This window comes from Pseudophryne corroboree, chromosome 6 (genome assembly GCF_028390025.1).
Source record: "Pseudophryne corroboree isolate aPseCor3 chromosome 6, aPseCor3.hap2, whole genome shotgun sequence".
In the NCBI taxonomy this organism is placed as follows: domain Eukaryota; kingdom Metazoa; phylum Chordata; class Amphibia; order Anura; family Myobatrachidae; genus Pseudophryne; species Pseudophryne corroboree.
This window is the reverse complement of record NC_086449.1, coordinates 744,778,415-744,850,503: the sequence shown is the minus strand read 5'-3', so window position 1 is coordinate 744,850,503 and position 72,089 is coordinate 744,778,415. Positions and strand designations below refer to the sequence as shown.

At 47.6% G+C, this 72,089-nt stretch overlaps 1 long non-coding RNA gene across 1 annotated transcript; it reads left to right on the top strand.

Annotated features, from left to right (window-relative positions):
- The first annotated feature begins 52,390 nt into the window (after positions 1-52,390).
- LOC134935651 (uncharacterized) lies at positions 52,391-62,711 on the top strand. Its single transcript, XR_010180310.1, has 2 exons — positions 52,391-52,490; positions 62,508-62,711. It is a non-coding gene; the product is annotated as an uncharacterized LOC134935651 (long non-coding RNA).
- The last annotated feature ends 9,378 nt before the right edge of the window (positions 62,712-72,089 follow it).

Below are 72,089 nucleotides of genomic sequence, written 5' to 3'. Positions count from 1 at the left end.
GGGATTTTGCATAAATATCAGTGACACCAGGGTCAGAGCACCCGCAACTGAGAGCCCTCTGGGGGCTGCATTTTGAGACATTTTACTAGTCATTTTAGTCACATTTGGTGACGTCCACACCATGCCCTTACAGTACTTTGGCTGGGGTGCACACACCCACTGCCAGCGACTGCACACCCATTACAGCACCGTTCCCCTACTTGTACACAATGGCAAGCACAGTTGAGTCAAACACACATCTCACAGAATGCTTTTCTGGGGACCATTCCAAACATCAGAATGTTGACGTGTTCTCAATTAGGCACAATTCCACCAAGTGAATTCTCACCGTGCCTGCATATTTGTGGTCTGTAAATGGGGAGTGATTCTCTGTGAATTCAGTTTTAACAGTATTATGAATGATGTGATGACACACCAGCCGTTAATGCAATCTTGTATGCATTACGTTTATTTTTCTGTTACCATAATTGTATAGTATAACCTTGAACTCTGAACTGAGGAAAAAGATTTTCTGTTACATATTTATTTTGGGTCACCATTTTCCTCTTGCCATTAAAGGTTACTGGGCACATGATCAAACTGACTTCATTGGAAACTGTCTGGAACGTTTGTATTTGTAGGCAAGAAAACCGATTACTCAGTGTCTCTCAGCTGTTACAGCAGCACTACTAATTCCCACCCAATATTGGATATGTTTATGTGAAGCGTAGTTGATGGGTTTTATTATCTTTTACATGCAAAAACACAGGTTGAAAGGATGATTTATTGTTTGAAAAATATTCTAGATTAAGGGGGTAATTCAGATCAGATCGCAGCAGCAAATGTGTTAGCTAAAAGCAGGCGAGGGCTGTATAGGTCTGAGACTAAATAAGTCCTGATATTTTTTTTGTGATTGGTTAATTTTAGGAACCCGTTACCATGTAGATGTTGGTAGGAGTAGAGTTTTTTCCTATTGGTTTGACAGCCTGGCAATTTGCATGTCAGTGGGAGTGGTTTAGTACACTATATATATATATCTATATATATACTGGCATCCATTTTATTTGATATCTTCTGCTGTTTGGAAGGCTGAGTAGTCTGTGTTATTCTGAGCTCCCCTCAGAATGAATTGTGTTAAAATACTCTTTCTTTAATTATATTCCTCATTCTCTATATCTCCCCTGTTCACTTGTTTCTTAAATTTCAATTTCTTTTCCTTCTATCGTTTAATTGAATTGCTTTCTCAGCTCCCATTATCCCCCTTTTTCTTTGTTTCTTTTGTCCCTTTCCCCCTCCTGGTGCAGCATGCCCCGACCCAAGAGAGCAGCGCGCCCCCCCCCCCCCCCTCCCTTCCAGTGACGGGCGTTGGGGTGAGGCAGGTGAGCAGAGCCTTACCGGTCATATTAACGTTTGTGCCAGAGTATATGAAAAATACAAAGAATTTGTTAGAAATATCTTCTTTGCATTATTTTAATAATTTTTATAGCCAAAACTCTGGAGTAAAAAGTCTATGGCAGGTGAGGCAGTGCCTCCCTTGCCTAACTTTTTCACACATCTCTGATCAAATCTCACCAAATTTCCAGGAGTTTATAATGCTGCACCTGTGTATAATGCCCAGACGTACACATTGGCTCATATATTGCGTATAAATCTGTCTCTGGTGCTAGCCAGTGCCTCCTGAGCCATTTACATCACCGCACGTCCCTGCCCCCTTCCCCCCTGTCATTTAGCTGAGTCTGCTTGGCCTCTGTGTCTCTGTAGCCCTGGTGTCACGGCTCGTACAGGCAGCCCTGCAGCTGTGGCGGGCCCTCCCAGCATCCTCACTGTGGCTGAGGTGTTGGACGCTGCCTGCCTCACCTCCGTGTCTCTTCCGTTTTCCCTCAGCGGGTCCCGGCCGGTCAGTCTGATGCTGCACAGCGTGACGCTACAGTGATGCCCCCCAGGGACCCATGTCTTATTGCGGTATCATTCCTGGCTTTCGCCGCTCCTCCGCCAGCTCCCATCCTGGCTGGGCCACCTGCTTCTGTACCCCAGCCGGCGACCCCCCCATGACTCACGTCTTATCGCAGTGTCACCTCCGGCTCTCCCTGCTCCTCCTCCGCCAGCTCCTGTCCCGGCCACCTGCTTCTGCACAGAGTGTAGTGCCCCGGCCAGTGTTTCCCTCCCATGACCCATGTCTTCTTGCGGGTCGCGGGAGTTACATGCAGTAGGTTGGCTCCATAACACCAGGTGCACCCATCGGAGATTGGGCATTCCCTGGGGCGCCTGGTGAAACAATCAGAATTGGGCAGACATCTGGGGGTATAGAAATAAGGGCGGGAAGTGGCGCCTGCATTAGCAGGGCCGGCGCCCATTTTAGATGCATTAAGTGGGAGGGGCTATGCCAATGAGCCCAGAGAGGGAGGTACAGCCTGTGTTGGCTCCTCCTGGGAGTTTTGCTAATAATGTTTGCATGGGTCAGAGGGAACAGAATGGATTACTGGCTAGCTTGCTAGGTAAGCTGCAATGTGCAAGCTCATCAGAGAATTATCAGGTTGAAGCACAGCATGTGCAGTCCCCTTCAGTAAGCACCTACTTCGGCAGCATGGGGTTCTCAGGCTGTCACAAGAACAGTAATTGTTAGGAGTGTGTCCTCCATTCAGTCTCCTATGGCCTTCCAGGTGGGAGTCCTCAGTATGGTGTAGGGCCTTTTCAGTGGCGTGCGGTGAGGCCAGTGGCTGGGGAGGCACAAGCAGCTAACATCCCCCCCCCCCATAGAGGGAAAAAAAAAAGCGTAGCCCCCCCCCCCCCCTTATTTGTAAAACCAGCACCAGGCAGAACCAGCCAGGGGGGGGGGGGGGGGGTAATGCCATAGCAGGGGAGACACTCGGTATGGGGTCCCCCTGCCATAGCATTAATCTCCCCCCCCCAAGCTAGTCAGCCCAGGGCTAGAATTACTCGGAAGTGGGGACCCCAAAAAATAAACATGGGGTCCCCCTCCCGAGCAATAACCAGCACTGGGCTGATAGCCTGGTGCTATGCCCCGCACCCCTGGTGGCGGTGGGTGCGGGGTTCATTGTTAAAATTGTTCTTTACAGGTGGCCTACAGATCCCAGCAAGCCTGCCCCAGCATGCTGGCACTTGGAGAACCACAAGTGCCAGCATGTCCGGACATAATGGGCCCGCTTGCACCTGTAGTCCGCCTGTAAAGAATAGTAATATTGTTCTTTACAGGTGGCCTACAGGTCCCAGCAAGGCTGCCCCAGCATGCTGGCACTTGGAGAACCACAAGTGCCAGCATGCCCGGACATAAATGGCCTGCTGGCACCTGTTGCCCACCTGTAAAGAAAATATTAAAATAAAAACACCACAGTCTTAAAAAATAAGTTTTATTGCACAGGGTCTCCACCTGGGGGCGGCGGCTTTTAAGCTCTTTTGCATGGCCGCCGCTTCCCCAGGGCTTCAGGCGTCTTCACCTGGGGGGGCGCCACCTCCCCAGGGCTTCCAGCGTCTTCCTCTGAAGTCTTCACCTGGGAGGCGGCGGCCTTAAAGCTCTTTTGCATGGCCGCCGCCTTCCCCAGGGCTTCCAGCGTCTTCACCTGGTGGGCGGCGGCTGCTAAGCTCTTTTGCATAGCCGCCGCCCATCCAGGACTTCCGGCGTCTTCAACCTTCAGGAGCTCTTTTCCGCTCCTCGTCCGCCGTCGGACTGACAGCCGCTCCCTCGTGCTGACTTATATAAGTCAGCCAAAGGGGGCGGAGCGATGACGCGGCGAGCCGTGATTGGCTCGCGGCGGCCATCTTCAATTTAAAAAATTACGCTGAGGCGCCATTTTTTAAATGGGTTACCGCTCCGCTGCTCAAACTCTGCACCGCCACCCGCACTCATGCCGCCTGCACCGCCGCACCCCCGCCGCCCGCACCCCCGCCGCCCGCACCGCCGCACCCCCGCCGCCAGCACCCCCTCCACCCGCACCCACGCCACCAGCACCCACGCTGACGCCCGCACCTCCGCCGCGCCCACAACAGTAATTGACAGCGGATCCAGTGACGGATCCTCTGGCCAATCACTGTGGCCTGACTGACAGGGGACGTGCTTTCATAGGTTGAAAGCACGTCCCTGTGTGAAAGCGGCAACACTAATGGTGCCACTTTCCCATGATTTTTCAATGGGCTTTTAATGCCCATTGCTAGGCCCCACCCGCGCCTGCCCCCCGCTCCCATACTTTTCCCTATCTGACAGGGAGGCACCACGATCGGTGCCTCCCAAACACTTTCCACAGGACTGGGATGATTAGGATAATATAAAGCAAATACTTATGACACAGAATATGTGTCATAAGTATCTTCTCTATATTATTTTAATCAGTAATGACAGGGGAGGCACTGCCGCCCCTGCCTCCCCTGACTGCACGTCCCTGGGCCTTTTACTCAGTTTAGCACATCACCGCAATTTGCAACCACACAAACTGCTTGGCCATATGGGGGTTTTACAACAGTCAGTCAGCCCCCAAACACCACAACATATCTGGGTTCATCGTCTCCGGTAGGACAGGTTGGTTTCCCTTATTGGACACCTGTGGGTTCTGCGGCCCACTCGTTCCGTGCCCCTCCTCAGTTGCATTTCAAAAATTTATATCAGCCACCCCCAGCGTGATGGCAGAATTATTCTTCTCCGGTGCCAAATCCAGTTCATCCACCTTTTTCAGGTAACCGGTCACCACAGGCACCTTCACCGGTGCCAATACCCACTTCCATTCCCCCTGAGGTGTCGACCACGACTCCTCCTCCTCCCCGCAGCTCTACTCCACCTGTTGCGGTATTGTCTTATCAAACTGTTAGTAACACAGTTAATTCCTCAGATACAGGTTTATAGTCTAGCGGGTTTGTTTCAGTCACTTTTCAGGAACTAAGTTTGGACAGTTAGCAAGGCGCTTCAGCAGTTCCGATATCAGCGGGGGATTCCCGAAGTTCCGGGCACATCAGGGGTTTGTGAGTATATACCCCTCACAGATTGTTATTTTTCCTCTGTGTCTTCTTCTGATAGCAGTAGCAGCATTTCTTCCTCAAGCACGGTGCAAAAGCCCAAAAAGATAGCAAAGCTTGTTGAGCGTATGATAGCAAAGAGGCAATCTAAGAAAAGCAGTAAGGTTAAGGAGTTTGATTCAGATAAAGCCAATTTACGAGATGATGTTGTTCATTGTGCAAATACTGCAATCACTAGGGGGTTGAGAAAGAAGATTAAAGAAATAGTTTGCAACGGTAAATTTGTGGATTTTTTCGTTATGACGCAGGATATGAAGAAGGAATTTGAGAAGGCAAATAAATCGGGGTTCAGGAGAAGAGGCTTATAGGAGTTATAATAATTGGTTAAAGGGTGCGATAAGTTTTTCGGCTTGCTACTTAAAGTCAAGACCTGAGGAGCATATTAATGTTGGAAAGTATATATACTTGGTGCATGATATGTATGTTCAGAAAAAGGGTACGACATGGAGGGAATACGATGAAAAGTTTTGTCGTAAGCAGAGGCGTCACCAGGTGTGAGTACACCCGGTGCGCACTCTGCATTACTACACCCCCACTCCCCCTCACACTCACCCCGCCGGAGCCGCGGCCAGACAAAAGGGTGTGTGGCCTAATTAAAAGTGGGCGTGGCCTTGCGGGTCTCCTCTTCTTCACTCCGGGGGGTGTATCCAGCTTCCTTGGAAATGCTGGCTGCCCCCGGAGACTAGGCAGCGTGCAGTGCCAGCTCCTTTTCTGTGACAGGAGCCGAGTGCTGCAGAGGATTATCACACTGCAGCACTCGGCTCCTGTCACTGCAGAAGAGGCAGCACTTGGTGTCACCCCTTCCGTGGGTGATACCTGGGTGCGGGCCGCACCCCCTGCACCCGCCTTCTGACGCCACTGGTCGTAAGCATGATGGGAGACTTGTGTTGCCGTTGGGTTTCAAGGATGTTGAGGTTTTGAAGTAACTAACAAGGACAAATCAGTACAGGAGGATTTTTGTCCTAAACGCAGCACATCAGGTAAATCTGCAGTGGGGTCAGCAAGGGGGACATGTTTTTTGTTTTAATGACTCGTGGTGTTTTAGGGGAGTGGGGTGTCGTTTTTGACACGCCTGTTGCATCTGGTGGGGGGGGCACCCAGCCAAGGACTGTAAAAGTAAGGAAGGGGATTCAGGGAGTAAGTATGACCTCAAAAGTGATGCTTCCTAAAGCAGATTCTCCGATTATGGTAAATGAGCTGGAGAAGTGGTTGGGCTGGTATCCTTTGCGGGAAGTCGCCCAATTTTAGTTAGATGGTTTTAAGCATGGTTTTAGATTACCGATTACTGTTCCTTTGAAAGTTGTAGCAACTAGGAATCTTCGTTCAGCCAGGGAATTTCTAGAGGTGGTTATGCAAAAGGTTGAAACGGAGACTAGTTTGGGTCGTATATGTGGCCCTTTTTCTTCAGCTCCGCTAGAGGATTTATGTGTTTCCCCTGTCGGAGTAGTTCCCAAGAAAGTTCCTGGGTAGTACAGATTGATATAGCGCCTCTCTTACCTGCACGGAGCATCAGTGAATTATGCAATTCCTGAGCAATTTTGTAGCGTGTATTATCAGTCTTTTGATGAAGCACTAGCTCTGGTGCGGAGTTTTGGTAAAGGCGCTTTAATGGCAAAGCTGAATATAGAATCAGCCTTTCGGCTCCTGCCGTTACATCCAGAAGCAATTTGATTTATGGGTTTTAAATTGAATGCGCAGTTTCATGTAGATAAATGCTTGCGAATGGGGTGTTTCTTGATCCTATTTCGAGTTCATTTTTACAATGGTGTATCCAGGTGTGGTGTATCCAGGTAGACACAGGCCATGCTGGCCTGAGCCGGCGCTACCTGCTCAGCAAGGGTATGCAATGCAGGGAGGCGCTGAGGTGAAGAGGCGCTCTCCCTGCTCTGCTACCCTGCTGCTGCCGGCAGCCGCTGTGCCTGTCAGACTGGATGACAGGTAGCGGCGCTGGCAGCGGGTAGCGCGGCTCCCTCCCCCTCCTCCTCCCCAGTGAGACTGCAGCAGGCAGCGCGCACTGTGCAGACTCACCCCCTCTCACAGCTCCGCTGCCGCCGCCGACCTCCCGCGCTCCGAATTGTATTGGGGGCGTGGCCTAATCGCGGGAGGCGTGGCCACACCCCCTTATGGAAAAAGTAAAAAAATAATCTTTATAGTACCTGATGATCCCTGTGCCGCCAGCCCTCAGCCCCTCAGCCAGGGTCATTTCGGTGTGGGATGGTGATTAGTGTGATCACCCCCCCCCACCACCTCCCCCACCTGTACAGGAACAGGCAGTGGCTCAGCATTAACAGCATGTGCTGTGCTCCCAGGATAAGAGCCTTATGCTGCTGCCTAGTAAAGAGGGATGGTGGTGGGAGTGCGGCAGACCACGGCCGCCCCATAAGTCCCAGGCCCGGGTAATTAGCACCCGCTCCCTCCACCCCCACCCCCCTCTCGGCATCACTACCGACATCCTACAGCCATTGCTGCTGAAGTAACAGTGCCTGCAAGAAACCGGAGGCAGAGAAGGAAGAGGAGGAGCAGCGCCTGATCCGGGACCTCCTGCAGGTAATGGGGCCGCACTGTGGAGGGAATGAGGGCTGTACCTGGCATAGGGGGTTATTCAGAGATGAATGCAGATGGATGCATATGCAGCCGGATCTGCGTTCATCTCTGCACATGCTGAGGGCCGCCCAGCACAAGGCAAGGCCGCCCAGCATGTGTGGCGCCGCCTCCCGATGCATCTGAAATTTGATTGAGGACGCATCTGATCTAAGGTTGACCCCTGGCAGTGCAGCCTCGTCAGCAGCCATTTTTTGGGGGGAGCGGCTGCGTGTGACGTCCCGGCCTGCCCCAATTTTTCCAGCATCACCCCAGCAACAACTTAACTCCGCTACGCTGTCGCCTATCAATCACTTTGTGGTCGCATCCATTGGGGAAGTGACCACAATGTGTGTGGCCTCACGCCCACTGCGCATGCACAGTTTGCTGCCGCTGGCAAACTGCGCTGAGGGCCGCCATTGCAGTGGGGTCTCAATGACCTTCATAATGTGTATAATGGGCTGTACCTGGCATAATGTGTATAATGAGCTCTACTCTGGCGTAACGTGTAATAGCGGCTCTCCTGTAGGGCATAAGGTGTATAAGGGTACTACTGTGCGGTGTAATGTGACTAACGGAGACTGCTGTCCGGTGTAATGTGACTAACGGACACTACTGTGCGGTGTAATGTGACTAACGGACACTGCTGTCCGGTGTAATGTGACTAACGGACACTACTGTGCAGTGTAATGTGACTAACGGACACTGCTGTCTGGTGTAATGTGACTAACGGACACTGCTGTCCGGTGTAATGTGACTAACGGACACTACTGTGCGGTGTAATGTGACTAACGGACACTACTGTGCAATGTAATGTGACTAACGGACACTACTGTGCAGTGTAATGTGACTAACGGACACTACTGTGCGGTGTAATGTGACTAACAGACACTGCTGTCTGGTGTAATGTGACTAACGGACACTGCTGTCTGGTGTAATGTGACTAACGGACACTACTGTGCGTGTAATGTGACTAACAGACACTGCTGTCTGGTGTAATGTGACTAACGGACACTACTGTGCGGTGTAATGTGAATAACGGACACTACTGTGCGGTGTAATGTGAATAACGGACACTACTGTGCGGTGTAATGTGAATAACGGACACTGCTGTCCGGTGTAATGTGACTAACGGACACTACTGTGCGGTGTAATGTGACTAATGGACACTGCTGTTCGGTGTAACATGACTAACGGGAACTGCTGTGCTGTGTAACATGACTAACGGGAACTGCTGTGCGGTGTAACATGACTAACGGACACTGCTGTGTGGTGTAATGTGACTAATGGACACTGCTGTGCTGTGTTATGTGAACTGGTACTATTCTGTGGCCCTATACTTTTTGCGCGCACTGTCCCTGTTCTGAGCATGGCCAGAGGAAACTATTGCCCTGAGGTCTTCAAGATCTAGAACTGGCCCTGTCATCGATTTTAAATGTGAATAAGTGGCACTATTATGTGGCTTAATATGAATCAGGGGCACTACGTTTGGGTTAATGTGCATAAGATTGTAATACTGTGTGGCGTAATTTGAATTGTGGGTACCTTTGTGGTCACGCCGCTTCCTTGTGTGGCCACACCCCTTTTTGCAGTGCACGCTATCCCTTTTTTACGGATGGGAGGGCACAAATTTATTATTTGCAGGGGGGCGACAAACACTCTAGCATCGGCCCTGATGCTGGCATAGCGCACTATGTGGACGATTTATTGTTTATAGGTTCTAAGGGCAGTGAGGTGTGTGGTGATATCCTTTTTTCAGATTAAGCCTTGTTCCGGGTCTTAGGTGTTCCAATTGCTCAGGATAAAACAGAGGGTCCCTGTTCATGTTTCTCTTATTTAGGCATAGAGATAGATACAGAAGAGGGCTGTTGCAGACTTCCCCAGGATAAAATCCAAAAGCTTTTAGATTTGATCAAGGGTCGTTCCGTTGCCAAGAAAGTTAAGTTACAAACGGTACAATCGTTATTGGGCTCGCTCAGTTTTGCTTTTATGATTTATCCCGATGGGTCGTGTTTTCTGTAGAAAGCTCGAACTTGCAACTACAGGTGTCACTAAGCCCCAATACCATGTTTGATTGTCCAAAAAAATCAAAGATGATCTTCGAACGTGGGCATCATTTTTAGTGGAATTTAATTTAGAGAGGATTTGGCCTAGTGAAGCAGTTGATAATGTGGAGCTTCCGCTTTTCACTGACACAGCAGGTTCATCGGGTTTCGGGGCTTATCTAGGTGGAGAATGGTGTGTTTCAGCATGGCCGATGGAGTGGCGCCAGGCCGGATTCACCGCTAATCTTTTGTTGCTTGAACTGTTTCCAGTAATAGTGGCGGTCAAATTATGGATCAGCAGGTTAGCTAATCAAAATATTGTTTTTTGGTGTGATAACCTAGGAGTAGTACAAGCAATTAATAACCAGAGGCCAGGGCCGTTTCTAGACAATTTGGCTCCCAGTGCGAGATTTCAAAATGCGCCCCCCCATTGCTATAAAAAAAAAATGCGTGCCCCCCCCCCCCCCCCCCGTATAGCTATAAAAAGAAAAAGCATGCACGCGTCGAAGGCGCGCGCGCTCCCGACAAGGGTGTGTGGCCTGTTTAAAATGGGCGTGGTCTCATTAAAGTGGGCGTGGCCTCGTCTGATATCATCACGCCCACCACAGGGAAAAAAAAATAAAAATAAAAAAGTCCCCATATTACACAGCGCGGCAGGCAGGTGTCCCCATTTTACACAGCGCGGCAGGCAGGTGTCCCCATTTTACAAAGTGCGGCAGGCAGGTATCCCCATTTTACACAGTGCGGCAGGCAGGTATCCCCATTTTACACAGTACGGCAGGCAGATATCCCCATTTTACACAGTACGCAGGCAGGTGCCCCCATTTTACAAAGTGCGGCAGGCAGGTATCCCCATTTTACACAGTACGGCAGGCAGATATCCCCATTTTACACAGCGCGGCAGGCACGTGCCCCCATTTTACACAGCACGGCAGGCAGATATCCCCATTTTACACAGTACGCAGGCAGGTGCCCCCATTTTACACAGTGCGGCAGGCAGGTATCCCCATTTTACACAGTACGCAGGCAGGTATCCCCATTTTACACAGTGCGGCAGGCACGTGCCCCTATATATATATATATATATACAGTTTTCCGTTGGACCGGCACTCCCTCTGTGTTGGTATTGCTGCTCCGGTGCCCTCTGTTAAAGGTATAACCACAACACTGAAGAAATACAGCGGCACTCAGAGTCCTTGAATCGTGTATTGTAATTCAAAACATCAACAGTGACACCAACGTTTCGGGGCCACACCGCCCCTTTGTCCAGGTGAGTAAACAAATAAAATTAAAAACATACCTTTATACCTGTAAGAAGCCCGCCCGTGTGCCGCGCCACTGGAGGGCTGTGCTTCCTTTCCCTCAGACCCATCGTCTTCCGAGCTCGTCATGGGGGCCGCGGCCGCCAGTTGCTAGGAAACCGGATCAACAACCCGGCTAATCAATCGCGCGCTGGAATAAAATACCTCGGGGGGCGGGGTTTCACGGAATGACGCGATTGCGTCGTGACGTCATGACGCAAACGCGTCATTCCGCGAGACCTCGCCCCCCGAGCTGGGCACTCGGGAGGAGAGTTTCAAAGTCCTCAAAAAGTGCAGCGGCGGGCGCCCCGTGCGGTTGCACAGCTCGCCCGCCGCAAGAAACGGCACTGCCAGAGGCCATCCTGTCCTCAGCTTTGTGGCTTATGAGGCATTTGGTGTTAAGATGTTTGCAGGCTAATATATGTTTTAGAGCAAGGCATGTGCCAGGTGTGGAAAATCTGATAGCGGATACTTTATCACGCTTCAATTTTTCAAAGTTTTGCCTCCTGGCTCCTAGTTCTAGGGCAGAAGGTTCAATCTGCCCTTCTTATGTCTGGCAGATTATCGAGCAGGCATAGAAGGGCTGGCACGAAACTCATTGGCACCGGCAACTTTGAGGTTGTATTCTGCAGCTTGGCGTGATTAGGATTAATTTTTGTCATAGTTTAAGCAGGAGGGTAAGGGGTCTATTTATTAAAATTATTTTTACTAAAATAATGTGAAAAGGGTGTGAAAACACCCTTTTTCACATTATTTTAGTATCACCTGAATGTATTAAAGGGCATTTGAACCCAAACCCTTTAATTCACTTTTTTTTAGTAACCCACATCGCATTCCCCATACTTATAATGGGAAATGTGATGAGGCCGAATTTACAAAAAAAAAAAAATGTGAAACAATACCGCAGTGTGCCCTGTGATAAACTCGCCAGCTCAGGCTGGCAAGTTCACAGGGCAGCACTGTGAAAAGCACCATTTTGCCCCGCTTTCTCTGCCCCTGGCAGAGAAAGCTGAGCGGGGACCCGGCAGATTGTTTACTGCTCGGTTTTTTAATATTTTATTCATGAATCAAGGGTGTGAAGAGAATTTAAAATGTTTCCTCCGAGGGGGCCTTTAATTACAATTGGCTGATAGGTTAAGGTCCATGGGAGGTTTTTTAAGATTTCTCCTTCACTTCGGTTGTTGATTTCTTTTTCTACCCTTTAGTTTTGCTAGGTCTTTTTCACCATTTATTTACAATGTTATTGGTTTTGGGTGATGATCTGACTTTGCGGTTTGTTTTGTTTCAGCTCAAGATTTTTCATCTGGAACGGTGTGTTTTGTGGGCCACACATTTGTGTATTGGGCTGAGAAGCACCCTTTAGCCAAGAAGGCCTCTTTGTTGCTGGGAGGTCATAGGATTAAGTAGATCGGAGTTAGGGGGCTTAGATGGTCAGCCTTTTTAGATTTGCTTTTTTCTGCCGAGCATGAAGGTGATCAATCAGACGTTGTTGTTATTCACTTAAGAGGTAATGATATACTGTAGGTCAGGTGAAGGGTATTGATTTGATACTAAAAATTAAGGCAGATATTGAAGTTTTGAGAAATAGATGGCCGGCGGTGCAGCTGGTTTGGTCTGAGATTGTACCCTGTTGGGTGTGGAGGGAGCTAGGGATCATATGGCTTTGGAAAAGGCTTTGAAGAAAGTCAATATAGCCGTATCCCGGTTCTTCAAGAGTTTCGGCGGTTCAATAGCGAGGCATCCTATGATTGGTTTAGAGTTATAGGCCAGACGGACCCCATCTTTCTAGTTTAAGCCTTGGTATTTTTCTTAAGGAAATTTTTTGTGTCATAGAATAGTGTTAAGGGTGGTTTTTCTAGGTGGCTATGCTGCTATTTTTGGAGGAAACCTTGCTGTGACGGGAAGGCGCTACAGATCAGCGGTCACATGTGATGCAAGAGGTCGCTGTGAGGCACTTACCCCTTCGAATTTAGGCCCGGTGCCCTACTTCTGCAAGGGGACCTGGGCGCCTTTTCTGAGGTGTTCAGACCGTGATCGAGTAAGGGTTGGTGAGTCCTTCACAGCGCAGTTGCGTCTTTGGGAGGGGCATTTTAGTTGTCCCACATTCTCGATATTTGTTCAGTTTGGCTAGAGCTGATCTTGAGAGATTCTTATTCGGTAATGATTAATAAAATCTGTGACCTTCAATCCAAGCAGTTGTTGTCTGAGTCGTTATTTCTTCTAGAGTTATAAGGTTATGGTTAATTGCAATAATGAATGGACGCCTTATGGGCAAAACCATGTGCACTGCAGGTGGGGCAGATATAACATTTGCAAAGAGAGTTAGATTTGGGTGGGTTATTTTGTTTCTGTGCAGGGTAAATACTGGATGCTTTATTTTTACACTGCAATTTAGATTTCAGTTTGAACACACCCCACCCAAATCTAACTCTCTCTGCACATGTTATATCTGCCCCCCCTGCAGTGCACATGGTTTTGCCCAACTGCTAACAAATTTGCTGCAGCGATCAGATCTGAATTAGGCCCTAAGACTTTTGCCAGCTTGTACTTATGTCCCTGCAACCTTTAGTAAATGCATTGCACCATCTTAATGCCATGCTTATCATACCGCCTAACCATCCACATTTCAGCAGGACAGTCCCGCTGTTTGGGCACTGTCCCACAGCGGGCCACAATGTCCTGCGGGAGATTGGAGGACACTGTCACAGATGCTGTAGCTGCATATAGGGCCATACTATCCATAAGGATGACTAGGCACAAGCCTATGGGCCCCAGGGACTAGGGGCCTGTCATTTTTTTGTTGTTGCTGAGACGCTGTTACCTGTGCCCTAGGGCTTCAGTGGTTAAAGGCACTTTCCACTCTGAGCCATAGCAAGGCACACTCGTAGTCAGCTGAGGTCTGTTTTGTGACAATGGGGGGGGGGGGGAGGGGACAGCAGACCAACAGAGAGCGCCACATCTGTGCACATCTGAGCTGTCAGGCGGCGCATAGCACTATGCCGCTCCATTATATTCAATGGTGGGAACTTTGCGGTCAGCGGTGAGGTTACTCACTGTCAACCGCTGACCGCAAAGTTCCGACCATTGAATATAATGGAGCGGCATAGTGCTATGCGCCGCCTGACAGCTCAGACGCGCACAGCCAATCAGGAGAGTGCCACAACGTGGCGCTCCCTGATTGGCTGAAGGGGCCCTCTGTGACAGGAGTCACGGGGTGTCCCGGCATTCAGTGCGTGGTTCGGGTTTTGCGTTTTATTATTTTGCCAAGTACGTGGATTACAGACAAGAAGAGGACAGATCTACACTGGATTTTTGTGAGTATAATTTTATTTACAGGTACCCCATGGATTCTACTGGTGAAGGGGACGGAGTCGGCGTGTCAACATAGGTAAGTATGTGAGTGTCGGTGTGCATGTATGTAATAAAGTTTTACTATCACGGTGTGTGTGTACTGTTTTTATTTGGGTATTTTTTTTTGCAGTAGAACTACAGGTACCAGCGGGCCCGTTTCCCCCCCCCCCCCGCATGCTGGTACTTGTGGTTCTCCAAGTACCAGCTTGTGGGGGAGGCTTGCTGGTACTTGGAGAACCACTAGTTCAGCTACAAAAAACAATATTCTTTATTTTGTCACTTGGCTGTCAGCCTCCCATCCGCCGCCCTTGGATGGGACAGCCTTGGGCTTCACCCCTGGCCCTTGGGTGGCTGAAGGGGGGGACCCCTTGATTTAAGGGGTCCCCACTCCTCCAGGGTACCCCGGCCATGGGTGACTAGTTGGGGATTTAATGCCACGGCCGCAGGGACTGGTATAAAAGTGTCCCCCGGCTGTGGCATTATCTCTCCAGCTAGTGGAGCCCGGTGCTGGTGTGAAAAATACGGGGGACCCCTACGTCTTTTGTCCCCTGTATTTTTTGCACCAGGACCGGACGCAGAGCCCGGTGCTGGTTGTAAAAATATGGGGGATCCCCTGTCATTTTCCCCCCCGTATTTTTACAACCAGGACCGGCTCAAAGAGCCCGAGGCTGGTTATGCTTAGGAGGGGGGACCCCACACATTTTTTTTCTTGATTTTTAACCCATTCCCACCCCTTCCCACTGAAAAACATGCTCTGATCTCTCCATATTATTTTAGTCAGTAAAAAAAAAATATTCTTTTATAATATATAATAAATAATACTTGTGGCTCCTAATAGACAAACCAAGTAGATATTCCCTTCTAATATAAATAGATATGCTATTAGCAATAAAAAAAATAAAAAAAAAAGTTTTAACATTTTTTTATTAGATCCCGCCAGCAAAATGAGGCGGACTGAAATTGACAAAATGACTGTCGAAAAGCACTGTTGTCGAATCGACATTCTTCAATTGAATATACTTTTGTCGAAAAGCTGCATTTTTACCATTGCAGACATGTCGAATTTGACAACTGTCGAATTGCAAAAAGTCGATTTTGAAACGGCCGTTTTTTTGTCGAAAAGTACTGTATTGCATTGTTGAATCATTTTTTTGTGTCGAAAATGCCCCGTTTTTTGACATTTGTGGCAATTCGACCCTCAATTGCATATACCCCTTTATTTCAACTGAGTAGCGGTGCCCATGTGCATACTGAGGGGTATACTTACTAAAGGTTGTTTTAATCGATTTTAATCAATTTCAGATTAATTAAATAATTAATTGATGTTGGGCTTACAGAGCTAAAACACACATTTACTAACACATTGTTTTTTTCTTTTTCATTTGTAAATGTTAGTAAATGTGTGTTTTAGCTCTGGAAGCCCAACATCACTTAGGATCAATTTTAATCGATCTGAAATCAGTCAAAATTGATTTTTAGTAAATATTCCCCAGAGAATGTAAATTATGGCATAACCTCTGCTTCCCAAATGTCAGCTGTAGTGGGGTGAAAGACTGAAGTGCCGGAGGTGGCGCAAATTACATGAAAGCCTATGGGCTCGGCCCTGGCTGTATAACCTGTGAATGGATGGCGTATACATACTTGCAGTGTCTATCCAGTGCAGGGTGGCTGGGGGCAACCCATCAGCTGCTGGAATACCGGTCTCACCCTTAGCGTGATGAGGAAAGGGGGGCGTGGTATGCATTTACACAGCCAAAATGAAAAACTTCCAGGGTGTGGCCTATCTGACACATGGCCCTGCCTCCGATCTAGGAAATAAGAAGGTTGGGAGGTATGAATTATCAATCCTATTTCATATCATTTGGCACTTATCTGATTCCCTTATTTTGCTCATAAATACCCCGGCACTGGTTCAGTTATTTAACATTCCAGTCAGTGATATTATTGTTCTTCTTCTTTGTCCACACATTGCCAGGGGCTCAGCCCAATCTGCACCCTGGTGTCACCGTGGCTGATAGAGTTGAATTTAAGTCCATTTTGCGGATGGCTGTTGAGATTTTTATCACTGTGCATGCTTCATGGCCAAGTATATGCAAATACAAGCAACTATGGGTTATTCAGCATTGTATGCAACTCCCTCGGATTTCCACTACAGCTGAATGGGCGTAACTGGGTGGCAACAGGGCGTTGAGTGAAAGTGTCGAGGGTGTGTAAGCAGAATTGAGGGTTAGGCTGAACTATGCATACACATAGATCCGTCTGATTGCAGATGGATCTCATGCATCATATAGAGGGCTAGTGCAAGTCTGCGGTGGTGATGATGATGATGATGATGATGATGATGATGGCTATTTAAACAAGCGTTCGGCATACGAGCGATATGTCTACATTTGGTTTTGTGTAAGTATTTTGAGTGCAATGGAGGACAACTTGTATTCAGCTGTGCATCATCCCTACCAGTGATGGACTGGGACCGATTCATAATCCGCATAGTTGGGGGTTTGGTATGGGGGTGTGCAGCGATTCACAACAACCCATCTGTCTGTATGCCAGCCATGCTGCTCTGCCAGGCTTTCATGTCAGACGTATCAGATGGCCAGTCCGGCCCTGATACCTACGAAGTTTGGGCTGGGAAATGTATCTTGCTCAAAGAACTCAGAAAATGTGGGTCCCGTAGGTCAGGTGTTTCCTCCTAGCGGAATATGACTCTAGTACGATTAGGTATAGGCATTGGAGTAACAATCCTGCTGCTGTTGCTGCCAGAGCTTGGCTTAATTGCTTTGCTGCATGGTCCCTTTGCAGGTTCCAGATGCAGCACTGATCTAGTCCTGTGCCAGACCCTGTTAGAGAGGCAGAGAAGGCTGGGCATAGAATGCAACACCCCGTTAAACCATGATACCACTTACTTGGTAAACAGCTGCATCAGCAAAAAAAACGACATCTTACATGAGGCAGTAGGAGGTAGGGATGGCCATCGGTGGGTTATCCATCGATGGTTGTCATTGATGGTACCATTGATGACAGCCATCGATGGTATAAAACTATCTGATAGGGATCCATCGATGGTATCACCCATCAATGGTTATCTCTGGTTTACTATGAAGTGGACTGTGGGCCAATCAGTGACTTTGCTTTGCGGTGTCAGGGGGCGGAGCTATGCTCCGTGTCCAGACACATTTTAAAGGGGAAAAAAAACCTATTTGGCTGGCCTTTACCATCGATGGCAGGAAACTGTTTTGTTCATATGTTTGTAAATCCAGTCATCAGGACACAGAGACATGTGAGTTCACTGCTGTGCTGTTTATTCCATCACCAACTCCAGACACACTGCACCACTCACTTCCCAGCATCCCCCTGGTCCTAGGGACCATCACTGAAGATTCAGGCTTACACAGATTAGTAAGGGAGTGTCTACAAATATTAAGCATTCTAATGCACTAACATCACATCCTCTTTTCTTTAAAGATAAGCCCTATACGCTTCAATGCAACAATTAACAACGTCATATTAAGAACATCATCTAACACATTTCAATGAGTCTCTCAGGTCTGCGTATTTCCCTTTTGGGTCTTTCATACACAGTCTCTGTTTCATCGACTATGTTGGACCTTTCTAGAATCGTGGTTGGTTCACCATTATCAGGATCATCATACATGTCAGATGAAGGGTATTCTTCAGTCATGTTGTCTTCATTATGGTTAGGTTGAGATCTTAAATCCACCCGATTTCTTCTTACTTCCGTTCCACGCTCTGTACGTATAGTATAAGATCTTGGTGCTACTTGTGCTTGCACAATACCTTTCTGCACCCAAATACCTTTCTCATGATCTCTGAGACGGACTTGGTCACCCGATTTTAGATCAGATAAGCTTATTGTTCGTCTGTCATGGAACAGTTTCTGTTTCGCCTGTTGACGTTCCTTACTCAGTCTGACCAACGCTGAGTTATGTGTATTAAGCAGTTCATCATGTATCGGGAGATTTGCTCTAATCCTCCTTCCCATCAGCATTTGTGCAGGAGAAAGTCCATTCTGTAAAGGTGTACTGCGGTAGATTAAAAGACTTTTGTAGAAATCTTCTTTACCTTCTTGAGCTTTTTTCATGAGACCCTTTACAGTTTTTACTGAACTTTCCACCAACCCATTTGAGCGTGGATAGTGGGGACTTGACGTAGTATGGACAAATTCCGACTCATCAGCAAATTGTCTAAATTCAGCACTGGAAAACTGAGGACCATTGTCAGTGAACACTTCCATAGGAACACCATGCCTTGCAAAGATTGACTTCATGCAATTGATTACGGCTATACTAGTAGTTGTATGTAGTGTCTTCACCTCACGGTAGTTAGAGTAATAATCAGTCACGACAATGTACGTTTTCCCATTACAATCAAACAAATCTGCGCCAACTTTCTGGTACGGTCTCTCTGGCACTGCGTCAGGAATCAATGGCTCGACTTGTTGTTTCGGTCTATACGTAAGACATAATTCATATGTAGCTGTAGTCTGTGCTATGTCTTGGTTCATTTTTGGCCAATACATAACTTCACGCGCTCTCCGCTTACATTTTTCTTCTCCTAAGTGGCCTTCATGTATCTTGAACAGCATAGTTTTTCTTAGTCGTGCGGTATGACAAACCTATTGCCTTTGTAAATAATACCATTGACAACTGTAAGGTCACTGCGGTACATCCAATAATCATGGATAGGGAGGCACGCAAGTTTTTCTGCTGGCCAACCTTTCAGAATGATATCTTTCAACACTTTCTTTGTGTCATCTGTCTCAGTTTCTTTCCTAATCTATTCTTGTCTTGCAAGAGACACTGGTAGAGAAGCTACGATCAAATTAACATAGGCTTCTATCTCTTCATCCATCAGACTTTTGGAACCTTCACTTTTCTCCACAGCACGAGAAAGTGTATCAGCAATGTACATGTATTTGCCGGGACAGTACAGCAAGTGTACATCATATTTCTGTAGTCTGATAAGCATTCGTTGAATTCTCATGGGACAGTCATGTAATAATTTAGTCATGATAGCTACCAATGGCTTGTGGTCAGTTTCCACTGTTAATGTTTGACCATATACAAACTGATGAAATCGCTCACATGCATATGTGATCGCTAGAAGTTATTTTTCTATCTGAGCATACCTTGTTTCAGCACTTGTCAGTGCTCTTGATGCATAGATTACTGGTTGCCATGTAGCCTCGTGTTCTTGTAACAGCACTGAGCCTAGGCCAAATTGCGAAGCATCTGCAAAAATTCTTATTCTTTTCGCAGGATCAAAGAATTTTGCACTGGTTGCTCTGTAATGATCTGTTTCAAGTTTTGCCAACTTTCTTCTTGTTCATGTGACCACATCCACTCGTTATCTTTGTCCAACAACGATCTAAGAGAGGCTGTTCGTTCAGAGAGTTGAGAAATAAACTTTCCTAAGTAAGTAATCATTCCTAGGAATCTTCTGACGTCGTCTTTGTTGTTAGGATGTTCCATGTTCACTATGGCTGATATTTTCCTTGGATCTGGTTTTACACCTTGATCCGAGACCACGTCGCCCATAAAGGTAAGTGTATTCACGCCAAATTCACATTTGTCCTTGTTTAGCTTTAGATTCACTTTCTTGACAAGTTCCATTACTTGTCTCAATCTAGAATCATGTTCTTTCTTTGTAGATCCCCAGACAATAATGTCATCCATCATTGTTTCAACACCTGGAATATGTTAAAAAGTCATGTGTATCTATTTGTGATATACTTCTGGAGCAGACAATATTCCATATGGTAGTCGAAGAAATCTGTATCGACCTTCTGGTGTATTAAATGTACAAAGCTTTGAGCTGGCTTCATCTAGCTTCATTTGCCAGAATCCTGAAGATGCGTCCAATTTACTGAACCATTTTGCTCCCGCAAATTCCGACATGATTTCATCTCTGGTTGGTAGTTTGAAATGTTCTCGTTTAATAGCTTTGTTTGAATCTCTGGGGTCTAGACATATTCTGAGTTGTCCATTTTTCTTTTCAACAATTTCTAAGGAGCTTACCCATTCAGTAGGCTCATCAACTTTCTGTATCACACCCAAGGCTTTCATGCGATTTAACTCTTGTTTCAGTTTTTCTCTCAGCGCAAACGGCACTTTTCTACAGGGGTGTATCACTGAAGAAACTTGCGTGTCTATATTTATTTTATGCTCTCCAGGCAAACAACCTAGACCTTCAAACAAGTCTCTGTATTCTGTAAACATCGATTTGCAGTCATCTTCTACTTGTGATGTCACCATAAAAACTTTCTTTAGCAAGCATAGTTTCTCACAGGAACTTAATCCTAGAATCGGTTGCACATTTTTATCCACAATCAGTAGAGATGTTTTAAACTGTTGTCCCTTATATTTCAGTGTCACTAAGCATGTACCTTTCACAGGAATTTCCTCCCCAGTGTACCCTGTAACTTTCACTTTGGCTGGATGAATTTTAGGTTTTACTCTAAAAGTCTTATAGTCTTGAAACGATATTAAATTCACCTGCGCACCAGTATCAAGCTTAAAGGGAATGACAATCTCATTCACAGTTAAAGGGACAATCCATTCTTTCTTATCTGCGCTGCAAAGTTCAATGCAATCCACAAAGAATTCCTCTGTTTGTTTAACAACATGCACATTGGTTGTTTCCCTTTTGATTTTACAGCATTTGGCAAAGTGATTAAGTCTACCACATTTCATGCAGGTTTTACCATAAGCAGGGCACATTTTAGGATTGTGAGCATTTCCACATCTACTACACATTTCCTTATTAGACTGTGGCTTAGACTGCTTCATTCTTAAGAATGGAGGTTTGCTTGGCTCTGTGTTCTGCACTACATTGACATCAGCATCAACTTCCTTGTGTAACCTTTTGGCTTGAAATCTAGTTATTTCTGCAGATCTGCACATAGTCACTGCCTTTTCTAGTGTTAGGTCTTGCTCTCTCAGCAATCTCTCTCTGAGTCCATTATGAGGTATTCCACAGACAATACGATCTCTAATCAGTGAATCCTTTAAATCACCAAACTCACAGGTTTTACTGAGTGATTGCAGCTCTGTAAACATACTGATCAAATCCATCTCCAGACATCTGATCACATGTGAAAAATTTCCTTTATATGTCACATTTTTCCTTGGCACAAAGCAATCTTCAAACTTTTGCATTATAGAAGATAGCACCATATTCTGCCCCTCATCAAACTGAAAACTATTATAAATGTCCAGCACATCCTCTCCTATCACATGGAGGAAAATGGATGCCTTCGTTCTGTCAGCCTCTGTATCAGCTCCACATGCAGCAAGATATATATTAAAGCTTTGCCTAAATCTTTTCCAGTTTTCAGACAAGTTACCAGACATCAGCATGTCGGTTGGAGGAGCAAGTTTATCCATGGTTACTCACTGTTTGAAGAGAGGAGCACACGACAGGCTTTGCAGACACTGACTATCACAGCCTTACAGACTTCTGCAGGATTCTTTCACACTCTGAGAGCACTAGCAGTCCAAGTTATACTTCTTCTGACACCATGTTTTCTTCATATGTTTGTAAATCCAGTCATCAGGACATAGAGACATGTGAGTTCACTGCTGTGCTGTTTATTCCATCACCAACTCCAGACACACTGCACACTGGACCACCCACTTCCCAGCATCCCCCTGGTCCTAGGGACCATCACTGAAGATTCAGGCTTACACAGATTAGTAAGGGAGTGTCTACAAATATTAAGCATTCTAATACACTAACATCACATGTGGTTCTTCGTCATCGATGGCTAAAGTATTTGACATCGGCCATAAACCATCAATTATTTTTAATCATCGATGGTCGATGGCCATCCCTAATAGGAGGATGCTGGAGCGGAGAGAAGAGCAAAGGAAAGGAAGGAGGCGTAAAGTCATACAGTACGAGAAGCCTGATGCAGAGGAGAGTGTTACATCAAGTAGTCAGGGATATCAGCTGTGAGAGTCAGACTGAGGAGAGGTGCCCATGCGCCATTACAGTAGAGATGAGCGCCTGAAATTTTTCGGGTTTTGTGTTTTGGTTTTGGGTTCGGTTCCGCGGCCGTGTTTTGGGTTCGACCGCGTTTTGGCAAAACCTCACCGAATTTTTTTTGTCGGATTCGGGTGTGTTTTGGATTCGGGTGTTTTTTTTAAAAAACACTAAAAAACAGCTTAAATCATAGAATTTGGGGGTCATTTTGATCCCATATTATTATTAACCTCAAAAACCATAATTTCCACTAATTTTCAGTCTATTCTGAATACCTCACACCTCACAATATTATTTTTAGTCCTAAAATTTGCACCAAGGTCGCTGGATGACTAAGCTAAGCGACACTAGTGGCCGACACAAACACCTGGCCCATCTAGGAGTGGCACTGCAGTGTCACGCAGGATGTCCCTTCCAAAAAACCCTCCCCAATCAGCACATGACGCAAAGAAAAAAAGAGGCGCAATGAGGTAGCTGACTGTGTGAGTAAGATAAGCGACCCTAGTGGCCGACACAAACACCGGGCCCATTTAGGAGTGGCACTGCAGTGTCACGCAGGATGTCCCTTCCAAAAAACCCTCCCCAATCAGCACATGACGCAAAGAAAAAAAGAGGCGCAATGAGGTAGCTGACTGTGTGAGTAAGATTAGCGACCCTAGTGGCCGACACAAACACCGGGCCCATTTAGGAGTGGCACTGCAGTGTCACGCAGGATGTCCCTTCCAAAAAACCCTCCCCAATCAGCACATGACGCAAAGAAAAAAAGAGGCGCAATGAGGTAGCTGACTGTGTGAGTAAGATTAGCGACCCTAGTGGCCGACACAAACACCGGGCCCATTTAGGAGTGGCACTGCAGTGTCACGCAGGATGTCCCTTCCAAAAAACCCTCCCCAATCAGCACATGACGCAAAGAAAAAAAGAGGCGCAATGAGGTAGCTGACTGTGTGAGTAAGATTAGCGACCCTAGTGGCCGACACAAACACCGGGCCCATTTAGGAGTGGCACTGCAGTGTCACGCAGGATGTCCCTTCCAAAAAACCCTCCCCAATCAGCACATGACGCAAAGAAAAAAAGAGGCGCAATGAGGTAGCTGACTGTGTGAGTAAGATTAGCGACCCTAGTGGCCGACACAAACACCGGGCCCATTTAGGAGTGGCACTGCAGTGTCACGCAGGATGTCCCTTCCAAAAAACCCTCCCCAATCAGCACATGACGCAAAGAAAAAAAGAGGCGCAATGAGGTAGCTGACTGTGTGAGTAAGATTAGCGACCCTAGTGGCCGACACAAACACCGGGCCCATTTAGGAGTGGCACTGCAGTGTCACGCAGGATGTCCCTTCCAAAAAACCCTCCCCAATCAGCACATGACGCAAAGAAAAAAAGAGGCGCAATGAGGTAGCTGACTGTGTGAGTAAGATTAGCGACCCTAGTGGCCGACACAAACACCGGGCCCATTTAGGAGTGGCACTGCAGTGTCACGCAGGATGTCCCTTCCAAAAAACCCTCCCCAATCAGCACATGACGCAAAGAAAAAAAGAGGCGCAATGAGGTAGCTGACTGTGTGAGTAAGATTAGCGACCCTAGTGGCCGACACAAACACCGGGCCCATTTAGGAGTGGCACTGCAGTGTCACGCAGGATGTCCCTTCCAAAAAACCCTCCCCAAACAGCACATGACGCAAAGAAAAATAAAAGAAAAAAGAGGTGCAAGATGGAATTGTCCTTGGGCCCTCCCACCCACCCTTATGTTGTATAAACAAAACAGGACATGCACACTTTAACCTACCCATCATTTCAGTGACAGGGTCTGCCACACGACTGTGACTGATATGACGGGTTGGTTTGGACCCCCCCCAAAAAAGAAGCAATTAATCTCTCCTTGCACAAACTGGCTCTACAGAGGCAAGATGTCCACCTCATCATCACCCTCCGATATATCACCGTGTACATCCCCCTCCTCACAGATTATCAATTCGTCCCCACTGGAATCCACCATCTCAGCTCCCTGTGTACTTTGTGGAGGCAATTGCTGCTGGTCAATGTCTCCGCGGAGGAATTGATTATAATTCATTTTAATGAACATCATCTTCTCCACATTTTCTGGATGTAACCTCGTACGCCGATTGCTGACAAGGTGAGCGGCGGCACTAAACACTCTTTCGGAGTACACACTTGTGGGAGGGCAACTTAGGTAGAATAAAGCCAGTTTGTGCAATGGCCTCCAAATTGCCTCTTTTTCCTGCCAGTATAAGTATGGACTGTGTGACGTGCCTACTTGGATGCGGTCACTCATATAATCCTCCACCATTCTTTCAATGGTGAGAGAATCATATGCAGTGACAGTAGACGACATGTCCGTAATCGTTGTCAGGTCCTTTAGTCCGGACCAGATGTCAGCATCAGCAGTCGCTCCAGACTGCCCTGCATCACCGCCAGCGGGTGGGCTCGGAATTCTGAGCCTTTTCCTCGCACCCCCAGTTGCGGGAGAATGTGAAGGAGGAGATGTTGACAGGTCGCGTTCCGCTTGACTTGACAATTTTTTCACCAGCAGGTCTTTCAACCCCAGCAGACTTGTGTCTGCCGGAAAGAGAGATCCAAGGTAGGCTTTAAATCTAGGATCGAGCACGGTGGCCAAAATGTAGTGCTCTGATTTCAACAGATTGACCACCCGTGAATCCTTGTTAAGCGAATTAAGGGCTCCATCCACAAGTCCCACATGCCTAGCGGAATCGCTCCGTGTTAGCTCCTCCTTCAATGTCTCCAGCTTCTTCTGCAAAAGCCTGATGAGGGGAATGACCTGACTCAGGCTGGCAGTGTCTGAACTGACTTCACGTGTGGCAAGTTCAAAGGGCATCAGAACCTTGCACAACGTTGAAATCATTCTCCACTGCGCTTGAGACAGGTGCATTCCACCTCCTATATCGTGCTCAATTGTATAGGCTTGAATGGCCTTTTGCTGCTACTCCAACCTCTGAAGCATATAGAGGGTTGAATTCCACCTCGTTACCACTTCTTGCTTCAGATGATGGCAGGGCAGGTTCAGTAGTTTTTGGTGGTGCTCCAGTCTTCTGTACGTGGTGCCTGTACGCCGAAAGTGTCCCGCAATTTTTCTGGCCACCGACAGCATCTCTTGCACGCCCCTGTCGTTTTTTAAATAATTCTGCACCACCAAATTCAAGGTATGTGCAAAACATGGGACGTGCTGGAATTTGCCCATATTTAATGCACACACAATATTGCTGGCGTTGTCCGATGCCACAAATCCACAGGAGAGTCCAATTGGGGTAAGCCATTCCGCGATGATCTTCCTCAGTTGCCGTAAGAGGTTTTCAGCTGTGTGCGTATTCTGGAAACCGGTGATACAAAGCGTAGCCTGCCTAGGAAAGAGTTGGCGTTTGCGAGATGCTGCTACTGGTGCCGCCGCTGCTGTTCTTGCGGCGGGAGTCCATACATCTACCCAGTGGGCTGTCACAGTCATATAGTCCTGACCCTGCCCTGCTCCACTTGTCCACATGTCCGTGGTTAAGTGGACATTGGGTACAACTGCATTTTTTAGGACACTGGTGAGTCTTTTTCTGAGGTCCGTGTACATTCTCGGTATCGCCTGCCTAGAGAAGTGGAACCTAGATGGTATTTGGTAACGGGGGCACACTGCCTCAATAAATTGTCTAGTTCCCTGTAAACTAACGGCGGATACCGAACGCACGTCTAACACCAACATAGTTGTCAAGGCCTCAGTTATCCGCTTTGCAGCAGGATGACTGCTGTGATATTTCATCTTCCTCGCAAAGGACTGTTGAACAGTCAATTGCTTACTGGAAGTAGTAGAAGTGGGCTTACGACTTCCCCTCTGGGATGACCATCGACTCCCAGCAGCAACAACAGCAGCGCCAGCGGCAGTAGGCGTTACACGCAAGGATGCATCGGAGGAATCCCAGGCAGGAGAGGACTCGTCAGAATTGCCAGTGACATTGCCTGCAGGACTATTGGCATTCCTGAGGAAGGAGGAAATTGACACTGAGGGAGTTGGTGGGGTGGTTTGCGTGAGCTTGGTTACAAGAGGAAGGGATTTACTGGTCAGTGGACTGCTTCCGCTGTCACCCAAAGTTTTTGAACTTGTCACTGACTTATTATGAATGCGCTGCAGGTGACGTATAAGGGAGGATGTTCCGAGGTGGTTAACGTCCTTACCCCTACTTATTACAGCTTGACAAAGGGAACACACGGCTTGACACCTGTTGTCCGCATTTCTGTTGAAATAGTTCCACACCGAAGAGCTGATTTTTTTGGTATTTTCACCAGGCATGTCAACGGCCATATTCCTCCCACGGACAACAGGTGTCTCCCCGGGTGCCTGACTTAAACAAACCACCTCACCATCAGAATCCTCCTGGTCAATTTCCTCCCCAGCGCCAGCAACACCCATATCCTCCTCATCCTGGTGTACTTCAACACTGACATCTTCAATCTGACTATCAGGAACTGGACTGCGGGTGCTCCTTCCAGCACTTGCAGGGGGCGTGCAAATGGTGGAAGGCGCATGCTCTTCACGTCCAGTGTTGGGAAGGTCAGGCATCGCAACCGACACAATTGGACTCTCTTTGTGGATTTGGGATTTCGAAGAACGCACAGTTCTTTGCGGTGCTACTGCTTTTGCCAGCTTGAGTCTTTTCATTTTTCTAGCGAGAGGCTGAGTGCCTCCATCCTCATGTGAAGCTGAACCACTAGCCATGAACATAGGCCAGGGCCTCAGCCGTTCCTTGCCACTCCGTGTGGTAAATGGCATATTGGCAAGTTTACGCTTCTCCTCCGACAATTTTATTTTAGGTTTTGGAGTCCTTTTTTTACTGATATTTGGTGTTTTGGATTTGACATGCTCTGTACTATGACATTGGGCATCGGCCTTGGCAGACGACGTTGCTGGCATTTCATCGTCTCGGCCATAACTAGTGGCAGCAGCTTCAGCACGAGGTGGAAGTGGATCTTGATCTTTCCCTAATTTTGGAACCTCAACATTTTTGTTCTCCATATTTTAATAGGCACAACTAAAAGGCACCTCAGGTAAACAATGGAGATGGATGGATACTAGTATACAATTATGGACGGACTGCCGAGTGCCGACACAGAGGTAGCTACAGCCGTGAACTACCATACTGTGTCTGCTGCTAATATAGACTGGTTGATAAAGAGATGTCGTAGTATGTATGTATGAAGAAGAAAGAAAAAAAAACCACGGTTAGGTGGTATACAATTATGGACGGACTGCCGAGTGCCGACACAGAGGTAGCCACAGCCGTGAACTACCGTACTGTACTGTGTCTGCTGCTAATATAGACTGGTTGATAAAGAGATGTCGTAGTATGTATGTATGAAGAAGAAAGGAAAAAAAACCACGGGTAGGTGGTATACAATTATGGACGGACTGCCGAGTGCCGACACAGAGGTAGCCACAGCCGTGAACTACCGTACTGTACTGTGTCTGCTGCTAATATAGACTGGTTGATAAAGAGATGTAGTAGTATGTATGTATGAAGAAGAAAGAAAAAAAAACCACGGGTAGGTGGTATACAATTATGGATGGACTGCCGAGTGCCGACACAGAGGTAGCCACAGCCGTGAACTACCGTACTGTACTGTGTCTGCTGCTAATATAGACTGGTTGATAAAGAGATGTAGTAGTATGTATGTATGAAGAAGAAAGAAAAAAAAAACACGGGTAGGTGGTATACAATTATGGACGGACTGCCGAGTGCCGACACAGAGGTAGCCACAGCCGTGAACTACCGTACTGTACTGTGTCTGCTGCTAATATAGACTGGTTGATAAAGAGATGTCGTAGTATGTATGTATGAAGAAGAAAGAAAAAAAAACCACGGTTAGGTGGTATACAATTATGGACGGACTGCCGAGTGCCGACACAGAGGTAGCCACAGCCGTGAACTACCGTACTGTACTGTGTCTGCTGCTAATATAGACTGGTTGATAAAGAGATGTCGTAGTATGTATGTATAAAGAAGAAAGAAAAAAAAACCACGGTTAGGTGGTATACAATTATGGACGGACTGCCGAGTGCCGACACAGAGGTAGCCACAGCCGTGAACTACCGTACTGTACTGTGTCTGCTGCTAATATAGACTGGTTGATAAAGAGATGTCGTAGTATGTATGTATGAAGAAGAAAGAAAAAAAAACCACGGTTAGGTGGTATACAATTATGGACGGACTGCCGAGTGCCGACACAGAGGTAGCCACAGCCGTGAACTACCGTACTGTACTGTGTCTGCTGCTAATATAGACTGGTTGATAAAGAGATGTCGTAGTATGTATGTATAAAGAAGAAAGAAAAAAAAACCACGGTTAGGTGGTATACAATTATGGACGGACTGCCGAGTGCCGACACAGAGGTAGCCACAGCCGTGAACTACCGTACTGTACCGTGTCTGCTGCTAATATAGACTGGTTGATAAAGAGATGTAGTAGTATGTATGTATAAAGAAGAAAGAAAAAAAAACCACGGGTAGGTGGTATACAATTATGGATGGACTACCGAGTGCCGACACAGAGGTAGCTACAGCCGTGAACTACCGTACTGTGTCTGCTGCGACTGGATGATAAATAATGATATTAAAAATATATATATATCACTACTGCAGCCGGACAGGTATATATATTATATAATGACGGACCTGCTGGACACTGTCTGTCAGCAGAATGAGTTTTTTATAGAATAAAAAAAAAAACACCACACAAGTGAAGTCACACGACGAGTGTTTAACTTTTTCAGGCAATCACAATATAGTATACTACTAACTATACTGGTGGTCAGTGTGGTCAGGTCACTGGTCAGTCACACTGGCAGTGGCACTCCTGCAGCAAAAGTGTGCACTGTTTAATTTTAATATAATATGTACTCCTGGCTCCTGCTATAACCTATAACTGGCACTGCAGTGCTCCCCAGTCTCCCCCACAATTATAAGCTGTGTGAGCTGAGCACAGTCAGATATATAATATATACATAGATGATGCAGCACACTGGGCTGAGCAGTGCACACAGATATGGTATGTGACTGTCTTGTACTCCTGGCTCCTGCTATAACCTATAACTGGCACTGCAGTGCTCCCCAGTCTCCCCCACAATTATAAGCTGTGTGAGCTGAGCACAGTCAGATATATAATATATACATAGATGATGCAGGCATGCAGCACACTGGGCTGAGCAGTGCACACAGATATGGTATGTGACTGAGTCACTGTGTGTACCATTTTTTTCAGGCAGAGAACGGATATATTAAATAAAACAACTGCACTGCTGGTGGTCACTGTGGTCAGTCACTAAACTCTGCACTCTCTTCTACAGTATCAGCCTCAGGTCAATCTCTCTCTCTCTCTCCTAATCTAAATGGAGAGGACGCCAGCCACGTCCTCTCCCTATCAATCTCAATGCACGTGTGAAAATGGCGGCGACGCGCGGCTCCTTATATAGAATCCGAGTCTCGCGAGAATCCGACAGCGTCATGATGACGTTCGGGCGCGCTCGGGTTAACCGAGCAAGGTGGGAAGATCCGAGTCGCTCGGACCCGTGAAAAAAAACATGAAGTTCGTGCGGGTTCGGATTCAGAGAAACCGAACCCGCTCATCTCTACATTACAGTGGAAAGGTCCGTATTGATTTAAAGTGGCAGATAGACGAAGCAGGGAAAGAAATAACAGTAGTAAAGGATGAGTAAGAGAAAGTAACAGTATTGCAGTGTTGCTATGATATGGGACATAAGTCACATCACATAACCTACAGTATTCAGCAGCATGCAGAGGGAAAGACCAAAGGATCCAGAGCCTCTAATACACCAGTGATTTGGCTGAACCAAAGGGAGAGCTGCTCAGATCCTCTTATTTGGATGAGAGAGTTCCTTCTATTATATATAACGTCCTCTCTTATGTATAGACACTATGGGGGTCATTCCGAGTTATTCGCTCATTGCCGATTTTCGCTATGCTGCATTTTGCTGGTAAATGTGCTTGCGCATGGTACGCAGAGCGCATGCGCTAAGTTATTTAACTAAAAACGTAGCAGTTTTGCTGGTGTTCGTACGACGCTTTTCAGTCGCACTGCTGATCGGTAAATGATTGACAGGAAAGGGGCGTTTCTGGGAGGTAACTGAGCGTTTTCCGGGAGTGTGCTAAAAAACGCAGGCATGTCAGGAAAAAACGCGGGAGTGTCTGGAGAAACGGGGGAGTGGCTGGCCGAACGCAGGGCGTGTTTGTGACGTTAAACCAGGAACTAAACGGACTGAGGTGATCGCAATTTGTGAGTAGGTCTGGAGCTACTCAGAAACTGCAAAGAATTATTTAGTAGCAATTCTGCAAATCTTTCGTTCGCAATTCTGCTAAGCTAAGATACACTCCCAGAGGACGGCGGCCTAGCGTGTGCAATGCTGCTAAAAGCAGCTAGCGAGCGAACAACTCGGAATGACCACCTATACCTGTTCTACAGGAACAGCTAAAGAATACTTAAAGACTTCTTAAGGGGGGGGGGGGGGGGTACACATGGAGAGATCTGTGTTTAAAATCTAAGCAATCTGACTAGATTGCTTAGATTTTAAGCACTGATCTGCCGTGTGTATGCCCCCAGCGATAGCGATGTGCGGCCCCGCGCATCGCTATCGCTGGTGCTAGATTGAGCCTGCATGCAGGCTTAATCTAGTGGGTCGCTCACTTCACCGCTGTGTGCAGTGAACGCCCCCCCATCCGTCCGTCCCATCGCTCAGCACATTGCGCTGTGTTGAGCTGGGGGAGAGATGTGTGCTGAGCGGTCTGTGCTAAGATCGCTCAGCACACATCTCCCCCGTCAGTACCCCTCCGTTACAGTGCTGTTAATATATTGGCCCTCATTCCGAGTTGTTCGCTCGCTAGTTGCTTTTAGCAGCATTGTACACGCTAGGCCGCCGCCCTCTGGGAGTGTATCTTAGCTTAGCAGAATAGCGAATGAAAAATTAGCAGAACTGCTACTAAATAATTCTTTGCAGTTTCTGAGTAGCTCCGGACCTACTCACAGATTGCGATCAGCTCGGTCCGTTCAGTTCCCGGTTTGACGTCACAAACACGCCCTGCATTCGGCCAGCCACTCCCCCGTTTCTCCAGACACTCCCGCGTTTTTCTCTGACACGCCTGCATTTTTTAGCACACTCACGGAAAACGCTCAGTTACCACCCAGAAACGCCCCTTTCCTGTCAATCATTTACCGATCAGCAGAGCGACTGAAAAGCGCCGCAGGATCCACAGCAAATCTGCTAAGTTTTTAGTTAAATAACTAAGCGCATGCGCCCTGCGTGCCTTGCGCATGCGCAATTAGCAACAAATCGCAGCATAGCGAAAATCGGTAACGAGCGAACAACTCGGAATGACCCCCATTCTTCATATGTACTTGTGGAAAATAGACTTTATTTGTGTTTTTTATGACACTCATCTACATAACTGGGTCTCAGCATGCCCACGAAGACCCCATGTTACCAGGGTTATTCACAAGTTGTAACTGGGGTAGCGAGTATTGTCTTCTGGACAATGATTTAAAGGAAACAGTTCACAGAGAGAGAGAGAGAGAGAGAGAGAGAGAGAGAGAATGAATGTGTAAATAAAGTGTATACATAGATCTGCAGATACTGACTTTAATGTTTAGTTAGTGCCCAAAGTAATACATCAAGACTGAGTTAGATGTTTTAAATGAATTAATATTGAAAGTATTTGAATCTGTCATTTCTTAACTACTGTACCCCATTCCCCAGAATTCCAGGTTGCGGAATATATACAGATATTCTTTTATGCAGAACTTTCTCTGTATTTCTTTGTATCTGTCTGGGGAATCCATATCTCTCTGCCACGTGCGGTACAGTGAACAGCTGCTGCTGCTGAAGAAGAGTGCCAAAGTCATCCCCCCCTAGGGTACCTCTGACGTGTATCAACACCCATACACTCTCACCCTAACCATGGCAAGGTACTCTAAATTGGTCATGGTTAAGTAAGCCAAAACTTCAACACAAAATGTAATTAAGCATGGCACAGTTGTACGCTTTGTGAATTAGATTACACTCTCTACAGGCCTAGAAAAAAAAGTTTTTAGTATTAATTCAAATTCCCAAAAAGCCCATGTCATGTTATAATGGTATACGTTCCGGATACCGGCTGTCGGGATCCCATCAGCCGGAATCCCGACACCCATCAGAACACCGATGCCGGTATCCTGACAGACGGAATCTTGAAGGTAAGTAAAGCCAGGAGGGTTAGGGTTTGGCTGCGAGGAGGGGTGTGTGTGTGCGTGTGTGTTAGGTTTAGGTGCCACCCATGGGGGTTAGGGTTAGGCTGGGTGGGGGGAGGTTAGGTTTAGGCTGGTGGGGGGTTTAGGTTAGGCACCGCTAGGGGCTTAGTAAATAGACCCCATAGTCACATAATGTCTCCAATATTACAGAAGCAGACGTTTCAGTACACTCCGTGTACCTTTTTAAATACAAGTACATCATGGCAGCAGCATGGATGTACTGACATGATGTACATGTATTGTCAGACAATATGTAACTTCAGTTGTAAGCTGCGTGTTCCTCCCTCCACGTGACAGAGAATGGCAGGGTCCCCATTTGGCTGCTTTAACAGTGCTGGGAGAACATGGAATAAGATCTATCTCTGCTGATGCTGTGACCTCACCAGTAGGTGGCTGTAGGAAAACCACCTATCCAGCGATCCCGGCGCCGGTATCCTGAGCGCCGGGATCTCGACAGCCGGTATATCGAGTGCCTCCCTTCCAGCCATATGCTGCTCACTACTGCGACGGATACAGCCCATTCTGGGGAGTATGTGGACCCACTTTGTAGTTTACTTTGAATAGCACCATAGACTGTTTGCACTTTGTGTGTGGGGGTGTGCAGCGGTGCCGTGTTGCTTAGTCGCCCATGCATGAGTCATTTTGGCTCCTCGTTAAGCACACAGTTACCCTAGAATAGTTCCTGCTTGTTCCATCTGGACACACGGTTTACCACTGCTATTTAAGCAGAAGCCAAGGGAGAGACATTTTATGTGCTGAATTGCAGCTGACAATGTACAAATGTGTTTAATCAGGAGGAAGAATCAGCTCTGGGTAACAGGTCAGATGACCTCAGAGGACATCTCAGAGGAATCCGCACACAGCTGAAATGTCTACATAAGCACCTCACTTCATTCCTCTTCCTTGCACGTGCCTATTATATATGTAATTAGCACATGCAAAATCTATACACTTATGAAAACCATATCTATATAGACAAAGGCAAAGGACACAGGGGGTCATTCCGAGTTGATCGCTCGCTAGTAGTTTTTAGCAGCCGTGCAAATGCATAGTCGCCGCCCACTGGGAGTGTATTTTAGCTTAGCAGAAGTGCAAACGCTTGTGCAGCAGAGCGCCTACAAAATAATTTTGTGCAAAACAAGACCAGCTCTGTAGTTACTCTTCGTGTGCGTTGATTCTAAATACGGTGGGATGGCTTTTGACGTCACACACCCACCCAGCGTTCGCACAGCCACTCCTGCATTTTCCCCGACACGCCTGCGTTTTTCTAAGCACTCCCTAAAAATGGTTGGTTGACACCCAGAAACACCCACTTCATGTCAATCTTCCTGCGTTGTGCCGTGCGACTGAAAGCTTCACTAGAACCTGTGCAAGACCACAGAGGACTTTGTACCCGTACGTCATGTGTGCACATTGCGGTGCATACGCATGCTCAGAAATGCCGATTTTTTAGCCTAATCGCTGCGTTGCGAACAACGGCAGCTAGTGATCAACTCGGAATGACCCCCACGGGCGGTGCAAGGTTTATCAGCACCCTAGGCAAATCAACAGCAAACCCCCCCCTCCCCACTACTCAGCAAAATATGGAGCCCCTCAGGAGAAAATGTTCAGACACGGCATCTCTTACAAGTTTCACAGCCACCGCCTGATAATTTTGTGGTTTGGGTATTATGGTTAGTTTCGGGCATGGGGTTAGGGTATTAGGGCTATTACTGTATATTAGGGTTGATTTTCCACTTTGGGTTAAGGTATTAAAGTTAGGTGTAATGATTAGCTACAAATATTATGTATCCCTGCAATGTAAGAAGGAGGGACCACAGTAGGTATCTCTCTGATACCTGCTGCAATCCCTCCACTGCCGCTCGCAGCCGCATCCCCTATACTGTAGGTTTCTTTGGGGGATGCGATGCTGACAGATTTACCACTCTTTTCATTGCAGTAGCCCGTGGTAGCCTATGGGCTACACTTTGTGGGATGTAGTTCTGGCAGGGTTTCCCAGGAACCCTCTGCCGGAAATGGCCGCTGTGCATGGTGGTCACCTTGTCAGCGCATGTGCAGCAGCCCAGCACCACACTCGGTGCTTTGCAGGGACAGGCTCCTTTTGGAGCCGGGTGATACATACACATACACCTGATATGATCGCATTCTGCAATGCGATCCTGGGCGCTAATATCGTGCTCAGGTTACATTGCAAATATGATCATGGATAAATGGGTCCCCAAGGGAGCAGTGTGGGGTGTATCGGGAACATAGGGAGCAGTCTGGCGTATATCAGGGACATAGGGAGTAGTCAGGGGTGTATCAGGGACATAAGAAGCAGTCAGGGGTGTATCAGGAACATAGGGAGCAGTCCGGCGTATATCAGGGACATAGGGAGCAGTCAGGGGTGTTTTAGGGACATAAGGAGCAGTCCGGCGTATATCAGGGACATAGGGAGCAGTCAGGGGTGTATCAGGGACATAGGGAGCAGTCAGGGGAATAAGGAGCAGTCAGTGGTGTATCAGGGGCATAAGGAGCAGTTTAGGGCATAGGGAGCAGTCAGGGGTGTATCAGGGGCATAGGGAGCAGTCAGTGGTGTATCAGGGGCATAAGGAGCAGTCTAGGGCATAGGGAGCAGTCAGGGGTGTATCAGGGGCATAGGGAGCAGTCTGGGTCATAGGGAGCAATTAAGGTTATATCAGAGGCATAAGGAGCAGGGTAATAGGGGCAGTCAGGGTGTATCATGGACATAAGGACCAGTCAGGGTATATCAGGGGCATAGGGAGCAGTTAGGGGCATAGAAAGCAATCAGATGTGCTGCATAATGTAGGGCATGGCCGCATGGGGTTGTACTAGAGACCTGCTGTGGGTGTACTGTACATCAGGCAAGTAGAGACAGTGACTGACCTGAAGCAGGAGCAATGTCAGTCCTGGTGCCCCCAGCCTACTGTGTCCATTGCTGGGGCTCCCGGAGTGTTCACTCCCTGGCAGGGGCGGATTGGGATGGAAAACCAGCCCGGGAAAATTTCAGGAAGTAGCCCTAATGGGGGTGGGGTTTGTAGGGGGAGGCGGAATACTGTCTCCTCATAGAGTCAGATTATTTTTTTTGCTGCAGACATTGAAACAGACAACTGCTGACACACAGACAGATGTTGACACGCAGATTCCGACACAATTACATTGACACAGTCTGACACACATAAGCTGGGACATGGACAGACGATCGAACGCAGACGTTGGCCTTCCCATGATGTATGTCCCTTACTAGAGATGAGCGGGTTCGGTTCCTCTGAATCCGAACCCGCCCGAACTTCATGTTTTTTTACACGGGTCCGAGCGACTCGGATCTTCCCGCCTTGCTCGGTTAACCCGAGCGCGCCCGAACGTCATCATCACGCTGTCGGATTCTCGCGAGGCTCGGATTCTATCGCGAGACTCGGATTCTATATAAGGAGCCGCGCGTCGCGGCCATTTTCACACGTGCATTGAGATTGATAGGGAGAGGACGTGGCTGGCGTCCTCTCCGTTTAGAAATTAAAATAGATAGGAGAGTGAGAGTGAGACACTTCATTTACTTACTGGAGCTTAGGAGGAGTTATACTAGTGACTGATGACCAGTGACCTGACCCACCAGTGCAGTTTTATAATTTATTATTATTTAATAATCCGTTCTGTTCTTGTTCTCTGCCTGAAAAAAACGATACACAAGGACTCAGTCACACTCACATACCATATCTGTGCTCAGCCCAGTGTGCTGCATCATCTATGTATAATATCTGACTGTGCTCACACAGCTTAATTGTGGGGGAGACTGGGGAGCAGTAATAGGTTATAGCAGGAGCCAGGAGTACATATTAAACAGTGCACACTTTTGCTGCCAGAGTGCCACTGCCAGTGTGACTGACCACTGACCACTGTGACCAGTGACCTGACCACACTGACCACCAGTATAGTATATTGTGATTGTCTGCCTGAAAAAGTACACTCGTCGTGTGACTTGTGTGGTGTTTTTTATTCTATAAAAATTAAAAAACTCATTCTGCTGACAGACAGTGTCCAGCAGGTCCCTCATTATATAATATATACCTGTCCGGCTGCAGTAGTGATATATATATATTTTTTATATCATTATTTATCATCCAGTCTATACTAGCAGCAGACACAGTACGGTAGTTCACGGCTGTAGCTACCTCTGTGTCGGCACTCGGCAGTCCATCCATAATTGTATACCACCTACCCGTGGTTTTTTTTTTTCTTTCTTCTTTATACATACTACATCTCATTATCATCCAGTCTATATTAGCAGCAGACACAGTACAGTACGGTAGTCCACGGCTGTAGCTACCTCTGTGTCGGCACTCGGCAGTCCATCCATAATTGTATACCACCTACCCGTGGTTTTTTTTTTCTTTCTTCTTTATACATACTACATCTCATTATCATCCAGTCTATATTAGCAGCAGACACAGTACAGTACGGTAGTCCACGGCTGTAGCTACCTCTGTGTCGGCACTCGGCAGTCCATCCATAATTGTATACCACCTACCCGTGGTTTTTTTTTTCTTTCTTCTTTATACATACTACATCTCATTATCATCCAGTCTATATTAGCAGCAGACACAGTACAGTACGGTAGTCCACGGCTGTAGCTATCTCTGTGTCGGCACTCAGCAGTCCATCCATAATTGTATACCACCTACCCGTGGTTTTTTTTTTCTTTCTTCTTTATACATACTACATCTCATTATCAACCAGTCTATATTAGCAGCAGACACAGTACGGTAGTTCACGGCTGTAGCTACCTCTGTGTCGGCACTCGGCAGTCCATCCATAATTGTATACCACCTACCCGTGGTTTTTTTTTCTTTCTTCTTTATACATACTACATCTCATTATCATCCAGTCTATATTAGCAGCAGACACAGTACAGTACGGTAGTCCACGGCTGTAGCTACCTCTGTGTCGGCACTCGGCAGTCCATCCATAATTGTATACCACCTACCCGTGGTTTTTTTTTTCTTTCTTCTTTATACATACTACATCTCATTATCATCCAGTCTATATTAGCAGCAGACACAGTACAGTACGGTAGTCCACGGCTGTAGCTACCTCTGTGTCGGCACTCGGCAGTCCATCCATAATTGTATACCACCTACCCGTGGTTTTTTTTTTCTTTCTTCTTTATACATACTACATCTCATTATCATCCAGTCTATATTGGCAGCAGACACAGTACAGTACGGTAGTCCACGGCTGTAGCTATCTCTGTGTCGGCACTCGGCAGTCCATCCATAATTGTATACCACCTACCCGTGGTTTTTTTTTTCTTTCTTCTTTATACATACTACATCTCATTATCAACCAGTCTATATTAGCAGCAGACACAGTACGGTAGTTCACGGCTGTAGCTACCTCTGTGTCGGCACTCGGCAGTCCATCCATAATTGTATACCACCTACCCGTGGTTTTTTTTTCTTTCTTCTTTATACATACTACATCTCATTATCATCCAGTCTATATTAGCAGCAGACACAGTACAGTACGGTAGTCCACGGCTGTAGCTACCTCTGTGTCGGCACTCGGCAGTCCATCCATAATTGTATACCACCTACCCGTGGTTTTTTTTTTCTTTCTTCTTTATACATACTACATCTCATTATCATCCAGTCTATATTGGCAGCAGACACAGTACAGTACGGTAGTCCACGGCTGTAGCTATCTCTGTGTCGGCACTCGGCAGTCCATCCATAATTGTATACCACCTACCCGTGGTTTTTTCTTTCTTTCTTCTTTATACATACTACATCTCATTATCAACCAGTCTATATTAGCAGCAGACACAGTACGGTAGTTCACGGCTGTAGCTACCTCTGTGTCGGCACTCGGCAGTCCATCCATAATTGTATACCACCTACCCGTGGTTTTTTTTTCTTTCTTCTTTATACATACTACATCTCATTATCATCCAGTCTATATTAGCAGCAGACACAGTACAGTACGGTAGTCCACGGCTGTAGCTACCTCTGTGTCGGCACTCGGCAGTCCATCCATAATTGTATACCACCTACCCGTGGTTTTTTTTTTCTTTCTTCTTTATACATACTACATCTCATTATCAACCAGTCTATATTAGCAGCAGACACAGTACGGTAGTTCACGGCTGTAGCTACCTCTGTGTCGGCACTCGGCAGTCCATCCATAATTGTATACTAGTATCCATCCATCTCCATTGTTTACCTGTGGTGCCTTTTAGTTGTGCCTATTAAAATATGGAGAAAAAAAATGTTGAGGTTCCAAAATTAGGGAAAGATCAAGATCCACTTCCACCTCGTGCTGAAGCTGCTGCCACTAGTCATGGCCGAGACGATGAAATGCCAGCAACGTCGTCTGCCAAGGCCGATGCCCAATGTCATAGTACAGAGCATGTCAAATCCAAAACACCAAATATCAGTAAAAAAAGGACTCCAAAACCTAAAATAAAATTGTCGGAGGAGAAGCGTAAACTTGCCAATATGCCATTTACCACACGGAGTGGCAAGGAACGGCTGAGGCCCTGGCCTATGTTCATGGCTAGTGGTTCAGCTTCACATGAGGATGGAAGCACTCAGCCTCTCGCTAGAAAAATGAAAAGACTCAAGCTGGCAAAAGCACCGCAAAGAACTGTGCGTTCTTCGAAATCCCAAATCCACAAGGAGAGTCCAATTGTGTCGGTTGCGATGCCTGACCTTCCCAACACTGGACGTGAAGAGCATGCACCTTCCACCATTTGCACGCCCCCTGCAAGTGCTGGAAGGAGCACCCGCAGTCCAGTTCCTGATAGTCAGATTGAAGATGTCAGTGTTGAAGTACACCAGGATGAGGAGGATATGGGTGTTGCTGGCGCTGGGGAGGAAATTGACCAGGAGGATTCTGATGGTGAGGTGGTTTGTTTAAGTCAGGCACCCGGGGAGACACCTGTTGTCCGTGGGAGGAATATGGCCACTGACATGCCTGGTGAAAATACCAAAAAAATCAGCTCTTCGGTGTGGAAGTAATTTAACAGAAATGCGGACAACAGGTGTCAAGCCGTGTGTTGCCTTTGTCAAGCTGTAATAAGTAGGAGTAAGGACGTTAACCACCTCGGAACATCCTCCCTTATACGTCACCTGCAGCGCATTCATAATAAGTCAGTGACAAGTTCAAAAACTTTGGGCGACAGCGGAAGCAGTCCACTGACCAGTAAATCCCTTCCTCTTGTAACCAAGCTCAGGCAAACCACCCCACCAACTCCCTCAGTGTCAATTTCCTCCTTCCCCAGGAATGCCAATAGTCCTGCAGGCCATGTCACTGGCAATTCTGACGAGTCCTCTCCTGCCTGGGATTCCTCCGATGCATCCTTGCGTGTAACGCCTACTGCTGCTGGCGCTGCTGTTGTTGCTGCTGGGAGTCGATGGTCATCCCAGAGGGGAAGTCGTAAGCCCACTTGTACTACTTCCAGTAAGCAATTGACTGTTCAACAGTCCTTTGCGAGGAAGATGAAATATCACAGCAGTCATCCTACTGCAAAGCGGATAACTGAGGCCTTGGCATCCTGGGTGGTGAGAAACGTGGTTCCGGTATCCATCATTACTGCAGAGCCAACTAGAGACTTGTTGGAGGTACTGTGTCCCCGGTACCAAATACCATCTAGGTTCCATTTCTCTAGGCAGGCGATACCGAAAATGTACACAGACCTCAGAAAAAGAGTCACCAGTGTCCTAAAAAATGCAGCTGTACCCAGTGTCCACTTAACCACGGACATGTGGACAAGTGGAGCAGGGCAGGGTCAGGACTATATGACTGTGACAGCCCACTGGGTAGATGTATGGACTCCCGCCGCAAGAACAGCAGCGGCGGCACCAGTAGCAGCATCTCGCAAACGCCAACTCTTTCCTAGGCAGGCTACGCTTTGTATCACCGCTTTCCAGAATACGCACACAGCTAAAAACCTCTTACGGCAACTGAGGAAGATCATCGCGGAATGGCTTACCCCAATTGGACTCTCCTGTGGATTTGTGGCATCGGACAACGCCAGCAATATTGTGTGTGCATTAAATATGGGCAAATTCCAGCACGTCCCATGTTTTGCACATACCTTGAATTTGGTGGTGCAGAATTATTTAAAAAACGAGAGGTGCGTGCAAGAGATGCTGTCGGTGGCCAGAAGAATTGCGGGACACTTTCGGCGTACAGGCACCACGTACAGAAGACTGGAGCACCACCAAAAACTACTGAACCTGCCCTGCCATCATCTGAAGCAAGAAGTGGTAACGAGGTGGAATTCAACCCTCTATATGCTTCAGAGGTTGGAGGAGCAGCAAAAGGCCATTCAAGCCTATACAATTGAGCACGATATAGGAGGTGGAATGCACCTGTCTCAAGCGCAGTGGAGAATGATTTCAACGTTGTGCAAGGTTCTGATGCCCTTTGAACTTGCCACACGTGAAGTCAGTTCAGACACTGCCAGCCTGAGTCAGGTCATTCCCCTCATCAGGCTTTTGCAGAAGAAGCTGGAGACATTGAAGGAGGAGCTAACACGGAGCGATTCCGCTAGGCATGTGGGACTTGTGGATGGAGCCCTTAATTCGCTTAACAAGGATTCACGGGTGGTCAATCTGTTGAAATCAGAGCACTACATTTTGGCCACCGTGCTCGATCCTAGATTTAAAACCTACCTTGGATCTCTCTTTCCGGCAGACACAAGTCTGCTGGGGTTGAAAGACCTGCTGGTGAGAAAATTGTCAAGTCAAGCGGAACGCGACCTGTCAACATCTCCTCCTTCACATTCTCCCGCAACTGGGGGTGCGAGGAAAAGGCTCAGAATTCCGAGCCCACCCGCTGGCGGTGATGCAGGGCAGTCTGGAGCGACTGCTGATGCTGACATCTGGTCCGGACTGAAGGACCTGACAACGATTACGGACATGTCGTCTACTGTCACTGCATATGATTCTCTCAACATTAAAAGAATGGTGGAGGATTATATGAGTGACCGCATCCAAGTAGGCACGTCACACAGTCCGTACTTATACTGGCAGAAAAAAGAGGCAATTTGGAGGCCCTTGCACAAACTGGCTTTATTCTACCTAAGTTGCCCTCCCACAAGTGTGTACTCCGAAAGAGTGTTTAGTGCCGCCGCTCACCTTGTCAGCAATCGGCGTACGAGGTTACATCCAGAAAATGTGGAGAAGATGATGTTCATTAAAATGAATTATAATCAATTCCTCCGCGGAGACATTGACCAGCAGCAATTGCCTCCACAAAGTACACAGGGAGCTGAGATGGTGGATTCCAGTGGGGACGAATTGATAATCTGTGAGGAGCGGGATGTACACGGTGATATATCGGAGGATGATGATGAGGTGGACATCTTGCCTCTGTAGAGCCAGTTTGTGCAAAGAGAGATTAATTGCTTCTTTTTTGGTGGGGGTCCAAACCAACCCGTCATATCAGTCACAGTCGTGTGGCAGACCCTGTCACTGAAATGATGGGTTGGTTAAAGTGTGCATGTCCTGTTTATACAACATAAGGGTGGGTGGGAGGGCCCAAGGACAATTCCATCTTGCACCTCTTTTTTCTTTAATTTTTCTTTGCGTCATGTGCTGTTTGGGGAGGGTTTTTTGGAAGGGCCATCCTGCAGTGCCACTCCTAGATGGGCCCGGTGTTTGTGTCGGCCACTAGGGTCGCTTATCTTACTCACACAGCTACCTCATTGCGCCTCTTTTTTTCTTTGCGTCATGTGCTGTTTGGGGAGGGTTTTTTGTAAGGGACATCCTGCGTGACACTGCAGTGACACTCCTAGATGGGCCCGGTGTTTGTGTCGGCCACTAGGGTCGCTTATCTTACTCACACAGCTACCTCATTGCGCCTCTTTTTTTCTTTGCGTCATGTGCTGTTTGGGGAGGGTTTTTTGGAAGGGCCATCCTGCGTGACACTGCAGTGACACTCCTAGATGGGCCCGGTGTTTGTGTCGGCCACTAGGGTCGCTTATCTTACTCACACAGCTACCTCATTGCGCCTCTTTTTTTCTTTGCGTCATGTGCTGTTTGGGGAGGGTTTTTTGGAAGGGACATCCTGCGTGACACTGCAGTGCCACTCCTAGATGGGCCAGGTGTTTGTGTCGGCCACTAGGGTCGCTGAGCTTAGTCATCCAGCGACCTCGGTGCAAATTTTAGGACTAAAAATAATATTGTGAGGTGTGAGGTATTCAGAATAGACTGAAAATGAGTGGAAATGATGGTTTTTGAGGTTAATAATACTTTGGGATCAAAATGACCCCCAAATTCTATGATTTAAGCTGTTTTTTAGGTTTTTTGGAAAAAAACACCCGAATCCAAAACACACCCGAATCCGACAAAAAAAATTCGGTTAGGTTTTGCCAAAACGCGGTCGAACCCAAAACACGGCCGCGGAACCGAACCCAAAACCAAAACACAAAACCCGAAAAATTTCCGGCGCTCATCTCTATCCCTTACCCCCCTGCATGCTGTACACATATGCTGCCATTTATGTGACACCTTCGGTTCCCTGTCCTGCACACCTGGGCGTCTGCGCCTGGTCTAGTAGGGGGGGGGGGGGGATGGGGTGGGGGGGGGAGACACAGTGTAGCTGCGGGGTGGGAGAGCACTGTATAAGACATAGCTTCCAGGTGGGATAGTGTTGGGGCTCCGGGAGGGAGACAGTGCAAGCCACAGCCGCTGGATAGAAGGGGGGTGGGTGCCACAGGCTGCCTGATCATTGCCAGCGACAGTGATCAATTCGGGGGAAGAAAAAAATATCATACCTCTGCATAATTTGTTATATATATATATATATATATATATATATATATATACACACACACAATATATATCGCTCTAGTAAAATAATACAGTGAAAATATACATTGCCAGGATGCATGAGCAATTGCTTTATACAACAAGATGGGTTTCAGAGACTTGACTCACCAAGCCCTGAGCACAGTGGAGATCCCGTGCATGTAGAGGGAGAAACGAGAGTGCAGGGAGAGAGACACTTTCCATTTCTGCTATCCCTGATAGCAGAAGTCCGTGCCTTAGGCGGAGCTAGTACCAAGATGCAAGAACGGGGGGAGGCGGCAGCATCTGCCAACACTCTGGAGCGAGAGCCGAATTGCGGGTGGAAGGCGATCGCGAGCGCGCGGGGGGGGGGGGGGGGCGGATAACGAGATGCGGCAGCGAAGCGAGTAAGTGACAGGAGGCCCAATCGCTGGGGGGTTTGTGGGGGGGAGCGGCATCATGACGCTGGAGTCAATCGCAGGGGAACCGTGGGCACATGCGGCAGCTGACTGAACATTCCACAATGCGGGGCGACGATATATCTATGCCGGGTGCTGCTATCGCGGAGGTGGGGGGACGGCAGGATGATAAAGAAAGCGTTCTCTCATGAACTGACTGTGCGGTGCCGCCCTCCAGTGGTCGCCGCCCATAGGCAGCTGCCTAAAGCTGCCTAGTGGTAGCGCCGGCCCTGCCCCCACACCTCACGGGTGGTCTTCAGTTTGCCGGCGGCCGGGCTCCCGACAACCAGCAAACCGGCGCCAGCATACCGACAGCTTTTCTCTCTCTTGGGGGGCCACTCATCTCATGTCTGCTATGAACTATTATATAAGGCCTCCTACCCATTGGTTTTAAAAATCATGCAGCTACAGAACATTAGTAAAAGCATTTGAAGTGGAGTGGGGTGCGGATGGAAACTATTAGTTCCAATGACTCCATACACACAGGTGATTGTACCTGTGGTAAGGCACAGCAACATAGGGATGTACATAGAATTGTGATGGTTAGCAACCATCGATGTCTTTGTTGTGATGTTAGCGTTTTTACCATTCGATGGTGGCAATCTGATGTTTGCTACCATCGAATGGTAATAATTTGATGGTTTTCCGATGGTTAGCTGACTTGCACACTGAAAGCTGCTCTGCCCCTGCTCCTTTGTTGCTGCTGTTCCCTGCATCAGGTGAACATCTTGGTGACACATTGGAAGTTTTCTCTGTGCCTCAGATGTGACCTGCTCGGTCCCTCCCCTCTCCCAGGCTGCTGCTAGGCAACAGAGCAGATTATATGCTGTGATTGGCTCTCTGACACTGTGAGAACCAATCAGAGCACAGCTCTTGCCACTGCAGCAGCAGCAATGGAAGCATGGCTGTGTCACTCTCCTCCATGTCCGTGGCGTCATTTAGATAACTGGCCGCAGAGTCACTCAGGTTACTGGATCGGTGGCTGTGTCCAGTGCTGCAGCTGCTCCGCCTCCTCTTGTAATAGCCTGTCTCTGGTCTGGGCTCCGCCTTCAGTCCCACCTCTAGCCCTAGTGTGGCCTATGGCGCATGCGTGAACTTAGAAAATTGCGCAAACATCGCAATGGTTTTACCATTGAATTCTTTTAATGTGATGGTTAACTACCATTGCATCGGAACATTCGATGGTGGAAGCCCATCCACTATTCGATGATGGGCTTTCAATGTCCATCCCTACAGCAACATATTCCAATGACCCCCAGCTCTCAGCCCCAGGTCACAAGCCCAACTCATGGTTACCACAACATATCAAATGAGATTGCGTTTTCTTAACTGCCCTAGGGGGTAATTCAGACCTGATCGCTCGCTAGCTGTTTTTTGTAGTACTGCGTTTGCATTGTCACCGCCGATCGGGGAGTGTATTTTAGCTGTGCAAGTGTGCGATCGCATGTGCAGTTTTCGAGTTGCCCAGAACTTACTCAGCCGCTGCGATCACATCAGCCTATCCGGGGCCGGAATTGACGTCAGACACCTGCCCTGCAAACTCTTGGACACGCCTGCGTTTGTCCAACCACTCGCCGAAAATGGACATTTGCCACCCACAAACTCCTTCTTCCTGTCAATCTCCTTGCGATCAGCTGTGCGAATGGATTCTTCGTAAAACCCATCGCACCGCAACGATCCGCTTTGTACCCGTTCTGACCTGATCGCAACGCTGCAAAAAACGCTAGCGAGTGATCAGGTCTGCATTACCCCCCTAAAGTGATGTAAATCTAAAACACTCAGCCGCACCTTGTATCAGGACCAGGTGAACACTCCACTCAGGTCCAGAAAGCCTGTGCGAGGCTGATTAGGTAAATGTATAAACCTCATATAGTCTAGAGATGTGCGGCTGGCGCTTTTCGTGTTTTGTGTTTTGGTTTTGGTTTTAATTCCACTTTCGTGTTTTGGTTTTGGCTTGGTTTTGCCAAAACCACCCTTTCGTGTTTTGGTTTTGGATCTGGATGATTTTTTTTATAAAAACATAAAAACAGCTAAAATCACAGAATTTGGGGGTAATTTTGCTCCTACGGTATTATTAACCTCAATAACAATCATTTCCACTCATTTTCCAGTCTATTCTGAACACCTCACAATATTGTTTTTAAGCCAAAAGGTTGCACCGAGGTTGCTGGATGACAAAGCTAAGCGACACAAGTGGACAACACAAACACCTGGCCCATCTAGGAGTGGCACTGCAGTGTCAGACAGGAGGGCAGATATAAAAAAAAGGCCCCAAACAGCACATCATGCAAAGAAGAAAATGAATTGCAATGAGGTAGATGTATGACTAAGCCAAGCGACACAAACAATTGGACCATCTAGGCGCGGCACTGCAGTGGCAGACAGAAGGGCAAATATAAAAAAAAAGGCCCCTAAAAGCACATGATGCAAAGAAGAAAAAAAGGTGCACCGAGGTTGCTGTATGACTAAGCTAAGCGACACAACCACCTGGCCCATCTAGTCGTGTCACGCAGTGGCTGAATGTCGAGAGTGGGCGGCAATTGTTCGGTCCACTGACAGCATCTCCAGCACGCTCCAGTCACTTTTTAAAAAGTCTGCAATTGGTGGATTTATACGGCAGTACCCCAGGACTAATACACCAGTACCCCTGGACTCATACGGCAGTGTCACACAGGATAGCACTTTTCAAAAACTAGGCCCCAACAGCACCTCATGCAAAGATGTCGAAGAGGTGCAATGAGGTAGCTGTATGGCCAAGCGACACAAACAATTCCCACTGGAATTATACGTCCAAATCACTGGAATTATATGTCCAAATCACTGGAATTATACGTCCAAATCACTGGAATTATATGTCCAAATCACTGAAATCACTGGAATTATATGTCCAAATCACTGGAATTATACGTCCAAATCACTGGAATTATATGTCCAAATCACTGGAATTAATTGGCAAGATCACTGGAATTAATTGGCAAGATCACTGGAATTAATAATTATACGTCCAAATCACTGTAATTATACGTCCAAATCACTGGAATTTATTGGCAAGATCACTGTAATTAATAATTATACATCCAAATCACTGGAATTATATGTCCAAATCACTAGAATTAATTGGCAAGATCACTGTAATTGTACGTCCAAATCACTGGAATTAATTGGCAAGATCACTGTAATTAATAATTATACGTCCAAATCACTGGAATTATATGCCCAAATTACTGGAATTAATTGGCAAGATCACTATAATTAATAATTATATGTCCAAATCACTGGGATTAAGTGGCAAAATCTCGCTATCGCCTGCCTAGTGAAGTGGAATCTAGATGGGATTTGGTACCGGGGACACAATACCTCCATCAATTGTCTAAATCCCACTGCACTAATGGCGGATACCGGACGCACATCTAACACCAACATAAGTGTCAAGGCCTCAGTTGTGAGGGCTTCTATCATCATGTGAAGCTGAACCACTAGTCATGAACATAGGCTCAGCCGTTCCTTGCCACTCTGTGTCGTAAATGGCATATTGGCAAGTTTATGTTTCTCCTCAGACCATTTAAATTTCTTTTTTTGGGTCTTTTTTACTGAACTTTGGCTTTTTGGATTTTACATGCCCTCTACTATCACATTGGGCATTGGCCTTGGCAGACGATGTTGATGGCATTTCATCATCTATGTCATGGCTAGTGGCAGCAGCTTCAGCACTAGGAGGAAGTGGTTCTTGATCTTTTCCTATTTTATCCTCCAAATTTTTGTTCTCCATTATTTTTCTGGAGTTATATAACACAATATGCGGCAGAGGAATGACTGATGGCTGATGCACAGAACACTACCACTGGTCTGATGCAGGACAACACAGCAACACTGTGAGGGACTTGTTGTTTTTATTATTATTATTATTATACGTCAGCAGTGGACATTTACCAGCAGTATATACCACTGTGACTGCCTGGTCACTGGAATGACTAATGGCCAGGACACGACCACTGGTCTGATGCAGCACAACACAGCAACACTGTGAGGGACTTGTTGTTGTTGTTGTTGTTATTATTATTATTATACATCAGCAGTGGACATATAGCAGCAGCGTATACCACTGTGACTGCCTGGTCACTGGAATGACTGATGGCCAGGACACTACCACTGGTCTGATACAGGACAACACAGCACCACTGAAAGGGACTTATACAGCTACACTGGATATATGGCAGCAGAGGACACCACCACTGTGACTGGTCACTGGACTGATGCTGCACAAGACACTACCCCTGGTCTGATGCAAGACAACACAGCAAAAATGCAAGGGACTTATACAGCAGCCAGCAGCACTGGGGACATATAGCAGCAGAGGACACCTACACTGTGACTGGCTGGACTGATGCAGCACAATACACTGACTACACTGGACTGGACTGAGCAGCACAACACAGCACAAGACTCGCCACTCCACTTTCCCGCCCCCACACAGACACTGAGGACGGACACACGTCCTCTCGCTAAACTCTCTAGGACTGGAGTGAAAATGGCCGCGACGCGCGGCTCCTTATATGGAATCCAAATCCCGCAAGAATCCGTCAGCGGGATGATGACGTTTTGCCTCGTTCAGGTTTCCGAGTCAGGCTGGAAAACCAGAGCCGGGCTCGGAGCCGGGTTCAGAGCGTGAAGTTCGGTACGGTTCGGTTCTCTGAGACCCGAATCCGCTCATCTCTACTTTTTATATGTAATAATATGTGATTACCTTAGCTCTAGTATTTTATAGCACATGCATGTTTGTCTTTCATTGTAAAATAAAAAAATAATTTTACCTACTCTGAGAGTAGCTATGATGAGGTGTGACTTATGGATAATGATTTATACTGTATCTAACCCTATCTAGTGTGGACACAGTATTATTGCACAGATATATTCATGCTGATGCAGAGTGAGAACAACATCATCTTGTGTAGAGACAGGATGGATGAGGGCAGAGGCACTCTGATATATGCCATGTATGGAAGCTGAGAGCTGAATGAGGCTCGGGCACTGGGTGGCGTGGCCAAATCCAGGAGACATATCCACGCCCCCTTTGAAAGTGCAAGTGCGCTGCATACGGGAACATTTGGAATTAGTACTGTGGCAGAGATAGCATTTTTCCATGTGAAAGTAATGTGGAGGATCCAGACCAGGTTTTGGAAGCAGTAGCAGAATCCCAGGTGTGTGATCAGCAGCACCTGGGATCTCCTGATATAAGGGTTTCCAGGGCAGAGTCACCTTGCTCTTGATGGTGGACTAGCTACCCAAGTGATAGGCCGGGGTGTGTGGGTTAGACTAGGGACAACTGGAGCCTATCAAGAGTCTGCTATGCTGCGAGTGCCTGTATGCTACTGCCTGTAATACCGACTGCATATGGACTTAACTTGCTATGTGGTGACCTGCTGTGCAAAATAAACACCGAAGGTGTTCATATGAGTCCCCGTGTGTGTGATCCTTGTCACAGTACCCACCCACTGGCACCGAGTAAAGCAAGGTTGTGTTCACGCACTTGCGAACAGAAGCAGACACAGAGACCCTTGCAGGCCCGCCGACAGGAGGGGTCAAAGGGGACACCCGTACCAGGCCCTGATGTTCAGAAAAATGGGGCCTACCTTTCACTATGGGAGAGGAACCGCGGCAGACAGCAACAGCAGGGGAGCAGCCATCAAGTAACCACTTTCTATAGCTTCCCTGCAGAGTCTAACAGGGGAGAGAATTGTTGTGTTGAGTCTTATGGCCAATATCATGTTTAATTAACAGAAGCCCAATACTTCTGAAGCAGGCAGTGTTTTATCCTTAATTGAGGTTATTGCGGATACACTGTAACATTAAAAAACAATGTAAGCACACTGAAAATTGGATTTATACAAAGTCTCACATAGTTAAAGATGAATAAGGAAACCCTGTCATAAAAATAATATAATAACTAATATTCTGATGTTAATAGCTTTAAATAAGGTGTGATACAGAGCCGGCCCTAATCAAAATGATGCCCTAGGCAAGATTTTGGCTGGTGCCCCCTAGCACCACCGCTAGTTCCACCTCTGACCCTGCATCCCCTTCCCAGCACCCAGAGCCGGCCCTAACCAATATGAAGCCCTAGGCAAGATTTTGGCTGGTGCCCCCTAGCACCACCGCTGGTTCCGCATCTGACCTTGCACCTCTTTCCCAGCACCATCACCCCTCAACCATAGCAGTCCTTATTTTGGTGTTTTTACCCCCTATATTTTAAATAGGAACAGTTTGCACATTTGGCGCACAGCCCAAAAAGGGGTGTGTTTTTGCTGGCAAGGGGCATGGCTACACAATAGTAACCCCAATTCCAATTACGCCACACAGTGCTGCAACTTTATTCACATTTTATCATGCGATAGTGTCCATAATTCATATTACATCCCACAGTAGTATCACTTTACCTTATAAATGTTACTCCTCACAGTAGAGCCCCTTATTCACATTACATCACACTGAATTGCTCCTTATTCACATTACACCACACCCTATTGCTCTGTATTCACATTAGACGACACAGTAGTGCCCTTTCTATACGCAACGCCACATAGTACAGCACCTTATACACATAATGCCACATATTAGTAATACATTTATACACAATTTCACACAGTAATGCCCCTTACACATATGAGACACGTTAATGTCCTTATAAACAAAATGTGCCTTACACATTATGACAACCTTTATTAATGCCCTTTTACACATAATGTCCCTTACACATATACCGCACATTATTAATGCCCTTATAAACATAATGACACACATAGTGCCCCCTACACATTTGCTGCACATTATTAGTGCCCCTATACACATAATGACACATATACAGTAGTACCCTGTTACACATGTGCTGCACATTATAAATGCCCTTATACACCTAATGACACACATAGTGCCCCTTTACACATATGTTGCACATTATTAATGCATTTTTACATGACACACATAATGCTCCTTACACATATTTCAAACACTACTGCACAACCAACCCACTCACATGCACATAGCACTCACACTGCCACTAACACTGTGACCTCTGCCTCTGCTTGGATACAGATGTGTCCTCACAAATCTTGCATCAATGCTAACGTCGGGCACCTTTTTTTAAATGAAAATGCATCTTATTTGCATTGCTATGTGGCTAGGATGCACAAGCAGCTTCTGCTGATTAAACTGATATGCAGCATGCCTATATACTGTGTGAGACTGTGGCTGTATCTGCATATGAAATGTTACACACAGAATATAGGCATGCCGCATATCATTTTAATCAGCAGAAGCTGCTGATGCCCCTAGGCATATCAAATGCCCTAGGCAATTGCCTAGTTTGCCTATGCCTATGGCCGGCTCTGCCAGCACCATCACCCCTCACCCATAGCAGTCCTTATTTTGGTGTTCCCACCCCCTATATTTTAAACAGGAACATTGCGCACATCTGGCACACAGCCCAAAAAGGTGTGTGTTTTTGCTGGCAAGGGGCATGGCCACACAATAGTGCCCCCAGTTCAAATTATGCTACCCAGTAGTGCAACTTTATTCACAATTTATCATGTGATAGTGTCCATGTTACATCACACAGTAGTACCACTTTACCTTATATACGTTACTCCTCACAGTAGTGTCCCTTATTTACATTACATCACACTGAATTGCTCCTTATGCACATTACACCACACCATATTGCTCTTTATTCACACTAGACCACACAGTAGTGCCGTTTCTATATGTTACGCCACACAATAGAGCATCGTACACACATAATGCCACACATTAGTAATGCATTTATACACATAATACCACACAGTAATGCCCCTTACATATATGACACACATTATTAATGTCCTTATAAGCATTATGTGCCTTACAGATTATGCCAAACTTTATTAATGCCCTTATACACTTATTGCCCCTTACACATATGCCGAACACTATTACACAACCAACCCACCCGCACACAGCACTCACATGGCCACTAACACTGTGACCTCTGCCTCTGCTTGGATACAGATGTGTCCTCATAAATCTTGCCTCAGTGCGCCATGCAGCAGGAGATGTCTGGCGTACGTCAGCTGGAAACTCTGTTAACGGCATATGCCTGTTTTTGATGAAAATTTATCTTAGTTGCATTGCTATGTGGCTAGGATGCACATGCAGCTTCTGCTGATTAAAATGATATGCTGCATGCTAATATACTGTGTGCGACTGTGGCTGTATCTGCATACGAAATGCTACACACAGAATATAGGCATGCTGCATATCATTTTAATCAGCAGAAGCTGCTTGTGCCCCTAGGCATGCCAAATGCCCTAGGCAGTTGCCTAGTTTGCCTATGCCCAGGGCCAGCTCTGGTGTGATATCACATTTACCTTATGTCAGTCATGCAAAAGACAACAGGCACCTCAATCCAGTCCTAGCCAGTCTGGTGGGGGAGGGGGGGTCTGTGAGGTCATGCTGTGATGTCATAATTGTATCAACTGCCTATTGCTTGGCTTTGCTGCTGCCTCCCTCATTCTCCTTCAGAGACCTGGAAACACACACAGGTCACCAACTGCTCACCAGCAGCTTACTGGCAGCTCACCGGCAGGAGGAGAAATAACCAGCAGCAGATACCATTGAATAAGTGTAAGTAACTGGACAAAGACAAGGGCAGCTTGGTTAGATGTGGCAGCAGACATAGGGGCCCATTTATCAGCTATTATTCACCAACTGTCATAGCTGGTGATTATTTAAATAATACTATCATGTGTTTTATTAAAAAATTTTGTATTATACATGTTAGTTTATTATAGTGGTCACCTGAGACGTCAGAATGGGAAGGGCAAGGGGGCAGCACGCCCCCCCAAACATGAGAGGCGCCACTATACTGGAGGAGCAATCGCCCTCATTCCGAGTTGTTCGCTCGCTAGCTGCTTTTAGCAGCATTGCACACGCTAAGCCGCCGCCCTCTGGGAGTGTATCTTAGCATAGCAGAATTGCGAACGAAAGATTAGCAGAATTGCGAATAGAAATTTCTTAGCAGTTTCTGAGTAGCTCGAGACTTACTCTGCCATTGCGATCAGTTCAGGCAGTTTCGTTCCTGGTTTGACGTCACAAACACACCCAGCGTTCGCCCAGACACTCTCCCGTTTCTCCAGACACTCCCGCGTTTTTCCCAGAAACGCCAGCGTTTTTTCGCACACTCCCAGAAAACGGCCAGTTTCCGCCCAGAAACACCCACTTCCTGTCAATCACAGTACGCTCACCAGAACGATGAAAAATCCTCGTTATGCCGTGAGTAAAATACCTAACTTTTGTGTAAAATAACTAACCGCATGCGCTCTGCGAACCTTGCGCATGCGCAGTAAGCGACTAATCGCAATATAGTGAAAATCGGCAACGAGCGAACAACTCGGAATGACCCCCCATGTGCGGTCAGGTGAAAGACCGCACACTGCATCCTCCATGCAGTGTGAGAGAGACGCTGATGTACTGGAAGCAGAGCTGGCACTAGCTGTAGGCAGACTAGGCAATTGCCGACGCTAGGGGCAGGCTCAGCTAACAGTGGTGGTCAGTGGGGCACCCGAACGTCGGCATCGCCGGCGGATCAGCTCTTGCACATCTGAGCAGAGCCGCATGTGAGAGCGCCGAGGCGGATGCATAGTCAGTCCTCTGGGTCGCGGCGTTGGGGAGTGTGGGTAAGTCAGCTTCAGACTAGATGCTCCTTGCTGCCCCTAACAAATATGGCTAATGGGGAGGAGGGCTGCTGCGCATGCCCAGCCACGACAGCTCCTCCTTCCATGGTCCTTTATGGAGTTAGTCGGACTCCGAGCACTTATCCGCCAGTATCCTCCCTCCCCACTGCAAAGCAGCCTTACAAATGCAGGGGTGGACCGAACACAGCGCCCAGAATTGCTGCACTTTAAAAAAAGTAAGATATGGAGAGAGTATTGACTATATAGGAGAGGAAAGAGTTAAACATCTGGGGAGGGGTGGACCTAGCTGTGAGGAAAGTACAGCCTTCTTTAGGGGGAGGGTTTGATATATATAGGGAAGGTGAGGCCATCTTAAGTCTCTTGGTGATTTGCTTTTAGGTGAGTGCTGCAGTGCAAGCAACTTTGTTTTTCTCACTTACTGTGCTAACAGTACACAGAATAACCCTCACCTTTTGTAATACTCCTCCTCTCCAGAATAACCCCTACCTTATTGTTATACTCCTTCTCCCCTCCTATTATTATTATCTGCTGAGATGTCTGCTCGCCCCCAGCGTGTGCTAAGGGCCCCGGCTCGGTACCGTGGGTCAGACGGACGAGCGGGCCCTGAGGCGGCAGTGGGCAGCATGAGGGACGGGGCTCCGTCCCCTAGGGCCTCATCAAACACGGCCGCAAACAACACAAGCGGGGCCCGGGCGGGCTCGCCGCCGGCAGCCGAGTCGGGCACACCGGCCGGGCGAGGGCGGCGTGGGGGACCAGGGGTCCCTTCAAGCCGCTCGAGGTTCGGCGGGCGGCGGCCGTCCCCTCCGGGAGCCGCCGAGCCCGGGATCATGTCGGGCGCCCGCGGGCGCGCGCGTGCGCGCCGCGGGGGGCGCCCGGTGGTTGCAGGCCCTAGCTCTCCTTCCTCGCCACGGCCGAATGCTCGTGCCGGGCGGGGGGAGAGGACGGGAGAGGGAGCTGGCGGTCGCCGCGCGGGGCCTGTGCAGGAGCCTCGCGCGGCGGCCGAGGAGGAGGAGCAGTGCGAGAGCCCGATGTCGGGAAGAGGTGGGACGCGCGCACGGAGTGCGCGCGCGCCCACGCTCGCTCCGGACGGCGCCGGCCGCGCACGTGTGCGCGCAGCGGCGCCGCCAACACACCGGCCACCCAGTTTGGGAGGGGTCACAATAGGGGGGTGCAGCGCGTGCCTCGGGTAGGCAGCGCTGGGCGCATAAGGTTCACATCAGGAGATGGGGCCACGGCAGCAAGGGGTGGCCGGGAGCAGCATGCGCGTGCGCACTCCGCAGGTCAGGTGGGTGCGCAACGGGTCCCTGTGACTCCCCACACCAACACTGCAGAGGCGGGACGCAGGGGGTCCCGCGGGCGGAGGGGAGACAGGGAATGGGTCAGCGGCCGCAGGGCCGCGGCACGGGCCGCTGCGCACGACAGCGGGTCCTCCCCTGGACCGGGGGATTCTTCGGCTTTGTTAGGGAGGGAGGGCGAAGGATCAGAAGTAGGGAGCGATTGGTCCAGTCGGGGGGCACTTGCTTTCATGTCGGAACAGGAGGGGCAAGGTCCCCGGATCGCATCGGCCGGTCGGCAGGCGCGGGCTCGCACCCAACCGAGGACCGGTCGTCATTCGGGCGGCGTTGACGGGGGTCGCGCCAAGCGTGATCCTCCTGGGGCCATAGCGTCGGCGCTGGCCACGGTGGTGGAGGCTCTGGGGCCGTTAGCTGCAGTGGCCTCCCCTAGGGCGATGGCGGATTTCGGCCAGTCTGCAGGGGGCAGGGGGTCTGGCAATCGGAGGGCCTCAGCGGCGCAGCGAGTGGCACGAGCCTGCCGAGAGCTGGGGGCCGCTGCTGCGGAGCTGGAGCTAAGGTCGGACCGGGAGCAGCAGGGGCGCGCGCTCACTCCGCATGCCACACGGGGGGCACGGCGTGCGCCGCAAGCACAGGCCGGGCCCTCTTCTGCTTTGTCTTCCACAGAGGGCCGAGATGAAGAGGATTCGGCAGATTTCGTGGAGGACGATGGTTGGGCTGAAGGAAACGAAGACTCCGGGTCGGAGGGGTCGATGGCATCCGGTGAGTTGGTACAGTCTATATCAAGTTCCACCACGAGCTCGAGTTCGCATAGCTCTTCGTCTTCCTCCTCTTCCTCTTCTTTGGCGTCACAAGCGTCCGACGCAGACAGTACTTCTAGGGCAAGGAAAGAGGCCGAAAAATTTGCCAAGCGGGCAGCAAAACAGCAGAAGAGGCGTAAGCGGCGCAAGCGAGTTAGCGAGGAGGAGCGTAGGGCAAAGAAGCGGCGCGATCTGCCTGGGGTAGTGCGCTGCGAGTACACCGCAGTTATGCGGGGGCTGCGAGACAGCTGCCGCAAGAAGATACGTAGGGGTGACTTCGTGGACTTATTCGTCTTGACTAAGGCCATGAAGAAGGACTACAAAGCGGCGGCCGCTAAGAAGGGCATGGGGACAGAGGTTTTCCGGTCTTTTGATAATTGGCTGGCCGGTTTCTGGGTGTTTGCGGCATGCTATTTGGAGGATAGGCCGGAAGAGCACATGAATATTATCCGGTACCTGCATCTCGTCCACGACATGCAGCGTACGTCCTCGGGCTCGGAATGGCGGCGGTATGACCAAGAGTTTCGGGAGAAACAGGACGGGCTGCGGGTCATGGATTTTGGGTTCAAGGACGTGGAGGTCTGGCTCAAAGTGACCCGGGCATCCCAGCAGGAGGAGGAACCCCAGAAACAGGGAGCAGGTGGGCGTCGCGCGGGGTCATCAGCCCAGGGGCCGGGCGCAGACGGGGGATTTGCCAGGACAGGCGGATTGGCCGCTCGCGTGGGCGGGCGGTCTGCCCCTCGAGGGAAATGCTTCGCTTTTAACAGCGGAGCATGTTCCTTTGGCAAGCAGTGTCGTTTTCGTCACTCCTGCCAGCAGTGTGGAGGAGCCCACCCAGCCTCCTCTTGTTTCAAAGGGGGGCGACAGGGAAATCGGGGAAAACAGGCATACCCGAAGCAGGCCGCGAGCGGGACCGCTCAGCAGAGCCCCAACGCCAGTTAAGCTGGAAACGATGGGCAAGTGGTTGGATCTGTATCCAAATAAAAGGGATGCAAAATTTTTGTTAGACGGTTTTAAGTTTGGTTTTCGCTTGCCTGTTGCAAGCGAAGTGTCAGTGCGCGCGCATAGGAACCTCCAGTCTGCCCGAGCCTTGCCGACGGTGCTACGGGAGAAAGTGGATAAGGAGGTCAGGTTGGGCAGGATGGAGGGGCCGTTTAAGTCACCCCCGGTGGATGACTTGGTCATCTCCCCGGTCGGGGTGGTACCGAAGAAGACTCCAGGCGCTTTTCGGCTCATCCAGCATCTTTCTTACCCGCCAGGGGCATCGGTCAACGACGCAATACCACCGGCTTATTGCTCGGTGGTGTATCAGTCATTTGACGAGGCGCTGGAGATGGTCCGCAGCTACGGGAGCGGGGCCCTCATGGCTAAGATTGATGTTGAGTCAGCTTTTAGATTATTGCCATTGCATCCGGACTCATTCCGTTTTATGGGTTTCCGGATTGGGGCGGAGTATTTCATCGACAAATGTCTGCCGATGGGATGTTCCGTTTCATGCTCATTTTTCGAGCGCTTTAGCACTTTTCTTCATTGGTGCGTGGAGTCGGCGTCAGGCGGTCACGGGGTTGCACATTACCTCGATGATTTCCTATGTGCGGGTCCGGCTAATGACACAAGGTGCGGCGACTTGCTGTTTAGCACCCGGGCTCTTTTTTACCACTTCGGTGTTCCTGTAGCCAGGGACAAAACGGAGGGTCCGGACTCCTGCCTATCATTTTTGGGGATTGAAATTGACACCGTGGCGGGAGAGTGTCGCCTGCCCCAGGACAAAGTGTCGAAGCTCCGCGAAACCATTTGCCGTTTCAACGGCTCGCGTAAAGTCACGCTGCGACAGGCGCAGTCCTTGCTGGGCATGCTGAACTTTGCTTGTCGGGTAATACTGATGGGCAGGGTTTTCTGCCGGAAGCTCGAAAGGGCAACGGCGGGGTGTGCCAGGCCGCATCCTTTCGTTCGATTGTCCTCTGAATTAAAAAGGGATTTGGCCGTCTGGGCTTCGTTCCTGGAGGATTTCAACGGGGTGAGCATATGGCAAGCGCCAGCCGTAGACAGCGAGCGTTTGCAGCTTTTTACCGATGCTGCAGGTGCCTCTGGATTCGGTTGTTTTTTGGAGGGATCATGGTGTGCAGCATCTTGGCCGGAAAACTGGCATAGCGAGGGTCTTACAAGAGATCTGGTGCTGCTGGAGCTTTTTCCCATTATGGTAGCGTTGGAAGTTTGGGGCGATCGGTTGGCTAACCGCAGCATAGTGTTTAGGTGCGATAATCTGGGCGTGGTGCATGCGATTAATAACCAGAGGGCGAAATCGCTAGTGGTTCTGCGGGTGCTCGGACAATTGCTTTTGACATGCTTGCGTAGGAACCTATGGTTCCGGGCTCAACACGTGCCCGGTTTGGAAAACGGAATCGCAGACGCGTTGTCGCGTGGACAGTGGGAGAGATTTTGGGATTTGGCACCCGAGGCCGAAGAGCAAGGTTTTCACTGTCCTGGTTATGTTTGGCAGGTGATCGGGCCGGACTGGAGGGTCTAGCGTTGCGGTCAATCGCGCCGGCCACGCTCAAGGCGTACGGACAAGCTTGGAGTGAATGGGAGGGAGGAGTTTGTCCAGGGTCGTCAGCATCAAGGTAAGAGCAGGCATCGGCTGATGCTTTCTTTTATGTGGCAGCTTTACGTTTCCGGTAGGTCAGGAGCGGTGGTATCACGGTACTTGGCTGGCGTCTCATTTTTCTGCAAGCTGCGAGGCGTCCCTGACGTAACGAAAAGCGAGGTTCTGCGGAAGGCAATGAAAGGGTGGGCGCGAGTTGCGCCGTCGCCACCAGATAGGAGGCGGCCCATCGATGCGGCTTTGTTGCCGGCCGTCATCGCGGCGGTAGGGCGAGTCGCGTCGTCCAGGTTTGAGACGCTTTTGTTCAGTTTGGCGTTCTCAATGGCTTACCACGGGGCCTTTCGAGTTTCTGAGTTGGTAGCGCCTTCCAAGAGAGCAGATTCGCGCATGCTGGTCGGAGACGTGGTAGTGGGTGAGAGGTCCTTGCTGTGCAGATTGCGGCGCTCCAAGACGGATCAAGTGGGGAGAGGGCGCTGGGTTACAATGGTTCCAGCGCTAGAGGAAAGCGTTTGCCCAGTGGGTCTGGCAATGCAATATGTGGTGGTGCGACCCGTTAAGGAGTGGTCTTGGCTATTGCATTATGACGGGCTGCCAGTCACGAAATACCAGTTCCGTTGGATGCTGGGTTGTTGTTTGGCGGGCTTGGGCCTCCCACCCGCTGCTTTCGGTACCCATTCCTTTCGTATAGGCGCAGCGACGTCGGCTGCTGCGGCGGGTTGCTCCAGAACTGAAATCCAGGCGGTGGGGCGATGGAAGTCGTCAAGTTACAGACGATATATTCGCCCCGTCACATGAGAGGTCGGTTTGCGCTTGGTGCTTTGTTTATTTGCAATGTATTATGCTGTTCCAGTTCTGTGAGTTTGTGGAGTTGTGCGTTTGTTGGTGTTTTCCCCCCTTTTTATCCTACTCAGGGATTAGCTACTCGCCGTTGCTGGCATGAGTCGGCAGCGGGGGTCTGGAGTTATTTTGCGATTTTTTTGCCTGACTTGACGGACTGAATTCTAATCTACAATTCGGCTAATCTGGTCTAATCAGAGTCCCTCAGCAGGTCTTTACGCTTTCACCTCCAGCTGAGTTATTACATGTGTTTCCCATTTTATACCCCCCCCCCTCCCTGTTTTTATTTCGTTTGTTTTTATTTGATCTTCCCCCTTTGTGTCTTTAATTGCGCTTTAAATTGGCAACGAAACATGGTGCAGTCGGCTAGGCTGTGACTGCTGCAATAGCGAGATCTAAAGTTTTTCTTTTTGGCAGATCCTTCAGTATAAACAATTAATAAGCCTCTTAGTAATCAATTCTACCCCTCTTTTTCCCTTCAGGATGGTTTGACGACTATTTGACCATTTGGGTGGTTGGCCACTCTTACATTTACTGGGCGGCCAGGTTTGTAGCCTCGGAAGGGTCTCAGGCATTGCTTGGAGTACAGGGTGTCAGATGGCTTGGCTGGCGAGGAATGATGTGGGGTGAGCTGAGGAGTAGGTTAGTGAGTCAGGCCAGCAAGCATGGAGTCCCTAGGGTTTTGGTTGTCCATCTAGGTGGCAACGACCTGGGGAAGAGGACATCCTTGGATCTGCGGTGGGCCATGATACATGATCTGGCAAGTGTGACCGCGGCATGGACCACTTGTGTGTTGGTTTTTTCAATGATGGTGCCAAGATTGTGTTGGAGGGGTGTGGCGGATGGTCGCCAGATTGATGAGGCCCGGAAAAAGGTGAACGGAGCGGTGGCAAAGTGGGTGCTGTCCCACGGTGGGAGGGTGGTTCGCCACCCGAGGATACGGTTCAGAGACAGCCACCTTTTCCGGCGCGATGGAGTACATCTATCCAATGAGGGGATGATGTTGTTTCTGGAGGATCTAGGTTTCGCTTTGCGGGAGTTAGGGTAGGTTTATGGTGGCGGTGCGAAAGACTGTGGGGATGAGTCTTTCGCTGTTGGCGGAAAAGAACGGCAGTTTTGTATTGTAGGGAAAACTGTAGTGTTTTACAGTTTGTTGTGGTTTAGGTGCACTCACCTCCATCGACTTATGGCCGCTTGACCACCCGTCCGGGAAGGCAGCGGCAGGGCACCCAGGAGCGGTGGGTAGTCACTGTGGGGGTTGAGTTGTCACCTATTACCGGTTTATGGTAAGTTTTAGTAAATTTATAGGGTTAGTTATTTAAGGTTAATTTAGATTAATTGAGCCGTTCTTTTGGGTGGCCACCATATGCCAGCTGGAGCGGCATATTAAATTAATTTCTTTATTACAGGTTTCCTAATGGATAGGGACAAATAAATAGCTAGCAATTTTCTGCCAAAATTCAAGTCTCAGTGTCGTTATTTCTGGTTCTAGGTTATGAATGCTTTACTTTCAAAGAAAGGGGTCCACCAAATATCACTAAGATGTTTAGGAGAGAGTATTGACTATATAGGGGAGGAAAGAGTTAAACATCTGGGGAGGGGTGGACCTAGCTGTGAGGAAAGTACAGCCTTCTTTAGGGTGAGGGTTTGATATACATAGGGAAGGTGAGGCCATCTTAAGTCTCTTGGTGATTTGCTTTCCCACCCTCCCGCCCTGGTAGTAGGAAATTTTGGCACGTGGTGCTTTGGCTTTAAGTTGTTGGCTGTTTTCGTTGGCTATATATTGGCGGAAAAGAACGGCAGTTTTGTATTGTAGGGAAAACTGTAGTGTTTTACAGTTTGTTGTGGTTTAGGTGCACTCACCTCCATCGACTTATGGCCGCTTGACCACCCGTCCGGGAAGGCAGCGGCAGGGCACCCAGGAGCGGTGGGTAGTCACTGTGGGGGTTGAGTTGTCACCTATTACCGGTTTATGGTAAGTTTTAGTAAATTTATAGGGTTAGTTATTTAAGGTTAATTTAGATTAATTGAGCCGTTCTTTTGGGCCGCCACCATATGCCAGCTGGAGCGGCATATTAAATTAATTTCTTTATTACAGGTTTCCTAATGGATAGGGACAAATAAATAGCTAGCAATTTTCTGCCAAAATTCAAGTCTCAGTGTCGTTATTTCTGGTTCTAGGTTATGAATGCTTTACTTTCAAAGAAAGGGGTCCACCAAATATCACTAAGATGTTTATGTACATTTATTCAAAAGTGTCCTGCAAATATAGGCAGGCTGCATATATGTATATATGTGTGTGTGTGTGTGTGTGTGTGTGTGTGTGTGTGTGTGTGTGTGTGTGTGTGTGTGTGTGTATATGTCTGTGTGTATGTGTATGTATGTATATATGTGTGTATATATATATATATATATATATATATATGCACACAGGTTGAGTATCCCATATCCAAATATTCCGAAATACGGAATATTCCGAAATACGGACTTTTTTGAGTGAAATAGTGAAACCTTTGTTTTTTGATGGCTCAATGTACACAAACTTTGTTTAATACACAAAGTTATTAAAAATATTGTATTAAATGACCTTTAGGCTGTGTGTATAAGGTGTATATGAAACATAAATGAATTGTGTGAATGTACACACACTTTGTTTAATGCACAAAGTTATAAAAAAATATTGGCTAAAATGAACTTCAGGCTGTGTGTATAAGGTGTATATGTAACATAAATGCATTCTGTGCTTAGATTTAGGTCCCATCACCATTATATCTCACTATGGTATGCAATTATTCCAAAATATGGAAAAATCCGATATCCAAAATTCCTCTGGTCCCAAGCATTTTGGATAAGGGATACTCAACCTGTGTATATATATATATATATATATATATATAGGGGAGAGGCTGACTGATTCTGAGGTCTGACAGCATGGCCGCAATCACCCTGCCTACATGACTGCTCTCTCCTGCTGCCATATTTTCTACATCCATCCCTACTGCTGCACTCTTCTTTTCCATCCCTCCTTCCAAGAATGCCGATACGGGAGCAATGTCATCACGCTCTGCATTCTGGGAGCAGCTGCAGGGGAGAGAAGACGGAGGAGCATCAGCTGCAGCGCGTTGGGTGATGGCACGTAGTACTACTAAATGTAGCCGCACGCCCTCCCACCTGTTCTGCAGCCTAATTGCTCTGAGGAGGAGATTCAGCAGCTGTTTTTATGTTTTTGTAAAAAATCATCCAGATCCAAAACCAAAACACGAAAGGGTGGTTTTGGCAAAACCAAGCCAAAACCATAACACGGGAGGAGAATTAGAACCAAACACAACACATGAAAAGTGCCCACCGCACATTTCTATTGTAAATGCAATTCAAGGCATCTAACACTGTCTACTCTTCATCTTTCCCCACATTAGCACGATGCCTCCAAAATGGCTGATTGGATTTTGGGACTCCATCACTGCATGCTACCCTTGCAGGAAATATCGCAAGTGGTCTTCAAGGAGAAGAGACGCCCACGTGCCTCGCCCTACCGGGCATGAGGCAGAAGATCTGACTCCAAATGAGCAGGTGGATAATCTCAACTCTAATAGCAGTTTGGACAGGGAACAACGTCCCAGTGATAATGCCAACAATGATCCCCAGATTGCCCTCATATTGGAAAATAAAAAATTAACAGCAGAGAAGAACCTGCTAGCGGAGGAAAACGACATTTTGAAAGCCAAGCTGGAACATCAATATAACACACTGATAGAGGTAGTGAAGATGATGGAGGAGATCACTGCCAGACTCCGCTACTAAGGCCCAGTAGCTGACCAGAAAAACATGTTCCTTATCTTTATGCATTCACCTGTTAGAGAAGGTGGAAAATATGCTCTGAGAGATTTCTGTAATCTTCTAATTGAAAAGTAGTGACCTTTTTTTTTTTTGAAGACTGCACAAATCTCTCAGTGTGTATTTTACTCCTTTTCTCCACTTCTCTAATAGGTGAAAGCATAAAGATAAGGATCATGTATGTATGTCATCTTCTGGTTACAGCTAACTGTGGCTAAACTGATTCCATCACATGCTCTGGTTTTTATATCTTGAACATCAATAAACAAACAGAGCAAAAGTATTGTCTTGAGTGCGTTCTTGTCGCCATTAAATTTATGTGTAGTGAGAAATGTATCTTGTATTTAGGTAAATTTATAACCAGACCTGGCGCTACCCGCTCATCAGAGGGATGCAAAGCAGGTAGTCGCCAGGCTGGAGAGGCGCTCACCCTGCTCTGCATCCCTGTGCTGCGTTGCCCTGTGTCCCTCCTGCTGCTGGGACAGCTTAAGTCCTCCTCTCCTCTCCCGATCCCCTGTGACAGCGAGGGACATGTCTGTGTTTGCCCGAAAAGAGGCGGCTCTTCACAGACTGAGGGGCATGGCTACCCGGGCTGAGGGGGCGGGGCTACATGGGACAAGGCTGTTGCAGATCTGGCCAGCTAGACTCCAGTAAATGGATGTAAAAAGAGTGAGAGAAAGTGTGTGTGTGTGTGTGTGTGTGTGTGTGTGTGTGTGTGTGTGTGTGTGTGTGTGTGTGTGTAACTGTGTGCAGGGCCATCACTAGCACTGTGCAGAGTGTTGCATCCACAGCACAATTGGCGGAGAGTTCACATCCATAGACGTGCGCACGGGATGTCAGGCACCCCGTCACACCACCTTGTCCGCACTCAGTACTCTGTAGAGGCAGTGCACAGTGCACATGCGCCATCACACTTGCTCCCCCGGCCGGCTCACTGGTCATGCGCAACATCTCGCTAATATCACGAGATATCACAAGGAGCCGCTGCAGCCAGAGACAGAGCTGTTCCTGGCTGTAGTGTATGGGCAACATAATCTGCAGCTGTTGAAATCGATAGCTGTAGGTGACAGGACGGTCAGCGATGCCGACTGTTCATACATTGCCCCCACATATCAGTGTGCTCTATCTTTCAGATAGCAGCGCCAATATGGCCAGTGGCGCATAACGCCCATGTCACCACTACTGGGGGCATGATGTGGATAAGCAGCACTAGTACATGCTATGTAATGTGAATGAGATTGTCCTACTATGTGGCATAATTTGTGTGTACTGTGTTGCCACGCCACTTCCTTGTGAGCCCAAACCCTTTTTTTTCCGTGCGCGCCTTCCCTTTGCAAAGTATGGGAGGGTACAAATTTATAGTTTGCAGAGGGGCGCCGAACATCCTAGCACCAGCCCTGTTTATAACTATGATAATTATTCATAGTATGAACAAATATTCATATTATTAGGAAAAATAATGCCATTATCACAGGTAAGTATCCAAAATATCTAAAATAAATCACATATGGTGGCATATTAAGCAATGGTATAATAACACATAACAGCATCTAGAAAATATAAATAAATCTTAAACCGTTTCTCGATCTTATAATTGTGATAACCTGAATAATCGGTTCTCATGTGATAGAGTCACTTTAGCTCCTCTATCAGAGCCAATAAGATCGTCATTCGCCTACACAGATGTATCACTAGGGGAAAGTCTCCTTATTAATGGAGCTAGTCAGCACTTATACATAGGGGTATATTTACTAAAGTTCCGATTTTGTCTGAGTTTGATTTTTTCTTCTAAGTGTCATCTCGGGAATTTACTAAGCACAACTATCGGCAGTGTTGTGGGTGATCCCAATTAACTTTGCAGTTAACCACAGACCGCAAAGTCCCCATCATAGGCTAGAATGGAGGACCGCGATCCTCCATTCTAGCCGCTGCGCTGAGCCTGATTGACAGACAAGGAGCACACAGCCAATCAGGAGAACGCCATGACGTGGCACTCCCTAACTGGCTGGCGGGATCTCCAGTGACAGTAGTCATGGGGGGTCCCGGCAGTCGGAAAAAGGGGTTTCATGTGCAAACATGGAACCCCTTTAGTGCGTGGGTTCGGGATTTGTCGGTTTGTTTGTTTTTTAACCCCCTGTATGCTACATGGACTGAGAAGGACAGATCTTCACCGATAATAGGTGAGTGTTTTGGGCATCTTTTAACAGGTTCACCGTGGATTCTACGGGACAAGGGGACCGAGGTGCTCCGTTGGATAATAGGTAAGTATGTGAGTGTGTAAGTGTGCATTTATGTAAAATAAAGCTTTACTTCCACGGTGTGTGTGGTGTTTTTTTGGGGGGGTATTTTTTTGTAGTAGAACTATAGGTACCAGCGGGCCCGTTCTTTCCCCGCATGCTGGTACTTGTGGTTCTCCAAGTACCAGCTTGGGGGGGGAGTATTGCTGGGACTTGTAGTTCTCCTACAAAAAACAATATTCTATTTTTTACACAAAGGCTATCAGCCTTACATCCACCGCCCACGGATGGGGGGGATAGCCTCGGGCTTCACCCCTGGCCCTTGAGTAGCTGGAGGGGGGACCCTTGATTTAAGGGGTCCCCACTCCTCCAGGGTACCCCAGCCAGGGGTGACTAGTTGGGGGGTAATGCCACGGCCGCAGGGACCTATATAAAAGTGTTCCCCGGCTGTGGAATTATCTCTCTGGCTAGGGAAGCCCGGTGCTGGTTTGAAAAATACGGGGGACCCCTACATCTTTTGTCCCCCATATTTTTTGAACCAGGACCGGACGCAGAGCCCGGTGCTGGTTGTTTAAATATGGGGGGACCTTACGCAATTCCCCCCCTGTATTTTTACAACCAGGACCGGCTCAAGGAGCCCGAGGCTGGTTATACATAGGAGGGGGGACCCCACGCTATTTTTTTTTACATTTTTAACTCTTTCAACACCTCATCTAGTACACAATGAAGCCCTGCACGGATCTCACTGATCCGGCCGGGCTTCAATGTGTTATGTCTGGCAGTGTTTTACTAATCACTCCCGTAAAACACAACCCGACAATATGATTCACATCGACATTGGAAAATACGAACATAGAAAACTCGGCAGCTTAGTAAATTTGCGTAGATGATTTCAAAAAGTTGCAGTAAAATACGACCAATAAAAATCGAGATTAAACTCCCATCAAATCGGCACAAACACGATTTTTAGTTAATTTACCCCTAGTATCAATAGTTCTTGAGCACAGTTTGGCTTCTTATATCTGAGCACCATTTAGCTGAACTCGATATCCACTTATTTGAGTCTATTATTTAGAGAAAAATTTACCAAATAACATAACATTGGAAATAATTAGCACTTATTAGGTAGTCAATATCTCCATTTCTTTAGTACATCCAATGCTTGTATGTATAAGGTTACCAGTAATTGATATTGGACCTAATTCATCATGAATCGCTAATTAAAGAATTAAAAAATGGAGCAATTATAGAACAACTGCGTAGCGTTTGCCGGTCTCAGATTAGTGGCAGCCTCAGACCTACTCTCATTTGCTTAGACGTCAAAGATTCTATGATGTTTCGGGATTTGCGTATGCATCTGCGATTGGATAGTGATCTGTGATGCACTCGCAAATTTACATGGGGTCGTTTTCCTTTCTGTCAGGGTGGCGCCTATCTACTCGCAAACAACTGCAATTTCTCAGATTAATGATCCATACTGACTTAGGCCCTTTGTTTTGAAAGTGAAAAAATGATGTCCTTATGCTTCTTTAAAAAACCACTTAACTGATGATTTTTCCCTTCAAAAATGTTAATAACATTGTTTTTTATAATTTATTTTATTTCATAAAGTTTAAAAAGTATTTATCAAAATATTTAAACATTATATTATGCACATCTGCAGAATGGATCTCCTCATCAAAAACGGGGGGTCAGGGTGGGACGGCGCAGTCGCATGAAATCTGACTTAAATACTGTACCAAAATAAATAAATATGTTTTAAGAGACTTAGGGCTCTATTTACTAAGCCTTGGATGGAGATAAAGTCACTGGAGATAAAGTACCAGCCAATCGGCTCCTAACTGCCATGTCACAGGCTGTGTTTGAAAAATGTCAGTTAGGAGGTGATTGGCTGGTACTTTGGGGCAGATGTAGTAACCTGGAGAAGGCATAAGGAAATGATAAACCAGTGATAAAGCAGTGTTAAGTGCAAGGTGATTATGCACCAGCCAATCAGCTCCTAACTGTTAATTTACATATGGGAGCCAATTGGCTGGTGTGTTATCACCTTGCATTTATCACTGGTTTATCAATTCCTTATGCCTTCTCCAGGTTAATACATCTGCCCCTTTATCTCCAGCGACTTTATCTCCATCCAAGGCTTAGTAAATAGACCCCTTACTCATTAACTATGTATGATTTCCATTTGGCTCTATGTATATCAAGCGCTATGTTATTTTGAGATCCAAATAAGTTGTTTTAGAAAGAAATCTCCTCTAATACCACCAAATGATTTTGATAAAGTTATGCAATAAAAAGAAGAGATGAGCGGTTTCAGTTTTACTCAGTTTTACTCGTATTTACTCAGTTCTCAAAACGGCATCTTATTGGCTCACGGATGTCTCTTGCTTTGGATAGCCAATAAGATGCCATTTGGAGACCCGAGTAAAACCCGAACCCGCTCATCTCTACTAAAAAGATGCATTATAAGGCACTGCCTGAGTGAAATAATATGGGATTTGTTTGTAGATAATTTACCTAACATATTACATGAGAGTAAGAGAGCTCTGGCCTGTTGGAGTAGTCCACATTAGTATTCAGATAGAATTAGGCAAGTGTGATAGCTCTGGGTTATAGCAGTCCAGTGTCACAGTCCACACTAGTATCCAGATGGAAGCAGGTGAGTGTCAGAGATCTGGCTACTGATGGTCCGGTAGCATTTCTTGCACTAGAATACAGGTGGGAGCAGGCCAGTTTGAGAGCTCTGGCTACTGATGGGCCACTGGTGTAGTCTGCACTAGTATCTGAGTGGGAGCAGGTGGGCGTGAGAGCTCTAACTACTGATGAACCATTGCTGTAGTCTGCACTAGTATCTGGGTGGTAGCAGGCTAGTGTGAGAGCTCTATCTACTGATGAACCATTGCTGTAGTCCACACTAGTATCTGGGTGGGAGCAGGCAAGTGTGATATCTCAAGCTACTGATGAACCATTGCTGTAGTCCACACTAGTATCTGGGTGAGAGCAGGCTAGTGTGATATATCTATCTACTGATGAACCATTGCTGTAGTCCACACTAGTATCTGGGTGGGAGCAGGCTAGTGTGATATATCTATCTACTGATGAACCATTGCTGTAGTCCGCACTAGTATCTGGGTGGGAGCAGGCAAGTGTGATATCTCAAGCTACTGATGAACCATTGCTGTAGTCCACACTAGTATCTGGGTGAGAGCAGGCTAGTGTGATATGTCTATCTACTGATGAACCATTGCTGTAGTCCGCACTAGTATCTGGGTGGGAGCAGGCTAGTGTGATATGTCTATCTACTGATGAACCATTGCTGTAGTCCGCACTAGTATCTCGGTGGTAGCAGGCGAGTATGAGAGCTCTAACTACTGATGAACTATTGCTGTAGTCTGCACTAGTATCTGGGTGGTAGCAGGCGAGTGTGATATCTCTATCTACTGATGAACCATTGCTGTAGTCCGCACTAGTATCTGGGTGGTAGCAGGCGAGTATGAGAGCTCTAACTACTGATGAACTATTGCTGTAGTCTGCACTAGTATCTGGGTGGTAGCAGGCAAGTGTGAGAGCTCTATCTACTGATGAACCATTGCTGTAGTCCGCACTAGTATCTGGGTGGGAGCAGGCAAGTGTGATATCTCAAGCTACTGATGAACCATTGCTGTAGTCCACACTAGTATCTGGGTGGGAGCAGGCTAGTGTGATATGTCTATCTACTGATGAACCATTGCTGTAGTCCGCACTAGTATCTGGGTGGTAGCAGGCGAGTATGAGAGCTCTAACTACTGATGAACTATTGCTTTAGTCTGCACTAGTATCTGGGTGGTAGCAGGCGAGTGTGATATCTCTATCTACTGATGAACTATTTCGGTAGTGTCAAAGTCGAAAAATATTGCAGTACACACATCACGTACAAACTAAACACAGATGGCCTCCGCGCGTGTACTTGTTCTGCTGTGCGTGCACATATTCGCAGTTTGCGTATGATCGCTCCCGCGGTCCTGCGCATTAGCGCTTGGTATGGGTATTTACGATAGAGTTTGTGAACGCATGGAAAGCTATCAAAACACATTACATATTTAATCCAAATAGTGCACAATGTACACATAGCCTCCCTGCACCACATCAGAAAGTAACAGCAGTTTAAATGGTTTCAGAACAAAGGGATTTACCTTTACAGAATAGGAGGGGACAGAACAAGGTTATAAGGTGGTGTTTGGTAGCCAGCTGAAGGGTATTTTAAGGGTAACATTCCGGTGTTGGTTTGAGAAAGATCGCATGTTCCTGCGGATAGTTATGTGCAGGAGCAGAATATAGATATCAACTGTATTTACTGTACATTATGTATGCGGCGGGAATCCAGAGGAGACCACCCACAAGAGCAGTTCGGAAAGACATCGCCTACCTATTCAAACCGACCTATGACCTCTCCTGTACTGTAAATGTGCATTCCTGTGTCCAATGGACAAAGAGATTACAGTATCTATTGTATTGCTTTTTGGAAGAATTGTATAAAGAGAGGCCTACTGCAGGCCTGGTCAGACACAAGACTCACAACGTTATCTATCAGATGACGGAGGACCGGACCGGGTAGCGCAAGCGAATCCACTCACGTATGAAACATTGAATGTAGCCATTTACTCTGTTATATTGCATTGTATTATTTGTTTGTAACCCCCTTTCAGCAATAATACCTTGTGGTGTCAGAACCCAGCGGTTTAATTACAATCTGGTGTCGTGTCTTCATTGCCCTGCTAAGGTTTAAAGTGTATTATCATTGCATTGCATTGCTGTAAAAGGTTTAAAGTGTATCTCTGGGTGTGTACGCGCTGTGAGTACTTTGTACCGTCAGCGCGGCGTTTATACGCTAAGTCCGTACACAACACGGGACTTTGTACGCTAATAGCGTACAAAGTACGTAAAGTGTATATTAAGTACAGCGGCAGCAGCGGCTCCAGGTTAAAGTGTATTTAAGGTGTGTTTAAGGTATAGCTTTCATTCCTAAGGATAAATCAGCATTATCAGTAGTCCACACTAGTATCTGGGTGGTAGCAGGTGAGTATGATATCTCTATCTACTGATGAACCATTGCTGTAGTCCTGTCTAGTATCTGAGTGGTAGCAGGCGAGTGTGAGAGCTCTAACTACTGATGAACCATTGCTGTAGTCCAGACTAGTATCTGGGTGGGAGCAGGCAAGTGTGATATCTCTATCTACTGATGAACCATTGCTGTAGACCGGACTAGTATCTGGGTGGGAGCAGGCGAGTGTGATATGTCTATCTACTGATGAAACATTGCTGTAGTCCGCACTACTATCTGGGTGGGAACAGGCGAGTGTGATATCTCTATCTATTGATGAACCATTGCTGTAGTCCACACTAGTATCTGGGTGGGAGCAGGCAAGTGTGATGTCTCAAGCTACTGATGAACCATTGCTGTAGTCCGCACTAGTATCTGGGTGGTAGCAGGCCAGTGTGATATCTCTATCTACTGATGAACCATTGCTGTAGTCTGCACTAGTATCTGGGTGGTAGCAGGCGAGTGCGAGAGCTCTGGTTACTGATAAGCAAGGGATGTAGTCCACATTAATAGTGGTAGCAGGCCAGTGTGAGAGCTCTATCTACTGATGAACCAGTGCTGTTGTCCGCAGTAGTATCTGGGTGGTAGCAGGCGAGTGTGAGAGCTCTAACTACTGATGAACCATTGCTGTAGTCCAGACTAGTATCTGGGTGGGAGCAGGCAAGTGTGATATCTCTATCTACTGATGAACCATTGCTGTAGACCGGACTAGTATCTGGGTGGGAGCAGGCCAGTGTGATATCTCTATCTACTGATGAACCATTGCTGTAGTCCGCACTACTATCTGGGTGGGAACAGGCGAGTGTGATATCTCTATCTACTGATGAACCATTGCTGTAGTCCACACTAGTATCTGGGTGGGAGCAGGCCAGTGTGATATCTCTATCTACTGATGAACCATTGCTGTAGTCTGCACTAGTATCTTGGTGGTAGCAGGCGAGTGTGAGAGCTCTGGTTACTGATAAGCAAGGGATGTAGTCCACATTAATAGTGGTAGCAGGCCAGTGTGAGAGCTCTATCTACTGATGAACCAGTGCTGTAGTCCGCAGTAGTTTCTGGGTGGTAGCAGGTGAGTATGATATCTCTATCTACTGATGAACCATTGCTTAAGTCCTGTCTAGTATCTGAGTGGTAGCAGGCGAGTGTGAGAGCTCTAACTACTGATGAACCATTGCTGTAGTCCGCACTAGTATCTGGGTGGTAGCAGGTGAGTATGATATCTCTATCTACTGATGAACCATTGCTGTAGTCCTGTCTAGTATCTGAGTGGTAGCAGGCGAGTGTGATATCTCTATCTTCTGATGAACCATTGCTGTAGACCGGACTAGTATCTGGGTGGGAGCAGGCGAGTGTGATATGTCTTTCTACTGATGAAACATTGCTGTAGTCCGCACTACTATTTGGGTGGGAACAGGCAAGTGTAAGAGCTCTATCTATTGATGAACCATTGCTGTAGTCCACACAGTATCTGGGTGGGAGCAGGCAAGTGTGATGTCTCTATCTACTGATGAACCATTGCTGTAGTCCGCACTAGTATCTGGGTGGTAGCAGGCCAGTGTGATATCTCTATCTACTGATGAACCATTGCTGTAGTCTGCACTAGTATCTGGGTGGTAGCAGGCGAGTGTGAGAGCTCTGGTTACTGATAAGCAAGGGATGTAGTCCACATTAATAGTGGTAGCAGGCCAGTGTGAGAGCTCTATCTACTGATGAACCAGTGCTGTAGTCCGCAGTAGTATCTGGGTGGTAGCAGGTGAGTGTGAGAGCTCTGGCTAGTGATGGTCCAGTGGCGTATGATTCACAGGACAGAAAAGTGTCTTAAGTGTCTTATTACTTTTATTGAAATT